This window comes from Fistularia commersonii, chromosome 31 (assembly GCF_037954325.1).
Source record: "Fistularia commersonii isolate RoL2024-O1a breed Wild chromosome 31, RoL_Fcom_v1.0, whole genome shotgun sequence".
Taxonomy (NCBI): Eukaryota; Metazoa; Chordata; class Actinopteri; order Syngnathiformes; family Fistulariidae; genus Fistularia; species Fistularia commersonii.
In genome coordinates this window covers 3,987,501-4,045,036 of record NC_141314.1, presented here as the reverse complement: position 1 = coordinate 4,045,036, position 57,536 = coordinate 3,987,501, and the positions used below count along the sequence as shown (strand labels likewise).

Below are 57,536 nucleotides of genomic sequence, written 5' to 3'. Positions count from 1 at the left end.
TCACATAGCAGTGTGTGTGTCACACACTCATTCACACTTACGGACAGTTTAGACCAGGGGTCAGGAGTGTTTTGGACTGGGAGAGCCATAAAAGTATTTCTAAAGTATAATAAATTAAATATGTCTTACTTTTAATGCGACCTCTGGTGCTGCATGGATTTGTTCGAAGTGCCGCTTTATATTTCATCATTTCATCTATGCAATTTTATCATTGTATGTTAGTCATACTGCAGATCCGAAATGTGCACGCAGCCCGGAATGCACGGTAGTCATCGTCTTTTTTTTTTCTTTTCGCCATCTTTTCCGTTACGAGGGTTAAAACGGATAAACTAGTTGGCTATCTGATAAAATTAATTTCTACACCTTTACAACGACCCGGAAGCCATTGGTTCCCGACCCGACCGACGGGCGACCCGTGAAATTTATCTTTAAAACTAATTTCTGTTTACTTTAAAATGATAGTATTATGAAGAAATATCACAAGTGTTTTAAAATCAGTTCCAAACTAATATTTTTTTTCAACACAAAATTATCTGGAAGCCACCGGAAGAGCCACAGCTTCCCGACCGCTGGTTTGGACTGTCAGGCAGGTTGAGAACATGGAGAGAAACCAGGGAGGAAAAACACGGAGAACCAGATCATGGGCGGGAGAAAAAACTCCCACAATCCACTTTCCATTAAAAAAAATAAAAAAATACACACACAAAAACAAGGCAAAGACGGAGAGACGAGTCTGAGCCTCCGTCCTCTGCCATGATGGATGGTGGCGGCGCGGCGCTTTGTGTCGGCCTATCGAAACGCCGCTATTGGGGTCACGACGGTTTGAAAAGATAAATAAACACTTTCCCTTTCCTCTTCTTCCTTCCTCCCCCCCGATGTAACGGCTGAAACCGCTGGAAAATGTCAAATGAGCCAATTAAGCTCGACGACACGCCGCTCACACAAAAAGAGGTGGCGGTTGGCGCGGTGCGTTCAGGTGCGCTACGTTCACTTTGGCTTCGATTCAGCGGTTGGGACTTCCAGGATTCCTGCGGGCTTGTATTGATAAAGATGGCTTTTGGTTTGTGGACATTACGGTGGGCTTCTGTAGACTCTTATTTCAGTGTTCGTTAAAAAAAAAGGGGAAAAAAAAAGGTTCATCTTAATTGACAAAATTAACTTAAAGATTCACACTGTTATCACGTGGTAACCCAGATACACACACACACACAACTATTTCCACGTAGATGTACACACATAAATACCTTTAAACACACGTCTTTGTACTGAATTATAGGCAAATTGTTTTTTTGAGGATTAATTTACTTATTGTACAACTGCAGTGCTCTTGGTCAACCCAAAATGTTAACAAACCCTTAAACCTGAACATTTAAGTGGTAAAAGTCAATTTTTGGCCTTCTTAAGAGAATATCTATATGTGCATCATTATTAGGCATCTATTAGTGTGCAGAATTGTTATGTGACTAAATGATTTTCCCATCTCACCTGTTTATTTTCACCTGTTAAAGTGAGAATAAACACTCAAATTTTACAAATAAACTTAAGAAAAAAAAAATTAAAAACCTCAGAGACCAATATCGCCGTGTCATTAGTTTTTCATTAGTTTTTCATCTTTGAGTCCTAAACTCAACCTCTCCCCAATAGACCAGACATCCCTAAAAGAGGAAGTTACCGTTTTTTGTTTTTTTTCACATCGCATTCACGATTCCAGGTTTGCGCCCACTAAACTCAGTGAGTGAGACGTCTTAATCTCGTGGAATAAATCTTGTAATCTAGTTTTACTGTCGTGGGATTCCCGCTCTATTTACATTAGACTATATTTAATAACCCCCCCTCCCCTGAGGCAGGAGGCGCTAAGGGGGGGGGGGGTATTAAGGCGTTAGTAGCAGCAGCTGCGCTCAACGGTTAACGTGACAAGGAAATAATGCGAATCATACACAAACACACACAAACACACACAAAAAAGGAGATAAGATAGAAATTTTTGTGCTTGGAAATCAAATGATGATGATAGTAGCAAAAAAATTTAAGAATGCAGTAATACTACAAATTGCTATCAGCTGCAGTTCTATCACATGAAATACACGTTAATGCTAAGGTTAAGGTTTTTACCAGGATGCACTAGGACCCTGTCAATATATTTATTTAGTGCTTTGTCTTTTTTTTATATTCTAAATCAAATATGTTAAAAATGAGCTCCAATACACCTTTTTTTTCCTGAGAAAACATGAAGTTCTGATCGCAAAAAGCAAACTACAGTTACAATTAGAGAAAGAAGACATCCAGCGCGAAAAAGCCCGAGACGAACCCTTAGGAATTGGTGTTTTTACCCAAAAACCTGATATTTTTGGGTAAAAGATGGACATCCATTTACTCTGGAATGGCAACGCGGAACAATGCAGAAACTGGCTCTGGAGTGGAACCATTTGAGAACATCTCCATCCCATGGAGACGGTAAACGTAACACTGGCGAGGGTGGCATCCATTTACAAAAGGAGACTCCTTGTGCTCCTCATTCAATCAAACAGGAAGCGTCTATACAAATCAGCATTTGGTTTGGTCATAACATCGACCAAAACAGCAATGCTATGCTACATGCACTCCTCCCCGGTGAACAGGAAGTGTGTCTCTACATGAATGGCCGACTCATGCGTCTCTCTCGATTGAACGGTAGGTATCTTTACGCCCGTGCAGGTAGGTTGATCGCAACATTGACCGAAACAACAATGGCCGACTCCGGAGTGCTACCAGCACTCCTCACTATTGAACAAGAAATGTCTACGCATGCGTTAGTGAATTGACCGTAACAACAATCGCCCATTCCATGGTACTGCTTGTGCTCCTCGCTCCATTAAACAGGAAGTTGTGGTGGGTTGAGCAAAACAGCAATGGCTGACTCCAGAGAGCTACGGGTGTTCCTCACTATGAAACAGGAAGTGTCTCTACGAGTCCACATGTGGGTTGAATGTTATATTGACCAAAACACCAATGGCCGACTAAACGTGTCCGCCTGCGGCAAACAGCTCGTGCCCCTCCTTCCTTGGCAAAGTATTTTCCGCACCATCTTCTGGGCCACTCCAAGCAATAGCTCCGCCTCATTGTAGGTCCATACAGATAGATGATCACTCGCCGTTGTTGGCGTTTGCACTCCCTGCAGTACTTTTGCTTGTTATAGCGGCGAGACAGGAAGTGTTGCAGTTCACTTGTACGATAGCCTTTCTTGCGTTTTTCCGACATTGGACGTTTGGACTCGTCCCCACCCATCCCCTGTGCCAAACCACCTCCCTCCAGTCCAAAAACAACAAAACAAAAACAAATAATTAAAAGGGCTAATTATGTTACACAGCTTCGCATCTTGTTTTAGTGCCAAGGGCTAATGGGGGGGGGCGGGGGGTAATTGGAAAAAACAAAATGAAGGGACGCCAGCTTTCCGTCAAAGATCGCAGAAGGTACTGTTGAGGCTCAGAATGTTACAGAACCGTTTTTTTTTTTTTTTTTTGATGCTCCGGGGCTGGGAAATAGTGAGTTCGCCACACACGTGGAGGAGAACCATCCCCCTCCGAACAACCCCAACCACCCACCCCGAAGGCAGAAACATTCAAATGTCAGGGACGGTAAATGACAGAATGATCTAAATGACGCCAAAGGCCATTTCTTTTCTCTCGCCAGGTGAAAGTTTCTCCTTGTCTTCCCCCTTTTTTTTTTTAACCCACATTTTGGATGAAAAAAAGGGACCAAATAGCATAAAAAAAAAGAAAGCCCCTGTTAAGCTTGTGTTGTAAAAAAAAGTAATAATAATGATAAAATGCACGATAATAATAAAAACATATCTTACACAGTAATAAACAATTACATACCTATGAAGTGTAATTCGTTTTTCAATGTGCAGGGTGCATACACACACACACACACACACACACACATACAGTTAACACTATAATTACAGGGAGGGTCAAAAATGCCTCGACGGCATTCCTGGTCAGCAAACTCCACCTGTCAATCATCTGGACATCACTTTAAAAAACAAATAGGACCATTAAATCAATTTTGGGTTCTCGAAGAACATTGGCTAACGGCCTCCTGATTTTTATCTGTCAATCATCCACTTATGCTCCCCTGATGCTAATGCTGCTAATCAGCGCTCGGAGTTCGGCTAAAAGGAATTTTTTGAATTTTTGCAGCGGTGACCACAAGCGCCGCGGCGGCTGCAAAGCTACACGGAAGTGACACACGTTTCTCCACATTCTCTGTCCTAACGTCCTTCACGCGGTTCCTACTAAATGGAGATTCTCCAAGGATGAAAACGGGGCCACTCCCGCTTTTATCGTTGCTCGCTCTAGGCCTAAAGACATGGTAATAACATAGTAATAACACTGTAATATCATTCTAGCAACAGTGAGAACATATTTCTGGAAAAATTCTATTTTCTCCCCTCTGGCATCAAGCTGGGGATGGAAAACTTTTTTTTTTTTTTTTGTCAACATCAGGTCATATTTTTTTTTCCTCAAGCACCTCATCTAAAACCATGCATCCGGGTTTATTACTGTTTCATTACTCAACCCTCCGCACCATGGCTGACCCCCTCATTTTTTTTTAGATAACAGTCATGTAGACAAACAAATAAGGTGATTGCGGGGCTTGATGTGTGTGTGTGTGTGTGTGTGTGTGTGTGTGTGTGTGTGATACCCATCTCTAATGGCTGCCGCTTCCCCTGCAGCCCCACAGCTGAATCTTAGCAGCCCCTGCTATCAGCGCCTGTAAATGACACTCACCTAATCACCCACCGGTGACTTATCAGACGTGATCTCAGCCCGGACGTGATTTCGGCCTGGACGTAATTTCAGTGCGTGCGCGTGACTTCACTTGAAATCAAATGGGGGAGGGCGGGGGATTGGGGGGGGGGGGGGGGGGGGCACTGCAACTTGCAAAAGAGGAAACGGCGCTGCAGATGACATCACATGGGGGGGGGGCGTGATTGATTGATCCGTTAGAGGAGAAAACCGTCGCCCCCGGAAACGGGCAAGAAAGTCAAGACCTCTCGCCTCGAGCGGCGTGCACTGACATGCGGCGCATTAGCCGTCCCGCTCCTCAGGACGCACCACTTATTCTTTGGACTATTTTTGCGAAACTCAAGATCTGTCATGCACATTTGTTCGATTGGAGAGGCCCGAGCATGCACGTCCGTGTGTGTGTGTGTGTGTTCAGAGCAGTTGCAAAAGAGGTTGCAGTAAAGCATGAGTGACAGCACGGGAGGGGGAAGCAGCTTACCTGAGTTTCTGCCTGACGTTCTGGAGTTCTGGAGGGGTTGGTGGTGGTTCTCCAGGTTCTCTCACACCTGAGGAACTTCAAGGATCCTCAAACGGGACGGGAGTCGGCGGCGCATTCTTCCCATGCCGTAAACTCCAGGGAACACACACACACACACACACAGGCGGGAGTTGGAGGAACGGGGAGGGTTCCTTTGAGAAGTTGCGAGAGCGCTTCCCGTTCTCCTTCCGGCGCCGCTAGTTCCCTCCACGGCGCCTTCAGAAAAGGCTCTGAACCAGAGAGACACCTCAACACTCCCTCAGGAGTCCCATCCCCACCCACTTCTTGCACCGTCCCTCCTCCACACACACACACACACACACACACACACACACACGAGGCCTCCATGTGCCCAGATTGTGTACAACCAACCCCCAGGCCTTTGGGCCTCATCCAGGAGATGAGCTACCTCTCCTGCTAAAACACAAACCTGGTTAAATAAATGAAGATATATAAACATGGATAAATTAATAAATTAAATAGATAAACCAAATAAATTCATTCATTTTGTTGAAAGTGATATTTTCAAGGGTTGATATTGATATTTTCAGGGTTCCCGAGCCAACTCGGGAACCCTGCTTGATGGGCGACGGGGAGGAAAAAGGGATTTAATTTGATTTCATTAATTAGATCCAAATAACTAATTTATTTCCTCTTTTTTTTAATGTTGTTTTCACCAACCGGGTTAACCAGCAGGGTTCATGATACCAACCTGTGATAAACTAAAATATAATTGTTATCTTGCAGTTCCAACTGTGGCCACTAGGGGCCAGAGGGGGCGGAGCCAGTGCCCTGGGGCGGGAGGCGGGGCTTAACCTGGACAGTCAGCTGTCAATCATCCAACCATCCACCCTCTCATTCACATCTGGGAGGCAGGAGAACTTGTGGGGAAGAAAGGGGAAGTAAAGGAGGGTTGTGAAGGAGGAAAAAAAGGGAAAAAGGCGCTCAGGGAAGAGGAGAAGGAGAGTGTCAGGTAAGGAAGAGAGGAAATGTGGAGCAGAGAGGAGGAGAAGAGGAAGATGGAGGAGGGGAAGGACAGAAGGAGGAGGAGGAGAGGAGTAAGAGGACGAGGGGCTGTGGGTCCAGAAATAAACATGGACAGAAGGTGGGCAACAAGCCACTGGCAGCAGGACGCAGAGGGCCGGAGGAAGTGAAGGTAAATTACCCTCCACACACACACACACACACACACATACACACACACACACACACACACACATACACACACAGGAGGCCCCACCCCAAACCTTGATTGATTGACGAATCTGATTGCTTCACTTTTATTTATTAATTTCATTTCATTCAATTTAATTTAAGTTTATTAACTTTAATTCAATTTAATTTAGGCTCGGGGGCCTGGTCAGTCGGGGAGGGCCAATTGAGTTTTAAGGAACATTTGATCAGAAATCAATCAATCAATCACTATCACACTATATATATTGTCTATTTTCATCAAAAGTATTTTATATACTTTTGTTGAAAATAGACAATTCGTTCTACTGCAGGATAGAAAATGAATTTCATTTTTTAGATAAAAAATCACCTGCTTTCTAGGACGTTTAGAGTTTAAACCACCTGAGGTATGAGGCTGTGTGTGTGTTTGTTTGTGTACGTGAGTGTGAGTGCATGTTTTTTTTTTTCTCATGTTTGCCAGACCCCAAAAAATGCCAGAGGTCAAATGAGGTCATCGCAGATCCTCCTCAGGCCATAAATGTATGTCTGCAGCCAGTCAATGTATCACACACACACATACACACACACAAACACACACACACATACACACACATACACACACACACCGTTCCGCCCCGTCGCCCCCGGATCAACAGATAGTGAAAGGAGAACCGGTTCGCAGGTGCGGCGATGGAGATGGTCCTCCGCCTCCCCCGACGACCCTCGGTGGGCCGTGTCAGCGCGTCCATCAACAAGCCCCGCCCCCTGGAATGCGGCGGGGTCGGGGGGCTCAGTGAAGCGGGGTAGTGATGATTTAGAAACACGACCGGTGACTTTTGGGTCGCCCGGGAAAGTTCAGGGAAAATTCATCTTCTTTCCCTGGAAGGACAAACAACCTTTGACTTTCCCTGTAGGCTCCGGCTAAGCTCCGCCCCCAAGGAGCCGCGCCGCTACGTCATCCGCATCGCCCCCTTGTGGCCATACGCGGTACTGCATCTCAATAACAGACGAACGAGTCAGTGGGTTGCTGGCGGAAGAAGATCGGAGGATGAAATCCGCAACTTGAGAGCACGTCCGAGGTCCCGTCGCTATGGCGTCCAAGGTACCCGTTGCCATGGCGTTGCTCATTTTAGCAATTCGGAACGGACAAGGTCCAACTTGGGATTGCCCTGGGAAGCAGATGAACGAGGAGAGGCGCCTTTTTTTTTTTTAAAGGTGAAGGAATTTTCCGCTAAGGTGTCCGTCAAACACACTCACCTATGTAGTAATAAGTTTGATTTACTGGTTGGGCCCCCCCGCCGTCACCCCCGCAATTGATAGCGATGGTTCAGCCCGAGGAGATCCTGCAAGGACGGGTTGATGTATGTCCAGGTATCGTCTTCCTACTTTATAACAGTCACCGAGTGACACACACACACGAACACACACACACACACACAAACACACCATTTCTCTGTCAGCTCATTGGTCTTAAAGTTGCCCCGGACAGCGTTTAAATGGATGTTCAATCAACGCTGTAAAAGTTGGTTCCCATCAATCACTGGCGGAAAACCGAAGGAGAACAGAACGAGATTTATTCTTTTTCCATTTGTTGTGTTACTGAGTAAGACGGAGATCGTATTTCCCGACTGGGCTGGTGGAGAGAAGGAATGTCGGGAAATCCGGCGGAGAAGCGACGGGACTGCATTCAGTCCTTGCAATCTTGTGACCGAAACACTCCTGCAAGCGTCAGAAAGAAGAAGACATCTTGTCATTCATTCATTCACTGATTCAGTCGTCATCTCTACTCTTTATCCCGCACTCAGGTGAATGTGAGTGTAGCTGTCATTGGGTGAGAGGCCGGCTCAGCCTGGACGGGGTGATTACAAGGATACACACCCTCTCATTAACACATCAGATATATAAATCCATTTACCCTCTCATTCACTTGCCATATAGAGACATAAAACCATCCACTCAGTCATTCAGATATAATTCATAGACATAAAACCATTCACCATCTCATTCACACCACATATAGACAAGCATTAATTCACCCCTTCACACACCATATAGAGACATACAACTGTTCACCCTCATTCTAGCTTCGGGGTCTCCATTGAATGCTTGTTTTTGGACTGTGTGAGGAACCCGGAGAGCTCGGAGGAACCCCCACAAAGACACGGGGAGAACAAGGAGACCCCAAGCAGAAGAAGCGGGATCTGGGGGTCTTCTTCCTGGGAGGCGGTGGATCTAAGGGGAGGAGCTCTGCTTGTTGGACCCTTCTGGTCTTGACCGAAAAGTGCAAATGAACCCCATTTCACCTCCCCCTCCATCCATCCATCCATCCATCCATCCATCCATCCATCCATCCATCCATCCACCAACCATCTTCTTCCGCTTATCCTGCACTCAGGGTCACTACATGCTAACATGTAGTACCCAAATTAATGAGTCCTGTAGGTTTCTTTTTTTTTTTTTTTTTTTTTTTCAAATTGTCGATTTTCAATAATTGGCGGAGGCTCAGGTAGCAGATTCGGGGTGTTTGAGTGTGTGTGTGTGAATGCTATCAAGTGTGAAGTTTTGACACACTCGGGGTCAGGGGCTGGGGCAGTGGGGGGGAACTGGGGACTTCAGGGTTAAAATGTCAGCGTCGGCGTGGAACATCGGCGCCAGTCAAACTCCTCCCTGAGCAAACGGAGGGGAGGTAGGTTACGATGAAAGACACACACACACACACACACACACACACACACATACGTGCCCACACCCACACATACACATGACAAAACAAGTAGGACTGTATTATGAATCCTGCAGAGGGTTGTACAATTAGAGGTGCTACTACATAGGGTTCCACTGAAGAAGGATCTTCTGCAGGGGTTACAACGGGTACCTTGGGTATGGGGAGGGTGAAGGTGTAGAGGAAGATGGAACCAACAACCCTCTTCTTCTATACCCTTTGGTTTGGCCCTGCACACAGGCCAGACTTGTGGAGTCCACCAAAGTTTTTACATTGCATTGGAATCGCTAGTACTAGCATGACTAGCGCAACGAATATAATTAGCATAACTAGCAAGGCAAGCAGGATTAGCATGACAGGTGGTGCCATTTTTTCCAATGCGCGTCTTCAAAATCAAGGCCACTCACTCACATGCACAAGTGCAGCCGCTGTGTGACGTGCAAAGTCAAAGTGGGGTTTGGGGTAGTGACACGATTAAGCAGCAGTGTTTACAGGATAAACATGGACGGGTGCGGCAAGACCTCCGCCGGCATCCAGACAGACAGAGCCAACGGAGGGAGAAAACTAAAACACATTTTGAAATCGCATTTCAGTCATTTCTAGTTGTTGAATTTTGGTGAGGTGCTATCATTTTTTAATCTGATTTTGAATAAGTTTGAATTTGGAATTCCAGGGATGGCCACTGGAGAGACCTCACGGGTGGGATTAAAAAAAAAAAAAATTATATATATATATACATATATATATATATATATATAATTTTTTAGATACATTGTTTATATATATATAAACAGTAGCTTAATATCTGAAGACATGGTTTCCTTGCACAAGATTGTTTCCGCTCATTTTAGTGCCTCTTACTGGCAGTTCTGGCAAACACTGCCAAACAGAGATAAACACAAAAATTATTTGGGATATATATTTACATTTGAAGCTTATTTTGTTGATGTTTGGGGATGCCAGGACTCCAGCACCCAGCTAATTGGTGTCTTCTTCTTCTTATTTCGGCTTTTCCCTTCAGGGGTGGCCATAGTGAATCAACCTCCTCCATCTAACCCCATTCTCAGTATCCTCCTCTCTTACGCCAACTACCTTCATATCCTCTCTCGCTAAGTCCATAAATCTTTTCTATGATCTTCATCTAGACCCCCTTCCTGGCAGCTACAATTTCAGCCTCCGTCTACCAATATAATCACTATCCCTCCTCAGTACATGACCCAACCATCTTGGTCTGGCTTCTTTGACCTCATTCTCTCCAAAATGTTTTAACATGTGCTGTTCCCCTAATGGACTTATGCCTGATCCTATCCATCCTGGTCACTCCCAAAGAGAACCTTAGTATCTTCATCTCTGCAACCTCTAGCTCTGCCCCCCGTCTTTTGGTCATTGTAACTGTTTCCATGCCATACAGCATCGCTGGTCTCACCACTGTCTTGTACACCTTTCCTTTTATTCTGTCTGAAAGTCTTCTATCACATAGTACCCCTGACACTTTTCTCTGCCCCTTCAAACCTGCTTGAACCCGTCTCTTCACCTCTTTTCCACACTCTCCGTTGTCCTGGACTCTTGACCCAAAGTACTTGAAATCCTCCAGCATCTTGATCTTCACTCCCAGCACCCTCACCGTTCCACCTGGGTTCCTTGAATTCACACACATATACTCTGTTTTGCTATGACTAACTTGCATTCCTCTCCTTTCCAGAGCATACCTCCAACTCTCTAGATTTTCCTCAACTTGTTCTCTGCTCTCACTACAGATCACAATGTCAACTGCAAACATCTTGGTCCATGGAAATTCCTGTCTAACCTCATCTGTCAGCCTGTCCATCACTACTGCAAACAAGAAGGGTCTCAGAGCTGATCCCTGATGAAGTCTCAGCTCCACCTTTAACTTCACTGCTACACCTACAGCACACCTCACCACTGTCTTACAGCGAGCATGCATGTCCTGCACCTAACATACTGCTCTGCCACTCCAGATTTACTCATACAATACCAGAGTTCCTCTTGGCACCCTGTCACCACTTTTTCCTAAGTCTACAAAAACGCAATGCAGCTCCCTCTGGCCTTCTCTGTACTTCGCAATTAGCATTCTCAAAGCAAATACTGCATCTGTAGTACTCTTTCTAGACATAAACCCATACTGCAGTGCACAAATGCTGACTTCTGTTCTCAGTCTAGTTTCCACTACTCCTTCCCATCATTGTATGGCTCACCAACTTTAATGGCTCATCAACCCTCTATAGCTGCCACAATTCTGCACATCCCCGTTTTTCTTAAGGGGGATGGGCACCATCACACTTCTTCCCCATTCCTCATGAATCTTCTCACTCTCTAAGATCATGTTGAATAATCTAGTCAGAAACTCTACCGCTGACTGTCTTCGAGACTTCCACACCTCCACAGGTATAGCATCAGGACCAACTGCTTTTCCATCTCTATCTCTTTGTTTTGTCAACCTGTATAGATCATTATCTCCCTCCTTGCTGTCCAATCGAGCATACAGGTCATCGTATGCCCTTTGTTTTGCCTTTGCTACCTCTATCTTTACCTTAAGTTGTATTTCCCTGTACTCCTGTCTGTTCTCTTAAGTCCTCTCAGTGTCCCACCTCTTCTATCCTTCTTTGCTATATACTCCTGCACTTTCTCATTCCACCACCAAGTCTCTTTATCTACTTTCCTTCCAGATGACACACCAAGTACTTTCCTACCCGTCTCCCTGATAAGATTAGCTGTAGCTGTACCTGACCACCCAGACCCTTTCTCAACTCCTCCCTGAAAACCATACAACACTCCCTTTTCAGCTTCCACCACTTTGTCCTCTGCTCTGCCTTTGTCCTCTTCATCTTCCTTGTCACCAGAGTCATCCTACAAACCATCATCCTATGCTGTCTGGCTACACTCTCACCTAAAATTACTTTGCAGTCACTGATCTCTTTCAGGTTACCCCGTCTATACAAGATGTAGTCTACCTGCGTGCTCCTACCTCCGCTTGTACAAGTTACCCTATGTTCCTGTCTTTTCTGGAAAAAAGTGTTCACTTCAGCCATTTCCATCCTTTTTGCAAAGTCTACCACCATCTGTCCCTCTGCATTCCTATCCTGGATAACAAATCTGCCCATCACTTCTTCATCCCCTCTATTGCCTTCACCACCAACATGTCCATTGAAGTCTGCACCAATTATCACTCTCTCATTTCTGGGAATATTCTGCATCACTTCATCTAATTCGGTCCAGAACTTCGCCTTCTCCTATAACTCACATCCCACCAGCGGGGCATAGCCACTCATAACATTGAGCATCACACCTTCAATTTCCAGTTTCAGACACATAAGTCTGACATTCTTTTCACCTCCAGAACATTCTTAACAAACTCCTCCTTCAAAATAACTCCTACTCCATTTCTCTTCTTGTCAGTACCATGATAGTACAACTTAAAGCCTGTTCCTAAGCTTCTAGCCTTACTACCTTCCCACCTAGTCTCCTGGACACACAGTAGATCCACCCTCCTCTTCGGCATCATGTCAACCAACTCTGTACTTTTTTTCTGTCATGGTCCCAATATTCAAAGTCCCTACTCTCAGTCCCAGACTCTTGCTTTTCCTCTTCTCTCTCTGCTTCCGAACACACCTTCCTCTCCTTCTTTGACCCACAGTAGCCCAGTTTCCATTGGTTCCCTGGTCGTTGTTCAACCGGGCCTCGACCAATCTGGTATGATCTGGTTATTATGTTTCGTTCGCGTGTTTGGTTTTGGCAAAAGGTTTTACGCCAGATGCCTTTCAGGGACCGGCTCGGGGAGACACCGGCCTGAGGTTGCATTACCCGGCTGATCGGTGTAATGACAGGAACTGTCCACCGCAGGTGCGACGGCTCAGAAAAAACACCTTTAGATTCGCTTTTAAAAGTAATCAAGTAATAAAATGCCGACATGAAGAAGCTGGAAAAAAGGGGGGCAGAGGGGGGAGACGCACCGCCAAATCCCTTTCTTCTCATTGAGCGGGTCCCGACAGGTCAGGACGAAGCCGTTACGACCCATGAAAATACTTGCCTTTTAAATTGGTGGTACTAGTAGTGATGGGTGTTTTTCCACGCCAAAAAATGCCGGTTCACCGTCTTTGGGGAGGGTCATGAATCCTGGCTATTCAGACCTGCAATGAAAAAGGATTGAAATAATTGAACCGACTAGTTCTCAGCAGTTTCATCCCACGCATCGATTGTCTTTTGTTGTTAGTTTTTTTTTTTTTTTTTTTCAAATTCGTAGACTTCACTTCATATGACCATTTTTGCCATTCCAGCCTCCCATTGGTCTGTTGGTAAGCCATTACAGGATTTAATTTCAGAGCTGATTGGTTAGTTGGGACTCTTTGGAAAGACCGAGCCAATGGAACTTCGCTGGTGCGTTGGGGGGGGGGGGGGGCGGCAATTTTGGTATGATCCGTTTATTACCCTTTTATTACATAGTAATAACACAATAATAACAATTGTAATGACGCTGTGAAAAACAACCTTTGACCAATCGGCTTCTTTCACACTTGTTTGCATCGAGACTGGCTACTTTTTTCCTGCCTCACATGATTAATATTGATGCAATAAGCGAGTGTGTAGCAACAGTGCAGAAACAGATAACGACAACAGGGATCGTTTTTTTTTTTTGTTCTGCCTGGCAGCGTTGGCGACAAAGACAGGTCGCTGAGATTTTCGGTTTTGCACTCTTTAGACAAGTACAAGTGGCGGCTCTTATTCCTAGTACCTTCCCTGTGGTGATGTTTTTTTTCTGTTTTAATAATTCAAACCCCCTCATGAATAAATAACTTATTACACTGGAAACATCTGTGCGTGTGTGGGTTTTCTCTCTGTCGGTTAAATCATTTTAAGAAACAATTCGGAACATCATAGTGTGCGCATCTTCGCATTGCAACTTTTGAGATATAAAATGAAAATTTTAGTATATAAACACGGAAAATACCTTGGTAACTCACAAATTTCTTTTTCAAAGAAATTAATTAAAAATAAACCACGAAAATAAGAAAATGCTCTCTGCTGCCCCTCAAAGGAGCGGCGAGGTACTGCAAGAGAGACCGCTGGAGACCTTCCTCAGAAGGTGATGTGTGTGTATGCGTGTGTGTGTGTGTGTGTGTGTGTGTGTGTGTGTGCGGTCATGCCTCGTCAGCCTGCCAACCTACCATCCATCTATCCGACTGGCTGATACCCGGTCACTCGCCGCTCGCCGTCCTGCTGCCGCCGGAGTGTAAAGGAACGTAATGCGATCTGATAATGACAAGGAGCGATGGAGCTGTGTGTGTGTGTGTGTGTGTGTGTGTGTGTGTGTGCAGGTGAAATTCCAACCAACTGTAAAGTTAATCTAAAGCGAATATTTGTAGCTGTGCCAAAATGGAGCCTCGATTAATGATGCAGGCGTCTTGGCCTCGGGTTCGAGTGTCAGCGGGGTCGAAAGAGTTGCCATGACAACAGAAAAAAATTTTAAAATATTGAAATTCAGTTTAAAAAAAATGTGAATCTAAGTGTTCCACTATGAGAGGGATTATATATTTCTGAAATGTAAATGGGATTAGGGATAGACGAGCTCTCTGTCGCTAGGCAACTGTTCCTGCGGCAGTGGACGCTCGAGAGAACTCACCGTGTTTATGAGTTCAACCGCCATCGGAGTTCAGGGCCCCGAACCCTCGGAGCTATGAAGCTAACTAGCTAAAGCTGACCAAACGAGAGCCTGGTGTCCAATCAAGAGATTTCTTGTGGAAAGTGTTAATGCGGTTACATTTTTGGTCGCCCATGTGCGTCTTGGGTGGCTAACAGGCTAACGCTAATGGAGGAAAAATGGAAGAGTCCGTTTTTATGCGGCGTGATGTCCCCGCTATTCCCAGGAACCAAACGTTGACCACCATCCAGTTATTTCTATAAAATCCCCTAAATTGAGCCTATAAATTGGCCGGATAACGGATGAAAATAATCCTGTTGGAATATAAAAAAATGCAGGGAAGCGCTGGAGTGAAATAACCAGTGCATCCACTTGGGTTTATTTCCAATTATTGATCTATTTGCTTCCCCAATGCATACGAATGGGTAGGAGGATGGAAAATGTCAAGGACGGGCTCACACTGAGGTGGTGGACATATGTATTAGCATGTGCATGTGTGTGTGTGTGTGTGTGTTGGAATGTTCGTATATCACACAGCAGATGGCGACGAGGCAGGAGGTACACTTCACCCAGAAATCCTCTATACATATGTGGAGGTGTGTGTTTGTGTGTGTGTGTGTGTGTGTGTGTGTGTGTGTGTGTGCTAACAGCGGGGTCCCAGGAAACGTCCAGCAGATTGACGGGTTGAGACCCTCCTGATTCGGAGGTCCCACACCGCCCTCGCCGTCGGACCGCAGTCCATCTGGCGCCGCCCCTGCAGGTCACCAGTAAAATTACAGGAAAAATGTATTTATTTTGAAAATCCTTTCACAGATTTCCTAGCTCGGATAAAACAGGAAACAGATAAAATATTTCCAAACATATAATAACTAGTACTTGTCTATCTCGACTGGGTTAGCATGATTCAGTTAAGCAAGCCTCAGGCCCTGTCCGAACCGCCTCTACCTGCCGCTGGAATTCAACGTGCTCGGTCCAGACTTTGAAAAAAACTCGAGAAAAAACTTCTTCTCTGCGTCGTTCTCGCCACAAAACTCTGGATCGGAAACAATCTCTTGGCCAGGAGAGAAATAAACTCGTTTTATCAGCGTCCGACTCGGGAGAGGCGATTAGGGTGAAGGAGAAGTCCCGCGTTGTAGGGTTTTTTTCACCGTCGTTATCGAATGGGGGGGGGGGGGGAGGCAAGGCCGCTATCGGGCACCGTGGCAACAATGGCCGAGAGGAAGATAGAGAGAGATGGGACGTCGCTTCTCCGACGGTCCTCAAAGGCCCCGAAGAGGAGCTCCAATCGGATGGTCGGAAAAAAGAAATGCCGGGACAAAGAACTGATAGTCGGAGGAGAGCAACGCATTGCACACACACACACACAAACACACACACGCGCGCGGATACAATTTAATGCTACTTGTCTTTTCTCAGCCATCGTGTATGTGAATGACAGGGTAAATGGCTTTTTATATTATGTAAAGTGTGAATAAGTGAATGAGCAGCTTTTTGTGTCTACATGACCTGTGAATGACATTATGAATGGTTGAATGTTGTGAATGGGAGGATGAACGGCCGCGGGTCTATAAATATTAATAATAACGATAACAACAATAACAATAACAGGAATTAAAATAAAGATGATAAAAATAACAACCTGTAATAATTATCATAATAATAATGAATAATAAAAACAACAACAATAACCATGAAGCTGTTGATGTTGATCAATTACTTCTCTGATCTCTTGCTAGCATCAAGATCCTTAAAGATTAGAATGAATGAGTGAATGAATAAATATAAAAAATAAATAAATACAAACCTTCTTGCTTGGATTTATTAGTAAGAAGGTTAACAACTTAATCTGGCAAGATGTGATACACAAAGAGCAGCTGCAGACTTTACCATTCACCATTTCTTCGCGAAACTATCTCGTGCGTGTGTGTGTGTGTGTGTGTGTGTGTGTGTGTGTGTGTGTGTGAGAAGGTGTCTCGGCCGTGACCCCAGACAGACTGTATTTGTTCGCCACGTGCAAGGAGGGAGGGACCAAGGAGGCGATCTGATAACACTGAGAGGGCCTTTGTCCACTAGCGAGGGGAGGACGCCCGCTAATCTGGCCAGTTATCTCTGAGGGATGGCCTTGAGGTCACACATACACACACACACACACACACACACATGCACACACACACGCGCACACACATGCATTGCTCTATTACATTAGAAAGTTTTGCTTCCTTTTGCATTTGCAATTTTACGTGTCAGCAGATGCAAAGTTATCCGAGCAGAAGAAAGAAAAAAAGAAGGATGAGATATTCAGAGTTTGCATGTGTGTGTGCTTGTTTGTGTGTGTGTGTGTGTGTGTTTGTGACTGGCGAGATGGTGTTTTGGTCTGCATCTTAAATGCCTCCCTGCCAGTCGGGACCAGAGGGAGACGAGTGAATACAAAAAGAAAAAAAAAAACACAAACAAAAGTGCTGAGTTTGAGAAGACACACAATGATGTCCCTGTTGCATGGATGGGTCTAATTCCTGGACACAACCTGTACGCTACGTTTCCAGCACCTGCTCGTCTCGCCGCCGTGCTACTACTTCCTGCCAAATAGTGGTCATGGGACACAAACAACGGCACTGACTTTCAGTGTTCACGTGTGATTTAAAGCAGAATTTAAAAATTGTGTGGGGGCATCGTGAGCTCGGCTAATGCTCTAACTCTTTAACTAGCCTAACGCATGTTTGTTTTTTAAGTTTCACATTGTGACAGGCGGGCGGGTTGTGTTAAGAAATGAGTAATTGAAGTAAAATCACACAAAGCATCGGTACTTTTCACAATGTTAACCGCCGGACAGACAGCGTTTGTTTAGCAATAAGGTTGTTTGTCAGTGGGGGCATTGGAATAAAAGTTTCCAAGTTAAATACAGGGGGGCGGTTTATTTACTTGATCGTCTCACATAATAACAATTCAAAATATGATTCAAAAAGATGACCGGAACCTATATTTTGACCAGAGAAAACTTTCCAAACAAATTAGTTTGAGCCGATTCCCTCTAAAGCGCAGTTCCCCCTCGTGTGCGCACTTTATATATTCAGATGCAAATTATATATTATTGTCATTGTTGACAAAGACTGGGCTTTATCGTTTCTTCTTCATTCAATGGGGGACTTTTGATTTGAGTTTTTTTTTTAACCCTCGAGGACGTTTTTTTTTCCATCACCTTGGAAGGTGGGGGGTCGCGGGGTGGTGGAGACAAACATACCTGAGACAGCTGTCAATCAAAGAAACTCCAAGATATGCCACTCGCTAGCATGATTAGCATGATAGCACTAAAAAACACACAATATGTATAAAAAGCACATCAAAAACTAGCAAAACAAACTATGTAATAATGTATAAACATATAACATATACATATATAAAAAATATAAATGTGTGTGTGTGTATATATAAAACTTAGCTGTCTTACATGGAGAATCCATGTAAGAGACCATGGAGGTTGCACACAGGGAGAACCCTGCCAGGCATGGGGAGAACACGGGAAGCTCTAGAATCGAGTAAACGGCAGGATTATAACCCTTAACCACCTCTCTCTGCTAGAAGACGAGGTTCTAGTTCCCATCGACGGGAGAACGGCGGTGACCTTTAGCCCACTGCCGCACGCCACCGCGTTCCTCGCTGCCTGCCCGGGCGTGCTCCGGCCCGTTCAGCCTTCGCTCAGATATCACTCCTCCTCCTTCATGGACCAAACCATTCCAGCAATACAATGTGTGTGTAGAGGAGCACCTTTGCCCTTATTGGCACTAATCACCACTAGCAAAGAAGACAACCAGGAAGTGTTTGTGTCTGCTGGTTTGTCCGATTAAAAAAACCCAATGCTGTTGATGCCGCGTCTATTTCCTGGTTTTCCGCCTCCGCCCTTTGGTCCGAACCAACAGCACCAGAGTTCGATCGCGGTCCAACCGAAATTGTTATTCTCTGATCCACACCAAAGTTTGCTAAGTGCTCACTGGCCCAGGTGGACCGTACCATTAAGGACAGAACCCTGGGGGGAGGTGAACTAGGGTCCCATCTCATCCGCCTCAATTTATTCTCCACATTTAGTCTCCGTTATTTCAAAGTTGAATATTATTAAATAAACTGCAGACTTTTCTTAAGACTTTATTTTTCGGTTCCTGTCTTTTCATTTTTGCTTTTTATTTTCCCCTTGAGCTCCCCATGTCCGCCGCTGTCCAAACACAACTTTCCCTTTGGCTCCTTCAAAATAAAAGCTCTGACGGCTTCAGTGTTTTGATCGTTACAAGTGGAAAATACGCACAACAGCAGATCCTGAAAGATGATTTTTTTTTTTTTCTTTTCATTCCCCACACCAAGTTTGCACTCAAAAAAAAAAAAAAGAAAACTAATATTAATATAATAATGTAATTAACAATAATATTATTCAGTCATGTGTAGTGATATCAATAAAATAAATGTATTTAGATTACTAGGAATTCTTACCAGGAGAACCCTTTGCATAAGCTAACTGCTAAAAGTTTAGAAAACACCAAAGTTCGGATAATTCGGACTTTTCCGACAGAACCCCCCTCCCCCCCGTACGATTTACCTCTGCTCCTGACGGGCCTCCACCCCCCATCCTGCCCCGGCATCCGTCCGGGCCCGGCTTCTGTTTGCATTGTTTCTGCCTCCGTCCTCCTGGGCAGAAAAAAACAAAAACAAATCATCTTATAGTCGCCTCCGTTGTTCTGCAGGTTCCGATGTTTTTTCTTTGCGTTATTGTTTCGGGTGGAACCTCAGCGTTGGTGGGGGCTAAGGAACGTCTCAGTTCTTTATGTTTTCAATCTGCTCGATGGTGGGGTCGTCTCGGCGGGTCGGGAAGTTGGGAGCTGGACCTGCATGTCAAATGGTCAAGGCTTTTTCTGCGCTGAATGACTGAGCTGATGGTTGAATGTCTATGCGATGTGTGAATGACAAGGTGAATGCTCTATGTGACGTGCTACAGTGAATTATTTGCCTCTATTTGATGTGAAAAATAAAAGGTTGAATGAGAACCAATGACTCATGCAAATGAGAGGGTTAACGGTTGCATGTCTATGTGACGTGTAGATGACAGGGTGAATTGTCATTTGTCTCTACATAACGTGAACGAGAGAACGAATAGTTAATGTAAATTAACACATTGAATTATTTGTCTCTATCTCAAATATAAGTGAGAGGGTGAATGTCTCCATATGATGTGAATGAGAGGGTGAATTTTTGTGTCTATGTGACATTTAGCATTGAATTGTTTGTCTTAACCTGACAGGTAAATGAGAGTAAAAATGTCTCAAAAAATTACAGGATAAATTTTCTCTATATGTGAATGAGTGAGTGAATGGTTGCATGTCTCTGACATGTAGATGAGTAAATGAGAGGCTGAATGTCTGTGTGACTGAAATATTTGTCTCTAACTCACATGTAAACAAGAGGGTGAATGTATCCATATGGCATGTTAATGAGATGGTGAAAGTTTGCGTCTATGACATTTGAAAGTTGCCTTTATCTGACATGGAAATGAGAAAACAAATGTCTCCTTAAGACGTGTGAATGACGGTGAATGGTTGTAAGTCTTGATATGACGTGAGATTTTTGTATCTCAAAAGGACGTGTGGATGAAGCCTCACCAGTGGTCGAAGGGGGTCTCCAAGCTCGGGGTCTTCAGTTTTCTCCTTCCCGGGTTCTCCTAGGGAACCGTTCCCTTCCGTCAGGACCACGGTTTCTCCACATCGTACCGCATGTCTGTTTCGAAAGCATTTGTTTTTTTTTCGTATCTTAATCTGAATGGCTGCGCGGGGTGGGTGGGGGGGTCACAATTCTTGACAGTAGATTGCAGCGACACACACATCTGAGTGACAAACTCACCCCCAGATATTAATAAAGTAGCATTGACCTTGAGAATGGATAAAGTGAAACTGAAAATTCGAACCATGTGTCCTTAATGTAGCCGACAGCAGCTGGTTCAAGAGCGGGACCCCTTAAGGAGCGGGGGATCAAGAATCGGGGAAAACCATCCAAAGCGTCAGAGACCGGTCAGTGATGGACGGTGACTCCACTGAAGTGGAGCCTGTGATTGACAGGTGACCTGGAACTGAATCTGGCAAACACCGGCTGACCCCGCCGACCCCCCGCAAGATCGTATTTGTCCGAATTCGTGCATGAGAGCATTCCCTCAGAAGCTGAATAGTCTCAAAAGACGCTCCCCCTTTAAAATCCCACGGTAAACCGCGGGATTAGGGCCAATCCCGGGTGGATCATAGATAATCCCGACAACTTTCCCGTCGGCTTGTGATGTCGTCAATTCCCTGGTCGCTGATTGGATAAAATACCATTTGGATAATTTCTGTCAAAGCAAGGATGCTTTGGATCCACTTTATATTGTCTTTCTATCTTCAGCCAATCCAAGTGGAGATAGGGGTGGGAGGTGGGGCTTAACCTGCAGGGTCAGCTGTCAATCACTGACATCCAACCATTCACCAAGGTGAAGGTAGAACCTTTAGGAGGACCAGAGAATAGTGGTTCAGATGTTCAGAAATCCCCTTTTTCTGCACACACACACACACAAACACACACACACGCTGCTGAGCACCGGGGCAGTAGCGCAGCACTACATCGCCACCCAGTGGACAAACATCATCTTACCATACCCATTCACTTCTTCGTCGCCCGTCCTCCCTCCACCCCCCCCCCCCCCCCCCCCCCCAGTTCATCTCACACACCTTCCATCGAGACCACTGGTATTGAACGAGATCGGGTTCTGTATTGATACGTCATTACATCCACTCACACGGTGTGATTATCTTTGGCCTGCGGGACAATATTTAATAACTATTAGAGCTGGCCTGTTGATCCGTTGCAAGCACTGAGCACGCATTAATACTACAGGTCCCAGAACGCACTACGAGTGCTATGTTGTGTAAATTAAGTGCCGGTAAGCATCATCAGCTGGCCTTGCTGAGCCACCTCTTGTCAACTGTCAGCTATCCCTGTCCCCCAAAAATGGTTGAACGAAAGGTGGACTTTGAAAATTGGGGGTTTCAAGACAAGTGGGAGACAGAGTACGTATTTGTCGAGAGAGTAGCGACATTTCCGATATTGCGCAGGTGTCGATTTTTACCCGTTGAGTGGACTCAGATCTGTGCGTAACAGAATTTTGGGGGTTAATATCGATTTGATGTGGTACTTTTGGTACTGACAACAGATGGAGCGTCTGCGACGTGCGGTCAAAAGAGTGGACTGGTGTGCAGGATCCAGGAGAAAATGCTTGGGGAATTACTCAGGAAGAGCTACTTTTCGCGGCCCATTCTCATCCAAATGTGTCAAACGCCTGACGAATGTCGAAGGCTTCCTTTCACGTAACATACAAGCGCATTAGGAACCTCTTTCTTTTCATTTTTCTACAGACCTGGAGCGTCATGTCTACATCAACACTGCTGGTTCTCTTGAAACCTAACCAAGATAAAAGAGGAGTTAATACTTTACACATATTTGTGTTCTAAAGGAGAAATTGCATTCCTCCAGTGACGCGACATCCAATGAGTAAGGAGTGCCTAATGTGGCGGTATGCGAGTGTGTCGTCAAAAAAATTAGGAAAAAATATATGATGCTTTTCCAGGTTTGTTGAAATGACAAAAAGGGACGCTGAGGGACTCGACAGATGCTTGACACATTCGATGAGGATGTGTTGCTTATAGAGCCATAATAAATGCAACAGATATCTATTGCATATAATGTTGTTTATAAGGAAGAACTTATAAGTTTTATCAGTCTAAGGCTCTGGCTTTGACTGGAGCGCATGTTGGATTTTTCTTCATTTCTTTTTTGACTGTGAAAAAAGGTTTTCATTGGAAATTACCCTGGAAATGCTGCAGATAGAGCCATAAGAAATTGTTGCAACTGATTTTTAATTTATTTAATGTTTAATCTTGTTTTAATAGACAATTATTAAAAATCTTGTTTTTCAATAAACATTGAACCCCTCCGGCCCTCGACTTGTACCGATTTTAAAATTTTGGCCCACTGTGTATTTGAGTTCGACACCCCTCCCTTAGATGAGCAGCAAACACCAGCAGAAATCATTAATGAGGCGGCTAGTTAGCATCGGTGACAAAAGTCACGCCTTCTTCGCCTTCAGGATTTGGGGAAGAAAAACAAGGCATGTTTTAAACATGGCCACTGCTACTCAACAAAACGTATTCTTCACGTTTTAGACTGTTAAAAATGCGTTCTCTGGTGCAACATACTCACTGACTGCAGTACTGCTCTGTATACTCGTGTACCTCGACGAGAGCTTTCCGAGTATCCTGGCACCCCAGACACCTGACAGAAATAGAGGTATTACTGTGTTATTGAGAACGTTTTTTCTTGGCCCTTCCAGGACACCATAGCTTAAGCGTAGCATCAACGGTAACCACTGCCGTCGTGAGAAGTACCTGTGATTAAGGTGTGAGGTCGTCCGCCACCACATTTCAAGCATGAAGCCTTTTCGCATTGAGACTCTGTTCTGCCACTGTGAACATCAGGTCCCTGAACACACCATGATACTGTTCTTGCAAAACTTCGAAATAAAACTTTCCTTGCGTAAAAAGTAGACAGGACTGACTGCGGCCACTAAATGGCAGCACTGGACAGTCTTCTGTGGACTCGGCCTCCGCTGGCAAAACAGAGCTCAATCACAGAAGACATTTTAATTGATTTCTATAATATTAAGCTAGCATGGCAGCAGTAATGTTTCAAAGCATCTGTTGCACATTTCATTAAATTGAAAAAAAGAAAATCTATTTTCTTGATTTTTTTTTATACAAGTTAATTTTGTGATGGGTGATTTATTATTTTTCTACTTATCTTTCCATTTTCAAAATTTTCCTCAAAGTTGTTGCCTATTATAAGGAATTTTCCTTGCCGATATCATGAAATTCATTTCAATTTTTTTTTTTAATTTGTTCTTTCTTGAATGTGCCCTTGCAGAAAATAATGGAAATTTTCATCTGGGAATTTGTGGAATATAAACTTTCACTGCCGCCACCCCAGAAATGACCGTTAGGATTAACTGAAGAAAAACCAAAACAAAAAACAACTAAATTTCTGTTGCAGAAAATGGCATTTTATAAGCATGTGAACAGAAGTTCTGGGTTTTAGACAAGAAAAAAATAAATAATTGAAATTCTCCATGGCCTGGTCACACACAACATTTCAGACAAATTTGTTTAAGAAAAGTGCACCTTTTTTATTTGCAAATAAACCAGCACTACGAGGCTAATTGTGCCGTTGACGCTTACGGCCTTCTCGCTCATCCGGCTCCCTAGTTAGTCAGACCTATGGCAGAGGGGCCGTTGGCGTGGCAGAAATATTTCATTAAAACAAAATGTCTGAGAAGACCTTTTGTGTGTTTTTTTTTTTTTTTTTTTAAATAACACCCTCAACCTGATGCAGCTTTCCTTTTCGAGCTCTGTTTATTTTATTCGAAAGAAAGAAAAAGAAAACAAAATTGCTACTGCAACGCCATTCAAGAAGGAGAGCGCCACAAGTCTTTGAGAAAAAAAAAACATGAAAAAGGAGGAAAAAAAAAAAAACAACGAAAAATGTTTTTGCTCCATAGCTCTTTGCTGAAAACGGTTGTCAGACGAAAAAAAAAACTTCAGAGCACGACATTTGACAGGGAGCAGTTTTGTTGGTTTGCTTTGTTTTGTTTTTTACACCATCATCGTTTTTAATTTTCCTAGAAGAACTTTCTGCTGTGCTGTGGTCATTTCCAGGAAAAAAAACAAAAACAGCCTGAACGTCAGAGATGAACTAAATCAAAGCGAACAGAGCATTGATGAAACTCATTAGGTTTTCGCTTGCAAATTCATTCAAAGTGAAATTAAAGATAATCTGAACAAAAATTGAGTGGAACAAAAGAACAAATGAAAGGCTCAAAAAACCAACAGATGAGATGTTTGGTTCCTCCGGAGGGATTTAGTTCATCAGGACAGAGACCTTTTCCTTCATCCAACACCGGGGCCCTGTAAACCAACCACTGGGTGGCGCTACCTCCCACAGGAAAGAGTCAGATTTAAAACACCTATTAAAAGAAACCGGAATCAGCAGCGCCGCCGCGCACAAGCCCCAAACCGTGTCTTTCAGGCACCGCTCACGTCTTTCTGATAAATAATCCCGGGACAAGGAGGAGGAGGAGGGGGGGAGCGAGGGGCGGGACCCCTCGTCCAAACGCAGTGCTTCATTCTATAAATGTCTGTACAATCTCTAGAAAATAAATTCACATTGGATGTTCTGGAACCCACCCCCGTCCCCTCCCTGGTACTCCTCTTCCTCCTTCTCCTCAGTAGAACCTCTTGTTCCTCTCCTGCCTCTTCTGGAACACCACAGCTCCCACCACGGCGCACACCACAATGCCCAGCAGGGCGCAGAGCAGCAGCAGGAAGACCTTCCAGCCCGTCAGCGGCGTCCCCCGGAAGTTTCCTGTCGGGTCGTCCACGTTGTCTGAGTGGGGGGGATGAGAGAGGTTATTGTGGCGTTTGCTTCTCCACTTTATCATCAACCCTTAATATCCGCATATGTCCTTTTTTTCATGTAATTGTTTTCCTCCCATGTGGATTTTCACGATAAAAAAAAAAAAAAAACACAAATAAAGCCATTCCACTGATAACAGGGTGGAATCTGAATTTTCTCAATAAAAAATTATTAAAGAAATAAAACCATTCTACAAATGCTGTGGTGGATCATTGCCGCGGTGATGATCTGGATTTTCAAAAAGAACATTTAAAAATGGAAAAACAAAGAAAAACAAAAACATTCTACCGATAATGTGGCAGATTATTACCGCCCGATTTGAACAATAAAAAAAATGTGAAAACTGAAAAACAAACGAACAAACCGAAAAACAACAACAAAAAAAATAGAACAAATCGATGATGGGGACCAGCCTTTTCATCAGCTGCAATAATAATGTAAATAATAATACTCCCCTTCAACCTTTGGGACCATTTCAATCTCAAGCAAATGAAAATATTAATCTGAAGTGACAATGAGAGCTACAGGGATTTTAAAAAAGCTGAATTAAAACTGTATTTGTATATTAATGACCAGAGATGACTCAGAATCGTGTTGAGGACTTCAGATTAATAATCAATTGTAGATCACAGAGGGTGAACTGGGATTATTAATATTACAAAAGTAAAGGCATGTGTTAGTTATCACATTTGAAAACAATAAAAGCTGGGATTAACTTTGATAATCTGACTCATCGATCAAACTCCTCCATTTCTAAATCCTGGATGGGGAACCCTGCATCACAGTGGTGTCGATTAGATTAGGCTCCACCCACCTTTGGGTGACTTGAGGAGGCTGACGCTGGGCTCTATCTTGGTCCAGTCCAAGTTGTCCTCCTCAGGCGTATGCTCCACCATCAGCTGGTAGAGCTTCATGCTGATGATGTCGTGATTATCTGAGCAAGGGGGCAGGTTACCGGGTTTAGAAGGGTTGATCAAAGTTTAAATCCACCAAAACGATATGCGGTGGTTTCCGGCTCCGCCCACCTGACAGATCCCCCGTCGCTGCCGAGGCACCAAAGAAGTACCCGGTAGGAAGCCGGACGCCCCCGATGTCAATGCACTCCTTCCACTCGTTCTTGTCGTCTACGTCCACCATCACCTGTGGTGACAGAGGAGAGCTAATCCGACTGGTTGCCGTGGGAATGAGCAGAGGCGGGGTTTCACAGAAAAAAAGTGACCAATAAGTAGTCAGTGTGCTTTAGTGAAGTACTACATTTAGAAATAAGGGTCTCTCCAATAAGGAAGCTCCACTTGGAAAATTAATTCATTTTGTAATTTCAATTCTGCTTTGCTTGACGCAAAATCATCTCCCGGCGCTGCTACGTACAGTGAGCCGGCCCTTGGAGTAGCGGATGGCCAGGTAGGTGTCGTGCTCCCGGTTTCGGACCTCAGCGGAGCAGCCGCCGAGCTCGGAGGCACGGCCATCCTTCCCATGGTCGTAGCTGACCGAGCCGTTGTTCACCATGGCAGAGATGTAGGGGAAGGAGCGCTAGGGGGGCAGAGAAACCCTGGCGTTAGAACCCAGGACCTTTGGGGTTGGGGAGGTGGAGGGGGGTTAGCCTATGTTCACAACGCATCACACTTGGCCAAAATTCAGGCATCAAATACTGAATCTAGACCCACCCAGAGGGGGGCGGACAGCAATCGATTAATACAGATGATTGACAACCTCGAGGTCAAATAGGTGATCTTCAGCGTCGCCATGGAGAATATTTGATACTTTACTTCACTGACACTTGAAAATACTACTTCAACTGATACATTTCATCAAATTAGCTGCAATTCTGTTACCTTATATTTTATCAATATTATAAATCCGGCACTGAGCAGGATTACTGATTGATGGATTCACATCTTTAATGGAATATTAAAAATAATAGATGATAAGAAATGACAGAACGTAGTGTGAATGTAGACCAAGTCACATGACGACCTCCAGTGAATTTCAATCCATCGTCGATGGACATGGTCAATCCCACGCCATGCAAGGGAACATCGCATGCATGCGTGCACGCATGCACACACACACACACGCACACAAACACACATGCCAACTTCCAAAACATTTAAGGTATTAAGAGAGACCACCACGGAGACGTGACGTCATGCTGGCAAGAGGAAACCACTCACGTCGACAGCGTCATCGTTAGAGTAAGTATCTATAAAAACCACCAGGCCATGGAAGAGGGCGTGGTCGGAGAAGGCGGGCCCTGCGGAGAGACAAGCCGTCAATCAACACTTACGTCCATGCCGTGCAGGTCGTTGCGGAAGGTGTCAACGAATATGGACAGGCCGAGGAACTGATCCTGGTTCCCGAACACGGGCCCTGAGGTGGAGGCAGAGGACCAGGTGAGCCACAGCTGCTTAGAGAGGCGGAGGTCTTACCAGAGCTGAGGCCATCACCACAGAGGTCTTCTCTTTGTACCCAGGCTCTTCAAAGTAACCTGAAACTACCAGAGGAACCCCAAGTTCTACTGAAGAGTAATTCATCCCGGATGAGGCCTCACTCCACCGACACTGGGTTGCACTCCGGTCAAAAGCCTCACCTTGATGCAGCCGGTCCTTTGTGTACCACATGGCGATGCCGTCGCCATGGAGATTCTTCTTCCCTGACCCGTGGACCTTGAACTGAACGTGCATTTCCCAGTCCTTCAGGTAGCACGGCTGCACAACAGACGGAGGACAAAAAAATATCATCGCTTCTTCTAAGATCTGATTTTTCGGCTGTCTCTCAGTCACCAGAAGAAACAGATATCTCCCTCACCACTGTGTTCCAGATAGACCCCTGCCTGCTCCTCTCATCTGGTGTCAGTCGGACGTATGAGCTGGTTACCAGGGTGCTGCCGGAGAAATCCCACTGGCTCGTTGGGCTACTACCCACACCTGTGCCACACAACACACAGGATGTAGGACAGAACAGTTCTTTTTTTTCAAGATCAGATGCTCCAGGAGGTAAGCTTAAGAAGAGTTTTACTGTTGAGCTACAATTCTGAGGATTTTAACTCAATCGCGTCCTTTAAGATTATTGAACCTGTTGTATTAGGCGGCACCTGCATTCAGCATCTCTTAAGTCAGGCAACACATTCACACAGGAAGTTAAATAAATAGGGGATTTAACAAAACAAAAAGTGCCTTGAATGGCAGTCAGGTTTTTCACACCTGTCTAACACAGGGTAGGAATTTATAATCTCAGCATTACAGATAATAATAATGACAATAATAATAAAATATGAGCTTGGTAACTAATGATCAGTGAGCTTGGACCTTTTATATGTGGATTTGGGGAGGCTGGCCTCAAAACCTGACACAATTATTGTTGATATAAAACACTAGCAAAGAAATCTTATAGCTGGTTTTGAATAAGTTCTGTCCCTGAAAATAAAGATGTAGGTAACCTAAATATGTACATGTAACTATTATTAGATTAGCTGCAAATAGCTAAATAAGACGAAACAATTATTGGTGACAAAAAGTTACTTACTGTGGGGAGAACTATCCACCACTTTATTCCTAGTTATGGACGTCCATGTCCTCTGCGATTCAGGAAGCATTTAGCAATGTGTAAGAACTGAACAATTAAATTACTAAATAACTTTAATTATTAGCTTAGTAATGCTAACCGCTTGGTGTGCCGGATAAATGCACCCCCTCCGCCCTCAAGTTGTGACGTCTGTCCATCTCTAGTATAACCACCCGGACACCTGACGTTGAATTTGAGCTACAGGAGGCCTTTACTACAAAATTAGATACAAAATTATATTTAAAAGACTGACAGTTGCCATGGAATATTTCATAAACCAGCCAACATACTGAAGGTGTGGTCTGTTAACGTCTACCAGGAAGCTAACGGGCGTGCTAGCACTAAGTTCCATGAGCCGTCTTTACCTTGGTACGGTTTCATGAGCGAATGTTCCCTCTTCAGGTGTTCCGTGTTTCCGTCTGTAATATCCCCGCGCACTGAACCCGGTCTGGACACCAGAAGGCAAAACACCGCGCCTACACATGCTCCAAACATCCCCATTTCGTCCAAACAACAACCGGGCGAGTAACTATCTTCGAATTTCGGGGCTTTCGAAACTCCATAAATCAACCCGGTCCGTCCGACATTTTCGTCCGGGCTGAAACTGCATACGTCCGGCGGCCTTTCTCGAAGTTTCTCCACCAGGAAACGACTGTGTTTTCAAACCCTAACTTGACAAACACACCAATTTGTTAAATACTGACATTTTCTAACACATAACTTTATTTTTTACATGATAAAAATATAAGTCTACAAAACAGTAGGAATAGTTAACCACTGTATGTTTCCGCAGGATAGTATTTTTAGCCCGGACAAAATATATAAGCCAATCACAGAAAAGCACATCGCAAAGCAAGCCAATCAGAGATCACCTGCAGTTTGAATGTCACACCACTAGATAGAGACAGACGACCGAGAAACCGTGCGTGGAACCCCCGCGCGTCGCAATAAAATAAAATAAAATAAAATAAAATAAAATAAAATAAAATAAAATAAAATAAAATAAAATAAAACAATACGCTCTTATTAGTAATAGTGTTATCAATACATTATTATGATTATTATTATTATTATTATTACTATTGTTATTATTGTTGTTGTTGCTGTTGTTGTTGCTGTTGTTTTGGTGGTGGTGTTTGTTATTGTTGTTGTTATGGTGGTGGTTGTTATTGCTGTTATTATTGTTATTATTATTATTATTTGTCTGTGGAGGTTCTTAGTCACCCAGGTCATGGTAAATTCTTGTCGAAATCTTCTTGTCAAGGCAGATGGAATGAATTTCTTGAAGACGTTTCACCCCTCATCTGAGAGGCTTCTTCCGTTTGTAGTAGTAGTGTCATCCTTGCTGTTTATTTTGCTGGGTCCCTTCTATGTGGAGTTTTACATTTTTCTAGGTCTGCAAGGCTTCTCTCTGGGTTCTCCAGTTTCAAAAACATGCAATTGCTCGACTGAAGACTCTCAATTGGCCTTATGTGTGAAAGGAGGGAGAGTTGCTCCTCAGATAAATAAATAGATCAATAATAATATGCTAATAGTTATAATGATACCATCATGTCAGCAGGTCATATCTCCACATCAAACATACAGATGATATATCATATCATATCATATCATCCATGGACTTGAGAGGGTGCATGCATCTTATTTCCCACGATGCATGCTTTGAAATATACTAGTCTGACATGTCCCTGTCTCTCTTTGTTTATCCATGCACCAGTGTGCGGAAATGATCGGCGGGCTGCTGGCACGCTGCTCCAGCGATGTGCATGGGGTAAATCAAACCAAATCAACTGTCAGCCTTGTTTAACACAGACCGGCTTGTCACTTGTGTTGTCATTGATGAACAGGGAGGAAGCTCGTGAGTGTGTGTTGGGAGGCGTCTGACGTCAGCGGGGTGATGGCAGCAGCTGAGTGGCTGATGGACTGACAGACTGCACGTAGAGACAGTGAAGAGATGCCGGCATCCAAGACGAGGACATATAAAAATAAACTAACATTGTCAGCAAATGAGACAACGGGTTTGTAGTGTTTTCGGAAAAAGCGTGGAGAGCCGAGGGGAAGCCCGTCAGTTGAGAACTAACAACGGATCCCCCGGTCTTTTTGGAAATGTTTGAGAAAGACATGTCACAGCATTTGGACATTGTGCAAATCCATCAAAAAACAAACCTCGAAAAGAAACGTTCATGCGGTGTTGGAACGTTTTTCTGCTAAACCCTCCAAAAATAGGTTCTCCAATGATCCTCCTGCCTGTTTTTGGACTGTGGTAGGAAACCAGAGAACCGCGAGGAAACCCACGCCCACCATCCATAATGTGATCAATAAATGTGCTCATCAGGTGTCTCACCTCACAGTGTGTTTCGGTCTTAACCGGATCTAATCCAGATTTATACTGTATTAATGCTGCAACAATGCTGGGTATGTACTTGAGTGAAACCTGATTTAATAATGGTTTACGCATAAACAGTCTTTGATGGATTCAAAATGCATTATGACTAGATTCAAACCAGATATTATCTAGGTTTTGGACTGGATTGAAAATGACATTATACTGTATTAACACTGGATGTCATTTTTATCTATGAAGTATTTTATCTGTATTTTGACTGCTTGCTAGATTCCAACCAGCCCTGGATTTAAGGGTTAAAATTGTACTGGATACAATTTGATGGTACCCTGGATCAACAATGGGTTTTTAAATATGTCTATACTGTGTTCAAACCAGTAAAACCAGATTTAATCTAGATTTATACCAGATTGAACCTGATTTTCTAGTAGAGTGACACTTGATTTAAAATATGTTCATCCTGAATCTAAATTGGATTCATAGTGGGTTAAAACCAGATTGAATCTAGATTTATAATGGATTGACATTACATTTACAATGCATTTTCACTGGATGTAATGTGCATTTATTCTGGACTCCATTTGAACTCAAACTGGATTAAACCAGATGTAATCTAGATTTATTCTGGATTCAAATTGAATTTATGCTGCATTTACAATGGACGTATTCTGCATATATGGTTGTCTCAAACTGGATTAAGCCAGATTTAATCTGATATTATACTGGGTACAATATTACTCTTCTGGATTGACTGGATGTAAACTGCATCCATGCTCGATCTAACCTGGATTATTACTTGATGAAATCTAGATTTAATCTAGATTTATTGTGGATTGAAACTCAAATTACGCTGGATGCTATCTGCATCTATTCTGGACTCAACGTAGATTCAAACAAGATATATTCTGGATTTAAACAGGACTTTTACTGGGTTCAAATCAAAACTAGATTTAAAGATCAGATTGATGTAAGCTAACAGTTACCAGTTCGTGCTAAGATAACTTGCGGGATGGGACAAACAAGGATGTTTCCCCACTCAGGCGACATGGACATTAAAAGAATTGCTGATTATTAACTGCGGGAATATGTTCTCCCACTGACATTAACTCTTAGCCGTTACCCCCCCCCCCCCGCCGCTCGTGCAAGGACATGTCAGAGCGTCCCGGCCTGCTGAACCATGAAACCACCTGGCTTCATCTGATCCCGATCAGAGCCAACCAGCCTGATGCCACTTCAACAGATGCGACACCCATAGAACATGATTGGGTTATTTCACAGGGAAAACATGATGAGTGGGAGTGCAGCCCCCCCCCCTAAAAAAAACGCATGGGACAGATTTAGTTTCTTGAGAAAGCACTGGTGGGGCCTTCCAGGAGTGAAGCGTGGCTCAGGAATAATAACACCCTCGGCTGCTGGCAGCGTAGCGGGAGAGCGTGGATTTACTTACCGCAGCGACGGGAGTGAAGACCACCACGCCATCGGGGCGAAAGTACGAGATTTTGAAAAATCATTGGAGGGCCTTTTTGGGTTGATTCTGGTGGCCCCTAGTGATCCAGTGGTTTCTTGTAAGAAAGAGGTTTAGATCGCTCCCGTGACATAATTATTGTTGCCCGCAGACGAATTTGTGACAAAATCAATCAATATTTGACACCACGCCACCGTTGTAGATCACGTCACTGAGCAAGGCGCCTCAAAAAGGCGCTGCAAAAAGGTTGCTGCTTCAAATCAATACCTGCCTGAGTTCTCTGAAGGTTCTCTTTCCAAATGCAGTCCAAAATAGAGCTTCACTGAAGGCTCTAAATTGACCGTAAATGCGAAGGAGAGGGTAAATGGCTTATGTTGCTCTGATAGACAGGCGACCCATCCAGGTTTAACCCTACCTGTTCTTCTGGTGTCAATTAGCATTGACCCCCCTGTGACCCTGTGAGCAGAATAAGCGGTGCAGATAATGAATGAATGGAGGTCACTCAAGTTCTTCAAGATCCTTTATTTTCTAATTCCTTGTTTTTTTTTCCTAGAAAAAAAAAGGGAACTCATGACTTTCCATTTGGATTCTTTGAGGATAATTTCACTCAGATTATCCTCTGGCTCATTCAGAGTGCAGCTGCACAAGAGCAAGAGGAGGAACCAGTGTGAGGGATCATCTCTCTCCAGAACTGGCTCCCTGTACAGTTCAGAGAAGAACTTAAAACCCTTCTCCTCGCCTATAAAGCCCTAAATGGCCAGGCGCCATCGTATCTCAAAGAACACTTAGTACCCGACCACCCGGTCAGATCCCTACACCCCTTGAGACGCGGGGCTATTTGCGGTTTCTTGAGTCTCTAGAAGCAGAATGGTGAGCCGGAACGTTTGGCTACCGAGCTCCTCTTCTGTGGAACCATCCTCCAATCTCCATCCCAGGGCAGGGGGCCGACAACCTCTTTGTTTGAAGGGATCCTCAGTTACCAAGATGTTATTGTCCGGCTTGATCGATATTGGTACTGGCTACGTAGAAACAATAATAAAATCTCCCAACGTATCTTGATTTGTATAAATGTTTAAAAAAAACATTATTAATGATGTCGTAACACTATCTGGGTAGTGACCTCGCAAAGTTGGCCTGGGCTCTGTCCCATTCATTTTACCCAATGGTACATGAACATATTGTCTGTGCAACCCTTCTTGTTTGAGCCCGAGAGAGACGTGCATGAGGAGGAGAACGTTGAAGACAGAAGTCCAAATTAGCTTCAGAATGTGGACTTCAAGAGGCAAGAGCTGGCAAAAGTCGCTAATGTACGAGATGGAGACTTATTGCAATGCTAACGGAGAGAGCATCTGTTGTAAGTAGCTCCACTTTTTGTCCTCCCTATAGACTTGCTAACTGCTGTGCTGAGTGGCCGGGTGACTTTTCGGCAGTTTCCTCTGATCGTACCGATTCCCGCTCCTTCATCATCTAATGCTAATTCTGCAGTCGTGGGTTTCTGACATCCCTGCAGGAGAACATTCAGCATCCAGACTGTGGCATTTGTTCCAGCAGGCTCCACCCATTTCCCAAGGACCTATTGTATGCTTATGAAAGAAAACTGTAGGCACGGTGTTTGGCTTTAGCATCCGTTTAAAACTAATAGCATCCATGAGGTCTTTCAGCAGCTTAGCTTGGCTAAATGTGTCTAATGCATTCGGAGAGAAGCAGTGGGAGCACATCCATGGATACTGAGGAAGTTGTGTACCTCCTCAAGCAATTTCACACTCCTTTCTTCTCTTTCTGTCCCTTGAAAAGCTGTGTAGCCTAGCATCGCTCCCTTTGTTTCCCATGGACTGGAAATGGTGCCTAAAAGCAGCACAATGTGGCATTATTTGCACTTAAGAACTTTTTCTTTTTGAGAAAGCTTAAAGTTAGAGCTAGGCTACCCCCTGGCTACGTCGCAATAAGGTACTCTGCATCAGCATTATGCATCACTCATTGGAACATGATCGTAACTGTCTGTTCTGGAGTTAATCTTGTATCATTTTAGGTATCGCGGTCGAGGCAGAAGGCCGCCAGATTTGATTAGGGATCTGTCTGAGCTTTCTGTGTTTGTTACCTTGACGTCTTGCGATGAGGGGTTTCTGTAGATCATCTAAAAGAGTATGACCCAGACCTGTTCTACATGGAAAGGGTCATCACTCTGTTGTGATCGGCTCCATACAGATAGAATGTGACCTGACCTTGTTTCATCTGGATTTGATCGGTCACGGCTTACCACTCTCCAAGCCGCGACTCTACAGCGTTGCTGAAAATACGATAAGAGCCATTGGTTTCTCTTGGGTATGTTACTCATGTTGACTTCAGTTTTTGACCGTTGGGACAATCATCCTCTTCCCCCGAATTTCATTATTCAATTAATTGATTGATGGATTCATTCATTATTTATACCTCTTCGGTTGCATTTGGTTTGGGGAGGCAGGGGTGAAAGGGGACTGGAGTCTATCCTTACTGTCATTGGCCGAGAGGTGGGGTTCACCCTGGACCAATTCTAGGGCCACTTACCGAGAAGTCCAACCGTTCACCCTCTCACTCATATATCATATAGAAACATACAACAATTCACAGTTGAGGTTCTCCAATGAACCTCCTGCATGTTTTTGGGATGAACCCCCAGACAGAGGAAGAACATGAGAATGCGGTAATCCAACCAGGACCTTCCCGCTGTGACGCGGGAGCTCTAACCGCTGATCATGTCCCTGTGAAATCAGGTAATTACATCCCCGAACTCTTTCTAATTCCCATGTGATTGCCATCATTCTGATGTTCTCGTGGGATGATTCTCTTGATTCTGTTCTTTCAATTTCCCCAATTTTCTCCTGTTGACGCCACGATAATCCCCCCCCTCCAACTCAACGTGATCCTTTCCACCTGCAACCTCACTCATCATGATTCACGTCCCTAATTCCGCACCAAAATATGGTAATTCCGAGCCTCCGGTTCAACAATTTGACATTTTCCGTCCAGCCTCACGTGGCTACTTTGTTCGGTTTAGGGGAAAATTTGAAAAAGAACTAAAATAAAATCCCAGCGGCATCGGGGATTCGGATCACGTTCGGCACACCGGAGATTGCCCAAATTGCCGTCATTTGCAAAAACACCATTCTGGGAGCTTTTTTGTCAGCAAAGGGGAGGCTGTGTGTATGTGCGTGTGTGTGTGCGTGTGTGTTTGATTGGAGCTCTTTTATTCCTGCTTTTGCGCGAAACATGTCTTTTTGTTTCCATTTACGCTTAGGTTTCCATTCATTATCAACCACGTCGGTGCTACTGATGAGCTCCGGGGCAGGGAGCCATTTGCTGGACCAAAGGTCTGGACTACACCTGCTATCAATCACAGGGGCCACAGAAGAAGATGACTGTTTTTGGACTTCGGAGGGAAGATGGAGAACCGGGAGAGAACCAGGGTAGGAGACCATAGTCAGATACATGGCAGGACGATCTGGAGAAAACCCAGGAAAGGGAGCGGAAAGAGAGCCAAGGTAGGAGGACATTGACAGATCCAAGGTAGGACGACTTGGAGAGACCTCCAGATGGAGAAATTCAAGGGAACCAAGGATGGAGAACCTTGCTAGTAGAGACCCAGGTAGTAGAACATGGAGAGAACCCAGGAAAGGGAACATGAAGAGAACCAAGGCAGAAGGACATGGAGAGAACTCTAGATGGGGAACATGGAGAGAACCCAAAAAAGGGAACATGGCGTGAACCCAGGCTGGAGAACCCACTGGATCAGAACCTGGAACCCTCTGGCTCAGAGGTCTAACTGCCCCCCCATGGCTCCGCCCCTGCTTTGAGTAAACATACTTTTGCTAATTTCCCGTAAACACCGACCGACAAACATCTGAGCTAAACATCCGACCAATCGGGAGAGACGAACAGATCTCCTGGCCCACTTTTTCATGCCCCTGCATCACCATGGGTTGTGATTCCCGTGCTCCAGACACCACAGATGGTCCAGATGGTCCGTAACCCAGAATCGTCTGGCAGAAAAGACCTTGGAGACCAATTTTGTTTCAGGAGGGAGGCTCCTTCAGAAAAAAAAGAAAAAGCACGCCATTGGTCAGACCATTTGTCCATCACATAGGAAACCAAAGCTTCTGAAGGAAACCAGATACCTGGAGCTGCAGGAACTTCATTATGGCAAACGTGGTGGGCATCATCTCACAGGATGGAGTTTCCAGATTGTCATCCAGTAGTGGACGGAGTTCTCTCTGAAGTTCTCCAACTTCCTCCCACGGTCCAAAAAAGTCAGCAGGTTCTTTGATGACCCTAAATTGGCCATAGATGTGACTACTAGATTGTATATCTATTTACTAGCCCTGTGATTGACAGGTGACTCCGTGATTGACTGCTGAGAGGTCCAGGTTAAACCCCATGGAGAACAAACCAACGTTTTATGAAAGCTAAAAGACGGATTCATCCAAAATGAATCTTTTGATTTGTAAGTACAATTCTTTTATGTTATCGTGAGCTCTTTCTAAACATCATACAGATTCGGGAACTTGCTTACAATTCTTTTCTCTCTAAGAGCTATCATTGCTCATGCTAAAGCTAGTCTTTAACCCCTGAACAAGGAACCAGAGTGGCGGGATGCTAGCAAATGCACCTTTGCTCTGCATCCCATTAGGACCCTAAAGAATGTGAGTAACTCAGATCAATGCGGCCGCCCCAGTGCGTTCCCTCGGGACCCTGGGGTCCATGGAAGGTTTCCCCAGGGCCGATCGATATGCTGGCCCGGCAGTGGTGAACATTGATTCGGACCCGGAAGATAACAGGGTGCTTGATGGGACAGCAGATCACATTCGTCCAAAATCCATCAATCCTTGCGTAACGACCAATAAAGACCGGGCCTGGGGGGGATTACAGTTGGGGTTGGGGGCCGGGGTTTCATTCTGTACGTCGCTATCGGTATGTATGTTCATTTATGCACAAAAGTAAAAAAAAAAAAAACTCCGAGTGACTCCTGTCGCCCGCTGTTACATCAGCGTGTCTGGTTATGCATTTCCCTTGTGTTGTAATATCTGACGACCTCTTTTTCTAGCAGTAGATGTCTTATTTCAGAGCAGATCTAATGTGTAATGTGTCAGATAATTGACACAGATTTAAACTCACTGTTACCCGCGAGCGACGAGCGACGGGTGCCAGCGGCTGCGAGTAACACCGGCAGTGATTTGCAAAGGTCACCTGCACCTTTTAAAAAGTAAAAGAAGAGGAACAAGAAAAGAGGAATAGGTATTTCAGTTTTTCTCTCCCAGCTGATGCTTTCGATTTGCTACACTCTGATATCAGTCCTTCACTGCTTTTTCAGAAAGCTTAGCATCAGCGCTAGGCTAGCCCCTAGTGAAGCTGCCATGGGCTGACTCTCCTGAGGGACATCCAATGATGCAACGCTCTCATTCCTGCCGAGTTGCAGAATGGATGCGAAACCTCCGACAAGAGCTTCTTCCTCTTGCCTTGTGACAGGGATTGGGGATGGAGGCGGACGATTCACTTTGGCGAAGGTACAAACCTGAAGGTACCTTCAGGCCAAGTGCAGAACAAATACCTCCAATTGTCGACACAGCAAAGGGCTAACTGCTCCAATTGCACATGATAGCATTACATCTCAACGCTGGATTAAAAAGATTTAACAGGTCTGTTTACAAAAGAAATTGCAGCTGGCGATCGGTTTAGTGCTTCGACTCGGCCCCTCACCTTTTCAGAACCCCTGCCGCTGGTATCCTGTCGCCTCAGAGACTTGATCGACCTGAACGCGCCCGATTTTGTATTCTATCCACATTAGCTTTCAGCGCAACGCAGAGGCAGGAAGTGATTGACTGGCTGCGTTTAATGAAAACATAATCAGCCCCGGGGCCCTTTGAGGAATCGGCACTTTATTAAACGGGATTTTAGAAAAAAAATCAAAATGGTAATGAAAATTTGGTGAGATTAGATAAATGGGGGGGGGGGGGGGGGCTTTATAGCTCAGTCAAATACTAGATGGACGACCCTCGGCGAAAACACTAAACAAACAAATAAAGAAAGAAAAAAAAATCCTTCCAACAGTTTGACAAATGATACCTTTTTTTTGGAGACGGGGTTTAAAATGTAAAGATCATCTGTCGATCACAGTGTTGGCCGGGAGAATCCAGGCAAGAGAACAAGAACATGGAGACTTTACATGGATTAGTGCCTAAAACCTTCTTCTTGCGATCCCATTGCAACACATATGAAATGTTATAACTTCACTTAATGTTGCATTTCCATTTATACAACATGAGAATATGAAAATATGACAATATATTAATATATTTCATTACATTATTAATATATTACAACATCACCTGACACAAAACATCAACAGGTAACACAATGGATATTGAGAAACACAGTGTAACATAGAAATGGCAAAGATTTAATTGATTCATTGACTCACTGATTCACTGATTCATACATATTTATCCAACTTACAACTCAAGGGTGCAGAAGAAATTATCTTTACTCGCTCCAGATGATGCCTAAACTTTGCATCTGCAGCTGGTGGCGTCCCTCAGAGATCCAACCCAGAGCCACTTCAACATTCTGTACACGCAGTCTGCACATCCATCCAAAAAAAACTATTCACAGGCAGCGGGTTATTTTCTCATCTAAGCGTTCTGGTTCATGATTTTATGTCCCATTAAACTTTCGCTAACCCTTCAACCTTTGATTGTTTCCATGACGTCAGAGATGCTACGGCTCTAAAAAGGCGCTAAAACCAGAGCAAATTTAACCTTTGGGTGAACAGAAGCAATTACACATGCTTCTCCGGACAAATAATTAGGTCTGGGACGCTCGAGGCGTCACGACCGGCCGAGTCAATGATTCAGAGCCCCGAATCGTCTCATTGTTGATGCCTGAAAACGGCGAAAGAGACGTCGGAGGCTAACCAGAAGGTGTGGATGAAAGCTGGAGCCACCGGAAGGAGCCCCGGTCGACTGGCATCACCATTGAGACTCCAACCAGCGGGGAGATCTATTTAAAAATTAGATGTGTTCACCTTTAGGTGCCATTTCAAGAGGACCGGTAACACTATAGTTATTACGGGTTTATAAACTGACACTAATTCGAGGGCAACACCAGCCATGATAGTTTTATTCCACCAGGAGCTGGGTATCAGAGGTCGGACAGGGTAATTATTGTAAAATAAAATGGGATTCTCGATCATATACCTTTATCTCCAAAATGAAATAGTCAGAGCATGTGAGTCTCAGGTGTAATCTCGTCTCCATTTCTGGATTAATTACAGCTCCCAGATTAATTATGTAACGTTAAGATGGTGTGGTGGTCGGCGCTTTTTGTATAATAAATTTCTGTTCTATTTTTTTTTTTTTTTTTTACAGATGCCCATCGGTGAGAGCCAAAGGGCATCCCGTATCTCCGACACCTTTCGACCCCACTCTAAGCGTCCAACATTAGCACCGTGCGTTACCATGGCGATGTCTTCGAAAAAGCACTCAGGTTCAATTTCCTTTTCGGGTCGGCCGGGCCTGGAGATAGGAGATGCCTCCCTTGGGGAGACAATGGTGGGCTTTGGGGGGTCAGAAGGTCATTTTCAGACTTCGAATAACAATGTAAGGTGATCTGGAAATGCCAGAAGTTTTAAAGAGGCTGAATTACTTCAGGTGTCTGACCCATCAAAATATCGATTTGTTGCAATTCGTGGCGGGAGGGAAGGAACCCTGGGCCTCATCGCTTGGGCTGCTGCCCCTACAACCCAAAGATGGATGGATGGATGGATGGATGAACGGATGTACGCTTTTTGCACTTCTCCAGCCAACCAGAAAAACAACGAGGACCTCACTTGTGTGAGTCTTGAACATCTGACCCTGCTACTTACTAAGTACGCTACTTTCTCCTTTTTATGCCTTGGTGGAGACAATGCCACCTGTTCATCTGGGAGGCCACACCAACGCCTCTTTCGGCCTCACATTCTGTTCTGCGAGTCATTTCCCTTGTGTAGGCACAGTTTTTAGCACATCTGACCCTACTAGTTAGCCTGTTAACTTGTTTCAACTTCTTTCACTTTGTGCCATTAGGATTACCTCTGAGAACTTTATGCCATCAAGTTGTCGTGGCCGAGTGGTTAAGGCGATGGACTAGAAATCCATTGGGGTCTCCCCGCGCAGGTTCGAATCCTGCCGACAACGAGCCAACTCTTTAATTACCCTGGAAAGTCAATCATTCCCCCCCTCTCTAATGCCATGTCTTACAGACAATAACTCTTCTCCTTGCAAATTCCTGTGGTACTTATCTGAGGACGCCCCCATATTCATAGCACTATCTGGACTGGTCTGAATATGTATTCATTGGGGAGGTCATGGTCTGCACACTTCTGAATAGCCTATATTCATGCAAATATAAATATTTAAGGAAAAAACGCATCGATAACTTGCTTGTAGAAGTCCTCCATTTCTTTCTTCAGTTTTAAAAGTCTCTCTGTCTCAATGGAAATCGCTGCCAGTGAAGACAGTCGTCCTTGATCAGTCCTGTTCCAACTGCATGTTTTGAGTCTTTTCGGCGCTAAGAATGAGCGCTCCACCGATGCTGTCGTAGCCGGAACGGTGACCACCAGCCGGAGCAACTTTGTCGCCTCAGGAACAGTTTGAATGAGATCCTTTTGGGCCAAAAAGTTGAGAAGCTGCGCAGGAGATTTTCATTCATCCCTCACCGTTTGTGAGCTATACAGTCTGATGAGATCAGGAAAAAAACAGTTAGATGGCTACACTTGACTTGCCAACTGTTTACTGTAGCTTACTATTGCTAATTCTATTATTCTGTAGTGGAGTAGTAAGAAGGATCTCTGGGATAAGTGCTGCCCCCTACCATGAGGCACCGTCACTGCGTGCCTCACTTAATGTCTCTTCGCACCTGTTTTACGAGAAACACGACAACATGTTACAGTTGTTGACGAAAAACATTAGACACATTAGCCAAACTGTGGAAATTTAGTTCATATATTAAAAGTGTTTATTTTAATAGTGACATCCACAGAGACAGCACTATGGTCTCAGTGCATAGCATCCCAGCACAGGTAGCAGAATCATTGCACAATCCCCAGTGGGCTCAGCTGGTTGCCACATCACCGCACGTCTCCTCTTCATATATGAGCGGGCATGTGAATTTTTTTTTAGCAATTTTGAAAAAAATAACTAAGAATGGTGAAGCTACGTGGAAATAACTTTATAGTACAAATCACTGAATAAATATAACCATTTAATTATTTTTTTTCATTTTGCATTTTTTTCTTTCCATGATGACAAGTGAGGCCCGGCTTCCCCTGCCTCTACTGACTGCACGTCACTGATAGCAGGGTACAAATATGCCAATATGTATGCAAATACTGTACGGCGGTACGGTGAAATGGTGTTTCGCTTAACCACGAACTCCCTTAACGACAGGCGCCTTGGAATGTAACCCCGTTGTTAAGTGAGAACCAACTGAAGATAGTGTCTTCTTGTGATAGTTACCACATACCGCTTAGCTCCCTGATAACTTGATGAGTGAGGCTGTGTAATGATCACCAGTTGTCGTGGCCGAGTGGTTAAGGCGATGGACTAGAAATCCATTGGGGTCTCCCCGCGCAGGTTCGAATCCTGCCGACAACGCTTTCTTTGACAGACCTCGCAGATTTATGTCTATTCAAACCTTGGGCTTGTATGGTTAAGGTGATGTACTGAAAATCTGTGTGTGTATGTCAACCTGTGGCTGAGAGATTAGGGTGATGTACTAAAATTCCAGGTTAGTTTCTTTAGTGACCAGCAGGTACCCCTGGTAAATGTTGTCTGAGGTCTACTCTTTACAACTAAGTCACAGTGCTCGCTGAGTCACATAACCACCTATTTGTTTGGGAGTTAGTGCCATAGTGTACGCTTCTCTTTTTAGCACTCCTTTTTAGCCTTTAGCAATCCTTTCTAGCACTCCTTTTTATCCTGTCAGCTAGTTTTCCCTTTTGATGCCTGGGACATGAGGAATCGCACGTGGTTCTGATGACTCAACCATTGAGTTGTTGTGGCGGATTGATCAAGGCGATGGACTAGAAATCCATCTGGGTTTCCCTGCGCAGGTATGAGTTAATTTTCTTTAATGGACCCCGCAGATTCTTGTGTGAAGTCCATCACTCTCTCCCCTTCTGACAGCCAGAGTTTGTCAACGTGTTGTGGCCGAGTGCTTAAGGTTATGTACTAAAAATCAATCTGAGTGTCTCCCTTGTAACTCCACATAATGTGGAGGTGGGCCCCGCAGATTCTTGTGTTCAGTCCATCACTCTCTCCCTTCTGACAGCTAGGGTTTGTCAGCTTTGTTGTGGTCAAGTGGTTAAGGTTATGTACTAAAAATCCATCTGAGTATCTCCCTGGCACATCCACATAATGTGATTTAAACACCCTGTTTTGATGGGTTCCTGTGGCTGCGAGTACCACCGCCAGTGGTTTGCAAAGGTCCCCTGCACCTGGTTTTCTTTCCAAGCTGATGCTTTCGATTTGCTGCCCTCTGCTATCAGTCCCTCACTGCTTTTTCAGAACGCTTAGCATGAGCGTTAGGCTAGCCCCTCGTGATGCTGGCATAGGCTAACTGCTGAAGGACGTCCTATGATGCACCTCTCTTACTCTTGTCCACACTCACATCGCATCATCATGGGTTGTTCTAGGTCAGGGGAGCTCACACCTTTGCAGCATGTGAGCTACTGGGTAAAGAAGTGGGTTGCTATTTAGTGCAAATAGGCTTTTAAGCCATTGCATAGCATTGACAGCGATAGTTTCTTTAGTGAGTTTCTCATGCTTACCCATAACGGTTTTGTAGGTTGGACTGGCTGCCAATCATAGCACAAATTCTAAGTCAGGAGATGAATAGGTCGACAACTTGTAGTCTGAGGGCCATCAAGAATTGCCATCTGTTGTGGTGCTGCAGATGTTGCAGCAAATCCATTGGGGGAAACCCCAAATCCATTGGGGTTTCCCCGCGCAGGTTCGAGTCCTGCCGACAACGGGCCATCTTTCTTTAATGGACTCTTCAAATTCCTGTTTGAAGTCCATCTCACCCTCTGACAGCTATGGCTTGTCAACTTATTGTGGCCAAGAGGTTACGTTGATGTACTAAGAATCCAGCTTCGTGTCTAAGCGCAGCTTAGTTTCTTTAGCTGGTAAATGTTGTGGTCCGTGTCTGAGGGCATTCTCTGAGTCACAGCGCGATTTGAAACACCCATTTGTTCGGGATTTCATGCATGCACCTCACACCAAGGTGCAACTTTTTGCATTTCCTTTCCTACTTTTTGGCTTGTTGGTGCCTAAGAGATGAAGAATCCTAAGTTGTCCTGATGATCCAATAATAGAGTTGTTGTGGCCGAGTGGTTAAGGCGATGGACTTGAAATCCATTGGGGTCTCCCCGCGCAGGTTCAAATCCTGCCGACAACGTTGGAGCTTTTTTTGCCTGCTATCTTCTTTTCATGACTCAAGTATTCCCGGCCAATCCTTGCAGTCCAAATAACCACCTTTTCATAAAGGAGGTCAGCCTTATGCTGCCTCACACACAGCCTTTCGCACGTCGTTCTCGCACCTTGGTAGAGGCACGACTCCCGGACCGCCTCCATCTGGGGTTTAGTGCCGGTCCAGAAACATCTAAAAGGCGACGTATCTCAGGTTTTCTCAGGTTGGGGTGTTTTTTTTACAATAGATGCTCGGGAGGAGCTCATCCCAAACTTATTTGAAGTTGTTCACCTCCAGAGGACCCCCCGACAAGGCAGCGTCTATTTTTAGTTGCCCAGCCTGTCTGTCACGTAATCAAACCCCCCCACCTGAACCCCACATGGCCCTTCCTCCGCCCCCTCCAGTAGGACAAACCCCAGCGGGGGTAATGACGGTTAATTAGCCAAAACAGGCTTGTTTTGTTTTTTTCCTTTTCTTTCCTTTCGATATGAAAGTAGCTCGAAACGTTGATGCGTTTAGGCGGAGGCAAAGTAGAGGACCCAAATGGCAACCGCCGACAGGTTGGAGGTAGGACGTGATGCTAATATGCAGACTTAAGCATTTGCATTGACGCTAGTCATCATAGGATGACGTCAGAGTTTTGCATTGTTTAGGTGGAACCCGACAACCCAGATTTATGACGAAAGGAAAAAAAAACATGTTAGCAAGGAAACTCAGTAGCATCTTCACTTCAAGCTTCCCTAGCATGCTGAGATAAAGTGCAAATGAATCATTCCATCATGTATGTTTTTCTTTCATTGTTGTCATAGTGACCCAAAGCTTGGGCACAAAAAAAAGAGGCTATTTTGTTTAGAGATAATGCTAAAGTGACAACATTTTGCAATTGATATCGCGGGAGTCGCTAACTGATTAGCAGCAAGCTAAAAAGTTGTTATCACCTCAGTCAAAGAGAACTAGTACAAACTCATCAGGTTCATGAAGAGGTACGGGTCAAGTTCTTTGACCCGTATTGCGGGGTGGACACGTAGACGGATGCTAAGCTAACTGGAAAACGCGGCCGTGAGTCAGCTGTCGCCAGATCTGCTCCAACAGCGTTAATTACATCTCCAAATGACTCATTGCTTTCTGAAAAGAGTGGCGTGACTCATTTTTAGCTCCCTTGTCTCGACTCCGCAGGTCTTTGTTGCGCTTCGCCGCGGGATGAAGCCGACCGGCAAATGTCGCCGAATTAATTTTGGTTTGAATAATGACCTTTTTTTGAAACATCCACACTCAAGCTTTTATTTCCCTCAGTTTTAAAGTGTTTGTTTTTTAAAGGATTAATTTATCCCCCCCCCCAAGGACATTCTTGTTTGCAGTGATTTCATCCACCCTAATGTTTTTTTGCCATTTCCCAAACTTTTCAATTCAGTGTTTTTCAACACTCTCCGTGTTCTCCTACCTGGGTCGCCTCTGTGTTGGTTTTCCATGTTCTCTTGGCTTGGTTCTCATGTTCCACGGCCTCGCTTCTCTTCAGGTTCTCCATCTTCCCGTCATCATCCAATATCAGTCAGTTGGTCCATTGAAGAGTCGTAATCTTCCAAAGGTGCAGCGTGAATGGTTGAATGTCTCGATATGCGATCATGTGATTGACAGCTGACCCATCCGGGTTAAGCTCCACCTCATGCCAAAGTGACGGCTGGGACCCTGTGAACAGGATATTCAATGAATGAATGAATAGATGAATAAATTAATGTTGTGTAGCCATCTGGACAAAAAGGAAGTTGTCCCTTGACTTCCTGTTTACTTAACTTGACAGCCCTTTTTGTTCCTGCCAATTTCTGCTGCTTCTCTGTTCTCAGTCACTCTGTGGAGAGTCCTTTCAACCTTGAGCTACAGCGGGGTGGACCTTTCACCGATTCCCCTCTTATTATTTGCGTGTGATTTTAAATAACACACACCGGCCGAGTTCTTTGACGACTCATCAATCAAAACAGTAGGTTTCCATGGAGATCATGAGCAAGTCATTTTTACCTTCTTGCTGCCGCCCTCTCCCCCCCCTGAATCCCACCACAGGTCCGACCCCATGACCTTCACATCAGATGTGAGGTGGCCACGTGAATAATGGCTGCCCGTCGCAGATGATAGACTAGTCTTTTAAACTTCAGCGGGTAATTTTTGGCAAAGAATGTACGATAAAAGAAACTCCTGCTGCTAATTCTTTTACTCCAACAGCAGCTTGTACTACTAGAATTGCTATTCTGAAAATAAAAATAAAAATAAAAATAAAAATTAAAATTAAAATTAATATTAGAATTGAATAAAAATAAAAATAAAAATAAAAATAAAAATAAAAATAAAAATAAAAATAAAAATAAAAATAAAAATAAAAATAAAAATAAAAATAAAAATAGAAATAAAAATAAATACAAAATAATACACTGTCAAAGATACCATAAAGACATATATACATGTAGATAAAATGCAAATTCAAGAGAAACAATAAAAAAAAGAACAATAAAAGTGACAAAGTGGAAAAAGTAAAAATAAATGAATAAAGTGAAAAATAAATACATTTGGGAAATATCAGGTACTTGGGGTCAATAGTCAAGAACAACGGAGAGTGTGGAAAAGATGTGAAGAGACGGGTTCAAGCAGGTTGGAATGGGTGGAGACCATGTCACAGGTACTATGAGATAGAAGACTCGGACAGAATGACAGGAAAGCTGTACAAGACAGTTGTGATACCAGCAATGCTGTATGGCCTAGAAACAGTTACAATGATGAAAAAAACAGGAGGCAGAGCCAGAGGTCGCAGAGATGAAGATACTGAGGTTCTCTTTGGGAGTGACCAGGATGGGTAGGATCAGGAATGAAGTCTATCAGAGGAACGGCACATGTTAGATGTTTTTGAGAGAAGGTCAGGGAAGCCAGGCTGAGATGGTTCGGTCATGTACAGAGGAGGGATAGTGATTATGTTGGAATTAGAGGTCTAGAAGAAGATCTGAGAGAAGATATATGGATGTAGTGACAGAGCATATGAAGGTAGTTGGTGTGAGAGAGGAGGATCCAAATAATAGGGTTGGATGGAGAAGGTTGATTCTCTGTGGCGACCCCTGAAGGGAAAAGCCGAGAGGAGAAGAAGAAGAATTAAAAGGATGGTCCAGTTTGCGCCACATAGAACAAACTACTTAAAAACAGGGTTTATTTTGAGTGCATTTTGTATTATTATTATTATTATCATTATTATTATTGTTGTTGTTATTTTTGTTGTTGTTGTTGTTGTTGTTACTGTTGCTGTTGCTGCTGTTGTTGTTGTAGTATTTATTTGTATTATTATCATTATCATTATCATTATCATTATCATTATCATTATCATTATCATTATTATTATTATTATTATTAGTAGTAGTAGTAGTAGTAGTAGTATCATGATTATTATAATTGCTAATAATATCAGTCATCGTAGTAGTAGTAGAAGTAGTAGTATAGATATAATTATCATTATTCTAGTTGTTGTTATTCTGACACGGTTTCGATTACTTTCAGACTCCGATTAAGAAAAGCTTGACAAAAAAACATTGACAATTCATTCATTTACTATGTTCTACAAATTCCTGGTCAAATTTCATCCTGAAGAGTTGCGGATCTGAGTCCCTGTCTCGGAGTCAAGTCAGACACCTCCCCCTTTGCACAGGCAGTGTCATTTCCTGTTTTATTTTGCTGACTCCCAGCTCCACTTCCTGTCACTTGGGATTTTTTTTTACCCCGCCAACTCACACACCTGCGGCTCGTCCGGTCGTCAGCCGTCCTATTTAAACCCCTCGGCGGGCACCAGCTCCTCGCTGCTGTAGTTCCTCTTTCTGGTTGCATTCACTGACCCCCGACCGAGTCAGACATGTGAGTACTCCAAAGCCACAGGCTTTCACTGATCACAACCCTCGGAAGAGTTTCTGCACAAAAACAAATTTCAAGTGCTTGCCAACCCGGCTGTGCCCCAGGTGGTCGAGTGGACACCTCCTGATTGGATGAACAGGTTTGAATCCGTGTCAGGGATTAAGACGAGAAGGCAGCGTAATTAATTGTCACTTTGAGCTTCGCTACAAACCCGAGACTGTTTGTAGCCTACTTCCACCTCACCCTCTCACATGCAGGCATCCTAGCATCCCCTGTGAGCATCTTAAAGTGACACCAACCATGAACGCAACAGTAGGAGCGACTAACAACACACCCCTGAGGGGGTGGCTACAAAATTGATACATTTTCATGCGGATTCAAAATGTCTTGCTTTCTTAAAATCCATCCGAAAGGCTTCCCACTGACCCAGTTCAGAATTTTGTGTATATTTTGATAAAGTCCAATGGATGACGGTCTGAACATTCATGCTTCAGCGTGCGTCCCTGCATGGTAGTATTGAATATTACAGTATTTCAGCAGGTTTGCAGACGATACTGTGATCTATATTGATATGTTTGTGTAATGGATGCAGCACACCAGTGTTGAATTTCTCACTTTGGACGGCCGGGAGAAGCCAAAAGAGGTGCAAGACCTTCAATTCGCCCCTTAATTACCCTGAAACTAATTAACAAGTAACATAAGTGGAGCCCCAGCGTCTATTATGATCACCATGGCAACCTAGAATGTAGTTTGTACAAGTGAGGTGGCGTATCCTACCTTGTGAACCTTCCTCTCATGCAACTCTGCAGTGGTAAATGAGGCGCCCAACCCCAGAGTCAATACCTCAAGATGAACTCTTAGATAATCTAATGACACACCTGAGATGTAGCTCACTTTATAAAACAATATAAAGATTATTTATTTAGTCCCCTTTTGTAAAACTAAATTAAAACAATGAAAATAAAGTACATTTCAATATTTAGTATCTCTACAACTTCAATATTTCACCCCAGACTGGGGCAAAGCGTGGTAAACAGAAAATGACAATCTCTTCAAAAGAAAACAAAACAATGTAACTCTACTTCAATAGAATATATACTGCTCAAAAAAATAAAGGGAACATTTGAAGAACACAATGTAACTCCAAGGCAATCACACTTGTGTGAAATCATAGTGTCCACTCAGGAAGCAACACAGATTCATTTTGACTTGTTTTAAGGACATTACATCAAAGTCGAATCAGTCTGGAGTTTGTTTTTACACTTTAATTTTGAGTGTGATTCTTATCCAGACCTCCATGGGTTGATACAATTGATTTCCATTGATCATTTTTTTTGTCATTTTGTTGTCAGCACATTCAACTGTGTAAAGAGCAAAGTATTTCATAAGAATATTTCATTCATTTAGATCTAGGATGTGTTTTTTAAGTGTTCCCTTAATTTTTTTGAGCAGTGTATATTTAAATTACTGTCAGTGATTCTTTACATAACAAATTGAAAGTATCTCAGCCCTTATAAAATAAAATAAAACAAATATGTCTTGCATAGCACCTCCATCAGGGCCTGATGAAGAAGTGTCACTGGTTGGCAGGGATAGGCGCCGTCCTCGGGAGGATTGCCAGGCGATGGCCCATACGTGCACCGCGCTGCCTTCCCACCGACATTTCACAGTCCAGACCTTGACGTCCTCACCCTCACGTGCACAGCCCCCTTTCACCCTTTCCCTCGTGTTGACAGCCCAGGAATCGGGTTAATTCCTTCCACGATAAAACTCCCACGGGTTGTTTCGTGACACTGACCAGGCTCCACTCACGGAGCTAACATTAGCACGCCGCTGCGGCGCCCAAAACGGAGTCAGTTCTACCTCAAGGCTCAACAAACAGTCCATGTTTAACTCCCAAAAGGACAGCGGTCCTCCTCTCCAACACGATCTCCGTGTTTTCAGCGACTTGTTCAGAAAATACGGCAAAGTTCTTTCGATTTTTCCAACCTCCATTCCTTTTTTGGTTCTTCCCTTCAACACCACCACGACAGGGCTCCACCCAGTGTTTGCTGTGTGGAAAATTCCCCGGCAGGAAAACACTACACTTGAATCCCAGCCCATTTCTCTCCCCGTCACATTAGCAGACAATCATGTATATAGTGAGTGCAGGAAAGAAATGCTGGGAGAGCTAGAGGTGCAGGTATGACCCGACAATAGCATGTGAAAAGTTGTACACCTCTGTATGCTGCCCTGTGATTGACTGGCGACCAGCTCAGGGTGAATCCCACCTGTCGCCATCGTTGAAGGATCGGGAAGGATAGGCGGGATAGATAATGAATGAATGAAATGAATATTTTTACCTTTAAACTTTTTTTCTCCATTAAATCAGCCATTTATTTTTTTTTACTGCACAAAAACATCTATTTTTTCTCTGAAATCGCTTCTTGTTCTGTTACCGATTGACCGAGTGATTTTGTTTTTTCTTTCTGAAAACAGTATATTCTCGTTGTTTTGGGTGTTTAGGTCCCAGAATCGTGATGCTGGGGCGAATCTTCGCAGCCCCCCCCCCCCACCTAAAGGCCCCACCTTCGTCAACCGCTTTGTTATTTTTCCACTCCATGGGACGGTGTCGTCACAACAAGAGAATATGAAAGGTATTAAACCCCCCTCCTCGCTGAAATCTAGGATTTTTGGCGGCGGCGGAACAGGATGAGAGGCGATGAAGATTATCGGCTAATCAGGGCATTTGCATTTCTGAGACAGGAACATTATAGGGTGACACACCCCGCCCCCAGTGGGCTGGGAGAATCTATTTCCCACAGAAATTATTCCAAATATTGCAGTTTTTTGCAGATTGTAAAGAAAAATGGTTAAAAGATACATCTATTGTTTTTTTTTATAGCTAATTCCATTTGTATATTTGCAACCAAGGTTCAAAAGGGGTTCCATTTTGAAGCAGGAAGTTGAATCATAAAGGACAGGAAGTGACACCCCCTTACATATTTAATATAAGCTGCATTTTGAGAGCCTCTAAGGCACCGCTTATGCTACAAGGTTCTGTTTCCAAAGCTCTCCAGGCTGTAGGACACACCAGACATGATGCAATATACATGCCAGGCCACTAGAGGCAGCGTTTCTAATGGTCTGCAGTATACTGAGATAATTAACGCGATGCTGTTGTGTAAACGTGGCTTCAACTTACCCGGGAATACCTCCCTGCTCAGGAGTTGGTATGACCCAGATGTTATTGGTTGGTTGCTTTTTAATCCCTACACAAATAAACTGTCAAATCCAACCCCTAAAATTCTATTTCGACCAACTTTTATTTTGCCGAATTCTCATTAAAAGTCAAATTCCAGGAGGACAATCGGGCCTTGAATGAAAGGTGTGGATAAAAAGTCAACGCGGCGTACTCGTGCGAGGACGCAGCTTGGCAGGAGTGTACAGACAGCTAAATTGCTTACGTCCTTTCCCGGCTCACGACAGATACCATTTGTACTCCTATTGTTGTCGTCCTTTTTTTTCGCTAAATCCAGGCGTCTTTTTTTAAAATATTTTCATTTGAAGCCTCTTCAAATTAAACACCTACACTGGCCTCTAATTCTTCATTTGTTGCTACGCCAAGAAAAACGTTGCTAATAGCCGTCACGGCATTTCACTAAGGAACTACAAATCGGCATTTCCACAAAAGGAACAAATTGTATCTGAATCAGCTGAAATGATTTGGGTAGGATTTTTATTTTTTAAATGCATTATGTTCTAAATGCCTGTTTGGGTCGGCAGAGGTGCAGAAGGGTAAAAAAATAAAGCTAGTAAACATGGCACGTTTGCCCAATGGACCAATGGTTTCTCTTCTTCTGTGGTCTTCATCTACTGGTGGCGGTCCAGCTCCTGGTCTTAACTTCGATGTTCGTGGAAAGTTGAGAGGACAAGTTTCATGAAACCAGTTCATTTAAGAGAATCTGGAAGGAACAATGCTAATTGTTCTAGTACAACAAGTACCACAAACTATAACTACTTTTAATTTGAAAGCACTAAACTGCTGACATTGTGGCACTGGGGTGTCAGCTGATTGGTCAATTGCTCTCCTACCCAGAGCTCATTAAGAGCCCTTTAACTACTCATGTGCTTCCTGTGTTATTTTTGCCGAACCCTCAGAAATGTGGTTTCAAGCAGCGAATTGGGTGTTACATAACTGATCAGGGGTCATAACCCCGGGGGGGGGATTATTGATCGGGTGATTGATCAATCGCCCGTCCCAACTGTTCCACGCCCTCGTGCTCCCAAAGGGCAGGAAGCAACAGCGCCGTCCTTCCCTGCTCCATTCACAAAGCAGATTTCACTAAAACCCCCGGGGGCAAAGGTCACAGAGCGTGTAGAGTCAAGGTCACCAACCGAGTTATTTCAAAGCTGGCCGAATCTGAGGAATAAGTGGGGAAAAAAAACTCCACTTTTGGCAGCGTCTTTCAGTGGGCTGTAATTTCATTAGTTTTCCCAGATTTCCCCTCCATCTTCAGCCATGTTACAGATTCTTGAATCCCAATTTAAAGGAATATAAATAAACAAAATGTGACTTTTCCAACAAGTGTCAGGTAGCCTCCTGCTACTCTTAAAAGTAAACATGAAGCTATACCAAAACACGCCGGCAGGTAAAATCTACCCTCACAGAGAATAACAGTAACTTTCGAGCATTTTGTTTCACACAAATTGAAACATTGCCTGTTGCCATGGCGACATACTTTTTTTTTTCAACTGTTTGCGACAGAGCTACTCCCATGGGAAAAAAAAGGGCTCCATTCATTCATTCATCCTCCTGATTTGGAAATGTCACTTTCTGAGATACGACAATCGCCTGTGCTAACTTTTACAAATTGCCTGTCGTTCCTCTCAAAGTTTTGGTTCAGCTATCAATACGATATACATAAGTGTTATCATCAATAGTCAGGAAGGGGTCAGGAGGTCGGGAGAGATGGCGGCTTGGAACGAGATGACCAATCCAGAGCACCCTGACCGGGCCTGATGTGACTTTATGTGATAAATTCGAGGATAAATGGAAAATGAGCCATGAAACTTTGGAAGCCAATGGTTTCTACTGGCGGGCATATTTGGCCCGGATGGCATTTAGATGAACATTGAAACCTGTCAGATTTTTTGTTTTGGGGGGGAGCGAACCATTCAGACGACAATTTTGAACATCGTGATAATCTGGAATTGAATAACGTTATCCCAATTAGGATTTATAGAAATACTGATCAAGTGCTGGGATTACATTTCAGGTTTTCCGGACTCTTCAAGCTCGGAGAGACATCGGACGCTGACATCGCCGGGATGAAGGCAGTGACGCCCCCAGGTCAGTGTTGACCCCGCCGCAGCTGTCGGTCAGCAGATTCAAAACAAACCCCCCATAATTTTTTGGCTCGGCTCTGAGCGCCTCCCTCATGAATGAATAATGAAGGCAACAAATTAGGTAAATAAAAGCCCCGGGGGGGAAATTAGAACTTTTAATTTGAAAAATATCAGCACACAAGTGCGTTTTCAAGCGGACTTGCACGCGGCTCGCAACTTTTAATGAGGTCACTTGATTAAGGAGCTTCTTGTTTTTGGTTTTGTCTGGGGATCAAGACCCCTCTAGGGTCTGTGAATTGAACCCACATCGATTTTGTTTTGTCTCAGTCAGATTCTCCATGGGGGGATGCGATTAATCACGAGTAATGCTTGATTATTATTAGTTGTTTCACTGTGTATGGGTTAAAGATTAATAGCCAATAGCCATATCTATCTATATTAAATTAAAGTACAGAATGGTGTCCAGATAGATTAATAGAATTGCATGTTGGTGGTTCGATGCTCACTTCGCATGTGTTTTTTTTAGTCGAATGAATCATGCAGCTTGATTAATTTGGATCGAAAAGCTGCGAAGGTCCTGCTGATTTACCTTTTTCTTTTCTTTTTTTTTTCGTCTCTGCACAGCAATGTTGTCGGTCGCGAACGAATCGGCTCTTTGAGCCAGCTCTGTGAAATGAACTATCGATTGTTTGTCTTTTCCATTTCTTTTTCTGTCCATGTCATATGATGAATGTTTTGTACTTTAGGAGTTCATCCTCATTATTTTTGGTAATCAAATTTATTTAAAGCATCATAACATATAGCCCACTCTTTTTATTTGAGCCGAGCTATAAGAACCATGTCTCTTGTAATCACAATTTTGTATGCATGCGTTTACTGCACCCATATGGTTGATGAGCATGGGTGCTGCTACGGTTAGCAAGCTAGTTAGCGCTAACTATCATGACAGTGGCTCGTACGCCATGCGTATGTCGGATGCTATTTCCGCTTGTTGACGCAAAGTAACCCTGACTCCGATTAATAGCCTTTTTTGTGTTTTTTGATATGAGAGCTTGTGGCTAATGTTAGCTCTGATGCTAACTAATGCTATACGTGCTCCCAACTGGCAGTGGAAGTGATTAATTTATAATGATGTTTTATCTTTTTTTTTATTTCACAATGTTTTCATGTAAAAATTGGAATTTAGCAAAGGCACCCCAGGTCAGGACACCAGCAGCCATTTTTTTCATTTTTGTCCAGTTAGCTTCAAGGAAGGAGCAGCGTCTGTAGCGATAACCGAATACAGCAATTTGCGTGTGTGTGTATATGTATTGTTACACACACAGATTGAATTTGACTTTTGATCAAAATATTCATGGTATTTCACTTCTTTCAGATTTGATGCTATATAATTGTCAGCCACCCTGCTTCCATTAGACGTGTGTGTGTGTGTGTGTGTGTGTGTGTGTGTGTGTGTGTGTGTGTGTGTGTGTGTGTGTGTGTGTGTGTGTGTGTGTGTGTGTGTGTGTGTGTGTGTGTGTGTGTGTGTGTGTGTGTGTGTGTGTGTGTGTGTGTGTGTGTGTTGAAAATGATTCTTTTTTTTTTTTGGACTGACAGATTATTACCAAGCTGCTAGCGTAGGGGACTAATGTGTACGTGCGTAATTACACACCTCGATTCTGGATATTTTAAAGAATGAAAACTCAAAGGTTTTTTTCTTTGCTGTTATGTAACTATCAACCTGATTGCGCCTGGGTTAGTGTGAGGTTGTGTGTGTGGGTGTGTGTGTTTGATAGCTTTTCAAAATAAAAGTCTGCCACGTTTGCCAGGACAGGCTTTTACTTTTTGTGAAAGGGTGTGTTGTGAACAGTAGGGGAACAGACAAGTTAAGATCTTGTTTTAATGGTCTTCTGATTGACAGAGATATATGGAAACTGTCATTGGCCCTTTTGGGTCCTTCTTAACTTTCATGTTTCAGTTTACCAACACTCCTTTCTTTAATTTTTTTTTCATGACTTGTTTAGATTTTCACATTCTCTGGGTTCATAATTTTCTAATAATCATATAATTTTTAATAATTTCAGTCTTAAATTATTTGTGTTTAAATAAAAAAAAAAATCGGACACAAAATTCAATACTACAGATGTTGTTTATCCAGACCTTGCCCATGCTAGCTTAGTTGACAAGCTACGCTATTATAGCTGCCAGTAGAAACAGACGATGGCCTGGAGCTAAGCGGCTAGCATCCGCTAACAGCTGCACCACATTATTTCAGAGTTAACAAAGTCCTAAATGGTCTTGGTAGGGTCCAACCGGGCGTGAGGATGACTGGGGTTTGTTTTTGACTTTGAAAAGGTTATAAATAGCAAAAAATAAGATTTTAAAGTGATCTTGGGCAGTGCTTTTTTTGGGAGGGGCAGCCTTGCTGCTCTTTTTTTTTTTTTCTTATTTTGAAAATGTTTTTTCAAAAATAGAATATGTTTGGGATCCCCCTGTGGCTGAAAGTGGATCCTCCCGCCCACGGCCCAAACCAGGAAGCGGTCTGTTTATGGAAACCGGGATTATCTTCTTCTGACGAAGCAAACGACTGCAAAAGTAAATTTAACGAAAATAAAGTAAAATCAAGAGTTGAGTGCTGGTCACCTCAAACAGGAGAGGCCTCTCCTCAAACTCCTGTATGGTTGGCAAACAAGCTAATGGTTGCTAATCCCTAACCCTGCATTTTTCCTAATGACCGGGTCTCAGACTCCACCAGAGCGGGTTCAAGCGCCGGTTCCTCCACGTAGAAAAGCAGCTTTTTTTTTTTTTTTTTGTGGACGCGGTTCTTGCGGTCGGGCAGATGCAGGTTCTCCAGCCCGTCCGCTCGGATCCTCAGGGCCTCGATCTCAGAGGCGGGCTGCCAGGCAGGGCGGTAGGGCGAGGTCAAACGGACAGCGGCTTTGGAACAGCGGAGGTTCAGAGTGGAACCACCACGAGGTCCCAGCGCACCAGATCTGTGCGTGTGAGTGTGTGTGTTAGAAATAAAATGAAGCGTAACTCCTCCTGAAAGACCTGCAGGAAGTCACCTGAGAATCAAGAATATACAAATACATGGAAATAGAAATCAGTGAAAGTCATTCATTTATCGATACCGCCTAACTTGCATTGACTGGAGGGGGGAAAGCCGGGGCGGAATCCTATCCCAGCTGTTCTTGGGAGAGGGTTCAACCTGGACAAGTCGTCATATAGAGACATGCAAACATTCACTCACTTTGTCACTCAGTCACATGTCACGGAGATACAAACACCCATTCACTACGTCACTGACATGTGCTATACAGATAAAATACCACTTGCATGTCATATTGAGACATATAACCATTCACCCTCTCATTCCCACATTATATAGACACAAACATTCACACACTCTCTCATTCAAATGTAATGTAGACATATAGAGACATACAACCATTCATTCATTCATACGACATATCAAGACATAGAACTATTCATCCTCTCATTCACATTAGTATAGACAAAACATTCACTCATTCATTCATGCATTATATAGAAGCAAAAAAATCACCCTCTCATTCACATACCATATAGAGATATACAAACAACCATTCATGCATTCAGATGTCATATCTAGGCATGGAACCATTCACACTTTAAATAGACATGAACAAAGATTCATTGTCACACTTCGTATAGTGACATAGAATCATTCACTCTCTCATTCACAATTTCCACAGCCATTCACTCATTTATTCACACCATTTTTCTCTCTCATTCATATCTCTGGACAACCAAGGGTCTCCAGTGAAGCTCCTCCATGTTTTTGGCCTGTGTGAGAAACCTGGAGGATCTCCACCTGGACCTTGGAGAATGTGGAAACCCCACAGAGAATGCCCACCCCTGGTCAAAAACTAGGTAATAATGGTTTGCTGGCTCACAACGTCAACATGACTTACAGAAAATGCAATGTTGACGTGACGTCTGTCCTCCCCCTGCCACCACCCTGTCCCACTAAAAGGCTAACATTTACAGCTGTTTTCAGGCTCGTGTGTGTGTGTGTGTGTGTGTGTGTGTGTGTGTGAGAGAGAGACAGTCAATATTCATTTAAAGATGCCACCAAAGATTT

General features: G+C 43.9%; 1 protein-coding gene, 1 long non-coding RNA gene and 3 other non-coding genes across 6 annotated transcripts; 4 read left to right on the top strand and 1 right to left on the bottom strand.

The window, feature by feature from the left end:
• Positions 1-24,071: 24,071 nt before the first annotated feature.
• Positions 24,072-29,731, bottom strand: lman2 (lectin, mannose-binding 2). Of its 2 annotated transcripts, none has more exons than XM_086139295.1 (8): positions 29,309-29,731; positions 28,188-28,306; positions 27,970-28,087; positions 27,554-27,633; positions 26,751-26,912; positions 26,408-26,522; positions 26,197-26,316; positions 24,072-25,352 (listed from the first exon to the last, which is right to left on the bottom strand). In XM_086139295.1, the coding sequence occupies exons 1-8, from the start codon at positions 29,442-29,444 to the stop codon at positions 25,192-25,194; spliced, it is 1,011 nt and encodes a 336-aa protein (XP_085995421.1). In that variant the 5' UTR covers positions 29,445-29,731; the 3' UTR covers positions 24,072-25,191. The 2 variants fall into 2 exon arrangements, with proteins under 2 accessions (XP_085995421.1, XP_085995419.1); XM_086139293.1 differs by lacking the exon at positions 27,554-27,633 and adding an exon at positions 27,667-27,749 and having other exon boundaries at positions 29,309-29,710.
• LOC147215604 (uncharacterized) lies at positions 29,193-30,902 on the top strand. The gene is made up of 3 exons (XR_015104183.1): positions 29,193-29,238; positions 30,661-30,714; positions 30,791-30,902. It is a non-coding gene; the product is annotated as an uncharacterized LOC147215604 (long non-coding RNA).
• A 9,972-nt stretch (positions 30,903-40,874) lies between these two features.
• On the top strand, positions 40,875-40,956 carry trnas-aga (transfer RNA serine (anticodon AGA)). The gene has a single exon. It is a non-coding gene; the product is annotated as a tRNA-Ser (tRNA).
• A 1,376-nt stretch (positions 40,957-42,332) lies between these two features.
• trnas-aga (transfer RNA serine (anticodon AGA)) lies at positions 42,333-42,414 on the top strand. Its single transcript has one exon. It is a non-coding gene; the product is annotated as a tRNA-Ser (tRNA).
• A 1,722-nt stretch (positions 42,415-44,136) lies between these two features.
• On the top strand, positions 44,137-44,218 carry trnas-uga (transfer RNA serine (anticodon UGA)). The gene has a single exon. It is a non-coding gene; the product is annotated as a tRNA-Ser (tRNA).
• Positions 44,219-57,536: the final 13,318 nt, after the last annotated feature.

Excerpts from the sequence above, each read along its gene's own strand:
- lman2 (XM_086139293.1), bottom strand. The coding sequence starts at position 29,444 with ATGGGGATGTTTGGAGCATGTGTAGGCGCGGTGTTTTGCCTTCTGGTG. Across the intron at positions 28,088-28,187 it reads GGTCTATCTGGAACACAGTG|CCGTGCTACCTGAAGGACTG; the intron begins GTGAGGGAGATA and ends TCTGTTGTGCAG. Across the intron at positions 26,317-26,407 it reads AGCGACGGGGGATCTGTCAG|ATAATCACGACATCATCAGC; the intron begins GTGGGCGGAGCC and ends CCCCTTGCTCAG.